Raw genomic sequence first — 63,696 nt, 5'->3', positions numbered from 1 at the left:
CTCGTCCTGTGGGTTATGCATAAACTGACTAAGTACCCCAACTGCATATGCAATGTCGGGCCGAGTGTGGGATAAATAGATGAGTTTCCCTACTAGCTTTTGGTATCTTCCCCGATCAGTTGGCGTTGCTCCTTTGATTATTTGAAGGCCATGATTCTGCACCATGGGAGTATCTGCTGGTTTGCACTCGAGCATTCCTATTTCCGTCAAGAGGTCAAGGACATACTTACGTTGACTAATGAAGATCCCTTTTCCAGATCTGAGTACTTCGATCCCAAGGAAATATTTAAGATCTCATAGATTCTTCATCTCAAACTCTGTAGCCAAATGCCCTTTGAGATCGTTTATTTCCTCTGCATCATCCCATGTAATGATCATATCATCCACATAAATTATTAGACATGTGATCTTTTCTTCTCTCCGTTTGATGAACAGGGTGTGGTCTGAGTTACTCTGCTGATAGCCGTATCGTTTCATTACCTCCGTGAATCTCCCGAACCAAGCTCTCGGGGACTGCTTCAACCCATATAGAGTTTTCTTTAACTTGCATACCTTGCCTTGTCCAAATTCCTCTGTGAATCCAGGCGGGGCCTCCATATAGGTGGGATCCTTCAATTCTCCACGAAGAAATGCATTGGTGATGTCATACTGATGAAGTGGCCGGTCTTTGTTTGCTGCAATAGATATAGTAAGACTCTTACAGTGTTCATTTTTGCAACTAGGGAGAACGTCTCTGAATAATCAACTCCCTGAGTCTGCGTGTACCCTTTTGCCACCAATCGAGCCTTGTATCGCTCAATGCTCCCATCTGGTCTCCGTTTAATTGTGAAGACCCATCTGCAGCCAACTGTATGTTTCCCATCGGGCAATGAGCCTACTTCCCAAGTACCATTTCGTTTCAGTGCTCTCATTTCGACGAGCATTGCCTCCCTCCAGTCCTTGATTTTGAAAGCTTCTTCAAAGGTTCTAGGAATTTCTTCTTCACACAGGGCAGCACGAAATGCCTTTGCCATTTTGGATATGTTGGCTTCGGTAAAGTTGGCCACAGAGTATCTGTTATTCCTCCCTATCCGTTCTGGGGAGTATCTCTTGGGCGGAATTCCTCTTGTACTTCGTGGAGGAAGCACGTACTACACTGTGTCCTGATCAATAGTAGTATCTTCTTCCTCTTCTACTTCTGTACCAAGTGAGTCAGGAATAATATCTGAATTTTCATGATTCGGACTAGATATTACCTCGGATTCCGTTACAGTTGGATCAGAGGAACGTGGCGGAAGCATTGTCGGGATCGTCTTTGCGGACGGGATCGGCTCAGGAATAATGCCAGCTTGCTCTGTTGGATCCGAATCAAAATTACTTGGCACATACCACCGAAGGGAGTCATTTTCTTGGGTCTCCCTCTGTCTCACACTCTCCCCCTGAGTCCCAAGGTGACAGAAGAATTCGGTTTCAAGGAAGTTGCAGTTCATGGTGGTAATAACCCGTTTGGTTTTGGGGTCATAACATCTATAGCCCTTCTGGTTAATTCCATATCCCATAAAAACGCACTTAATTGCACACGGGGAAATTTTTTTATCTTTGACTAGTTTCAGTTTTATCTTTGACTGTGGTGTTCCCGCACCATTCCATGACAAAAATTTTTGTCATGGAACTGTTTAAAAGTCCAACCCCTCCAAGGTTCACCTTGAAGGGTTTGAGGGAGGGTGTTGGCAATTGAATCTAAAAATATAACATATAACTGTCCCACATCGGTGTCAAGATAAAACTGAAACTAGTATATAAGTCTCATGGGCCCCTCCTCCTATAACCAATTGGTTTTAGGATGGAACCCACGGATTTATATCAGACTTATGTTTCATAAAATAAACCCAAGTAGCTCTACTGCAATCATCAACAAATATCACAAAGTATTTAAAACCAAAACTAGTTCCTATAGGCGCCGGGCCCCACACATCAGAATGAATTAGGGAAAAAACAGTGTCAACATGAGTATCATTTGGTTTAAACGAGTTTCGGTGGCTCTTGTCCAAAACACATGCTTCACAAGAGAAGTTTTTGGGAACAAAAAGTTTAGGAAATAAAGATTTCAAATAACCCGGAGAGGTATGGCCCATTCGTCGGTGCCAGAGCCAAGTATCTTTATTAGTGGATCTGTGAGCAAGCATCGCCGCACCATCTCGTCGAGCAATCTCATCCACAAAGTAGAGCCCACGACTTTCAGTGCCACGTCCAATAATCTTCCCCGTCCGGATAACCTGTAATATACAGAAGTTTGGGTGCATCAGCAGAGAACAATTTAAATCCTTAGTCGCATGACTAATTGACATTAACTTCTGAGATAATCTAGGCACATAGAGGCAATTGGGAATATGAACATTAGGAAAAATTTCTATAGTTCCCGCCCCTTCAACTGGTGTTACTCCTCCATTTGCAGTTTTTATATGCGACTTAGGAGTCTTATGAATTTCCAAAAAATCATTTCTGTCGTATGACATAGTGTCGGTCGCCCCACAGTCAAAGATCCATCCCGTGTCATTAACAATATCACAATCTTGGGCCTCAAAAGCATATGATGAATTTTCTAAGGGTGCAAATGAGTTTTTGCAAATAATGGGGTCAGTTCTGTAATTATCACTAAGCTGGGGACGATTCCTAAAACAATTATTAGGATGGGGTTGTTTTCCATAATATTCAAAATCTGTGGACTTAATAGCAAGATTAGTTTCATTAGGGTTAGGGTTCGAAACCCCCAACCCTTTACCTCCGACTTCTCCGCCGCTGTCCAGTCTGAGAGAGGCGATCATCGCCTCTGCCGTCTTCCCCCCACCGCCGCTGTTCTCGCCTCGCCCGCCACCGCCGGTTGGGAGACCACTGGTATCTGGTCTCTTCTCCTGGAAAGCCGCCGCCTCTTGGCTTCCCTCCATCTGGTTTTGGCCTCCGCCATTGGTTCCGATGGCGACCTTGTCCTTACCGGCTTTCTCTTCCTCCCACCATTCTGGATACCCCACTAATTGGAAGCAAGTTTCCTTTGAATGCTTGTGCATTCCACAGTGGGAGCACCATAGTCTTGATCTGTCCGGTCTGTTGTTTCCCCGGCGGTTGGCGGCGGAGCGTGGCATCGGTGGTTGTCCTCTGTTTTGCGGCTGTGATGGGCGGTACTCTCGAGCTCCAAATCCGAATCCGACCCCCGATGATGTCTCGTTTCCAACGGTGATGGAGGTCGAATCGGATGCCGGTGACATGATCTTGAGTCGAGCCACCTCCCGTTTCACCCATCCATACGCTACATCGGTTGAGGGGTAGGGATCCTCCTTGAGGATCTCGCGTCGGATCCAGTCGTACTTCTCGTTCAATCCGGTGAGAAATTTGAATAGCCTTAATTCGGATTTGATGTCCCGGTATTGCTCTATTCCTTTGTCACAGCAATTAACCGTCTTGTGTGGGCATCGATCGATGTCGATCCATAGCCCATGGAGTCTGCTCCAGTAAGCCTCCAATGTTGAATCTCCTTGTATAATTCTGCTCGCCTTGTCTCGCAGGTCATATATAAGATACGAGTCCACCGAACTTGCAAAAGTTACGGCGAGTGTATCCCACAGTGCCTTCGCCGTTTGGTGATGTGCGAAATCAGCGATGATGTTGGTTTCCATGTTGTCAATAATCCAGGAGAAGACTATTAGGTCTATCTCCTCCCAATCGGTATATCCTTTCTCCCCCGGCTGTGGTGGAGACGGGACTCCTGATATGTGGTGGTAGACTCCTCGGCCGCCTATGGACACTTTCATTAATCGTGCCCACAGTGAATAGTTTGAGCCATTTAGTTTGAAGGCTATGGTAACACTCTTGCTTGATCTGATTTTCTCGGCAATAGGTTCGGTTGTTTCTGGTTTGTCGTCTGCCATTTTCCTAGCTGGTTTGTTCTTCTCACCGTTTCGGTCGAGAGAGGTATTCTTTGGGGCTATGATGAAGGTTTTCTGAGCCTAACCTGCTCGGATGCCATGTAGAAATTAAGAATTGGGATAATTTCTGTTATGTTATTCACATTGCATTGTACATGTTTATGTAGGCCTAGGAAGAGACTATACAAGGTAACACTCCAAATAAGGTAAAACATGTACAAAAAACTTCCTAATTTCTTGTGATTGATTTCTTCCTTGATTCCTCATAATCTTCTCCTTGATTGTGCAGAATATTCTAGGTGATCTTCCAACAATAAGTTGATCATAGAATCTAATGTTGAGTGTAGATCCAAAAAATTTTAGTAAAAAAAAGTGTAGTATCATATTCAACCTACAACCCGTATGCTGAAATTTTTCGCAAGCTTCTGAGCTAGTTTGAAAATAAGATATAAAAACATAAAAATAAACCAAACAAATAAAAAAAATGAAGTTATAATATTCTGGTCTGTCACATTTTGCATGACTCCCATTTTAAGACGAAGAAAAGATGCACATAACTGTCCAAATTTGACCTTTAATAGACATAAAGAAACAGCAAAAAGTCTATCCTTGAGACTTGGATTTTATTTTTTGAAAATTTCCAAAAATTAATTGTTTTGGGAGAATTGGATCACTAAACTCGCACTGTAGCTTTCACCTATGAGAACATGAAATACTAAAGTTGCCACACGTCTCCTATTTATTTGTTTTAGTTTTAACAAATGGGAACATATACTAATTCGTAGTATCATCTTGAATTTTGATGTTCAAATTGGAGGTTGAATTGCTGATAACAGAGCTAGATTTCAAACTTGAAATATTCACCCATTCCATATTTCCATGTATACAATATGAAACCAGCAATTTCATTATTGAGAGGCAGTGATTGATTGATAGTTTTAAGCAATAAAGGGAGGTCATATAGTTCACACACAGAAGATGACGAAAAGTACAGGGTTCGTTTGATTGGTACGAGGGCATCCACTATAGGGGCGGCGCGCCGGCCGCCCCCATTCCGCGGCCGCCCCGCCAGCCTATAGTGTAGGCAGCGTCCGCCCCGAGGCGGATGCCATTTCTGGGGCGGAAGGCCATCCGGCGAGAAGAGTGTGAGGATGCGCCGAGCACGCCTCGCCGCGCCTATAGGCGCGCCGGCCTATAGGGCGCCGGTCATCGGCGCGCCGGCTGCTCCCTGGAAATTTTTTTTTTTTTTTTTTTTTCAAAAATTGTATTATAAATACCACTCCTCCACCACCCATTTTACATCCATTTCAAACTCTCTCCATTAATTCACTCTCTACGTTTTCACTATCTAAAAATGCACGGTGGAGACGACGAATCACCCGGCACTGACGAATCGGGATATGACGGCTATCCTTCCCAGCCGTGGGGTTGGAGTCAAACTCTCCCTCCGTGGGGATCGAGTCCAACTCTTCCTCCATCTCAGCCGTGGAGGTCGAGTCCCACGCCCCAACCTTTTCAGAGGAATTTGAGCCGCTCGGCTTTTGGAGATTACCGTCCCAACCTGGACGCGCTTAACCATCCGCGGCTGGAGACCCCTTTCCAATCCAGCCAATCTCCTTTCACCAATGCAGATCGAGACGCACTGGAGACGATGATGGGTACGCTCAGTCCGGGCAGCACGCGTGGATACGCCCGTTCCGACGAGAGTCGACGGGTCCGGTGGGGCGGGTGGAAGCAGTGGCGGCGGGGGGCGGCGGAAGTGGCAGCGGAAGAGGCGGCAGCGGCGGTGGCAGCGAGGCAGCGGCGCCTGCAGCCGTCGGTGGACGGGCCACGCACTATACCAAAGCGGAGTCCATTGCTGTGGCGAGGTCGTGGGATGCCGTCACATCAGACCCCATAGTGGGCACCGATCAGACCGAGGGGAGCTTTTGGAAGCGCGTCCTGTTGGCATACAACGAGTTCAAACCTCGAGGCGCCAAACCACGTGACGGGGAACATCTCCGCAAAAAGTGGTCTATGATTCTGAGAGCCACCAAGAGGTTCGCGGGCATATACGAGAACAACCTGCTCAGTGCTGAGAGTGGCCAAAGAGAAAGCGACGTGAAGGTGCTGTCTATGACCCAATTCAACACGGAAGGCTGGCCGAAGTTCAACATGTGGGAGGAGTATCTCGTTCTCGAGCACTGTCCGAAATTCAAGGTCATCTATGCGCAAGAGCGGGCAGGAGCTCCTGGGGCGAAGCGTGCTAGACACAACATAGCCGGGGACTACAGCAGCGGCAGTGGCTTGCAATCAATCGACCTCAACGACGAGCAAACCGAAGAGCCCTCCGCTACACACTATAGGCGCCCACTCCCTCCGGGCCAACAAGCCTCTATCCGAAGCGATAGAGGGGCTGCAGGTGCCTCCCGCCTCTCGTCGGCCGCGTCTGGATAGCGCATCTCACAGCCCGCCCCTATACTGCCATCCATGGCCACTGGTTCCCACGAGGTCTTGAGGGCGAACCTAGATGTGCAGTTGATGAAACAACTGCAAGACAACTGCTGTTTCTACGAGACCGCAACCGACCCTATCACCAAGGGTATATACTACAAGCTCATTCGCGGGCCGGCGAGTGGGCGTCACGCATGGCGCCAGAGCGTGCCACGTCGCGCAAGGGCGTGGCGAGACAGCCCGCGAGGTGTCTCGGTGGGATGGGCGTCTCGGCAAGACCGGGACGAGACGAGGCGCTGCAATGCGTCTCGCCGCCGAGACGGGACGAGATACTAGCCACCCGCGAGACGCGTTGCGGGTGGCCTCAGCACTCTCAGGGCAATCAAACGTGAAAAAAACTCAACCAACCAATGGTCCCTCCCTCCCTCACTCATATAATCTTCTACCATACCATGTGTTGGACGAAATGAAATGAAATGAAATGACAATGAGATCATGGAAATAGAAGAATAATGGAAAGGAAGGCTCCAAGTGTATGAACAAATTTGGAGGAATTTTGGTTCATAAATTTAAAAAGGCCAATTCTATCCCACACCTATCTGGCGTCTTTAAATTTTACTCCTTTTTTTTTGCATTCACACTATCAAACATTGCCAACGAATACAACCCAATTGAATTGACCATAGACACTTGGAATAAACGAAGAGTGTAGTATTTTTCAAATATTAGTTTGAAAATGATGTGGCCGCATCACAACACAACACAACACACTACACTTTCATAGCGTAACAAATTGAAATATTGATAGTTACTACATACTTGCATTTAATTCGAGTTTTTCTCGTCAGAAAATTTATAAGAATATTACGTGTGAGAATCAAATAATGAACGTGGATCCCTGCAGTTTTGCCAAAAAATGACTAATCTTCATTACTCTAAATTGTTAAAGACTGAAATAAAATTAAATGTTGAGTGAATAAACATATTTAGATTTGCACGGAAGACTCGTTGCTCAGAAAATGAGAGTGGACACATTAAATGAAGGCACGCATTAATTGGTTCCCATCACCCAACGGCCAACAATAATAAAACTATTTTAGTTACAATTTAGTCTCTATATTAATATATTCAATTTCTCTCTCACCTTTTTTTCTATTTATTTAACACATCAAATAATAGTACTAGTATTTTCCAAAAATGTCGGTAATCAGGTGTTTATAATCCAGATTCCAGGCTTAGTCGTGGTTTGCGTGATTGAATTAAAATGTTTGTGATATCTTTCCTGCAGCTATATATACTAATTCAAGAAAATAGCGACTTTGTTCAAATTTACCCTTTAGTCCATGATTCGCCTGTAATACTCCCTTCGTCCGTGAAATATTGTCCATTTTGTCATTTTGGTCTATCCGAAAAATATTGTCCACTTTTTTTTTTTTCCTTTTTTGGTAAATGGACTTCATTTTCATGTAACTCATTACATTCACATTCTATTATAAAACTAATATATAAATATGGAGCCTACTATTCAACTAACTTTTTCCCCTCACTTTTCTTCACATTTTTTAAAACTCGCACTGAGTCAAACATGGACAACATTTTGCGGAGCGGGAGGGTATATTTACTACTCCTGGAGTACTAACATTAATTATTTCTATAGATATAATTGGGATGTAGTTGATAGGTGCATGATTATATGAACCATATTTTGAAACCAAATTGACTCTCTATTTCAACTTTTTTTTAATGTTATTATCATTTAGGGAGACGGTATCAATTACTACATGCTACACTAATTAAGTCAATTAATAATTTACTATACTTAAGTTATGTAATGTAAATATTTTTTTTAATATCTTGATCTTTAGATGCTTTGAATATAAACTTATTTTTTGAAAGGGTATAGTATATATGAATATGATCTCGAAATATCTTTTGGCTCTGTTATTTAGTGAATGTGCGTGTATAATTAAATCCATTTTATGAAAAACCAACTAAATAGTTTTCGTAACCGACAAATGTTAGAATTTTTTTTATCGAATTCACATGTTAGATAGATTATGTTTTTAATTTACAAAAGCTTATCAAAGTGTTATTTGAGAGTATGTAAAAATTCATATTCAACTATAAACAACAGTCAACAAACATAGTCCGTAATTTAAATAGTAGTATTATACTCCCTTCGTCCCGGATTACTTGCACTTATTTCCTTTCTGGGCGTCCCAAGTTATTTGCACTCTTTTCATTTTTAGTAAAAATTATCACCTACAGCCGTAATATTTGACTTTGTCTATCACTCATTCCTTAATCTCCGTGCTGAAAAGGAAACGTTCGAGTAGTCCGGGACGGAGGGAGTATAATAGTAGTATTTTTGTTTCCTCGTCATTAAAAGAAGACTTCCTTAAATGAAGTTATTACGAAAATGATAATACTTCAACAATACTTATATTTTTTACAGTATTGAAAGAAATCATGAAACTAACAATCATCACCATTATTATTATAATAATAATAATAAAGAAGGTCTCATCATACGTGTGAATTTGGAAAAATTAAACACAAGTAGTAATTGAAATAAATTGTGAATGAGTGAAAAACGAAGAATCCACTTTACAGAAAGTGGGTAGAGTCAATACCCGAACCAGCAGCATTGTGCCGCGGTGGCCTCACACCACCACGGTTCGTTCTTGACTCATCCCCTCAAATCTCAATCACACCACCAAACAATTTTCAAATTACATCCAACCCCTCAAAATACAACACGTTACTCTCAAAAGAAAAGGAAATCATCAGCTCTCGCATTGAAGGGCGGCCTTGATCTTTTGAAGGGTGCACGTGATTAGGTTATTCACCGTTTCCACCGACTCCACCGTCGGGAGGCTGTTCACTAATATCTGGAACGCCACCGTCAGCAGCGACCCGCTTACCCGGTCGCCCGTATCCGACCCTGCCCCATCAGGTACGATCGCGAATCCCGATGGCAGCAGCGCCACGTATGCCGAATCACCGCCGTTCATCACCACGTGCATCGCTGGGATGTCCACCGGCGCGTACACCACAACCGAACCCGCCCTGTCGATGCACGTTTCCTGCAGTATCAGCATACTGCTCTGCTTCGAGTTCACCGCCTGCCAACAACATTCGCCATTGTAAAAAAGCCCATGTCACTCTCAATTTTAGTCAACCCCACTAAAATTGACAATTCCAAAACCAAATCATGACGTCAAATACTATTCAAAAGTCAAAATTTAATACAGTACTCCACTAGATGCTGAAAAATAGGACAAATTGTATGATTCCGAAATTGTCCCCACCTAATCACACCCTTTCCTATAAATCAGTACAAAGTCCTGATTCGCCATGATCTCCTGGGTACATGCGTCATTTTACCTCTCTAGTATTTTCACCTATGCATTATGCATAAAACAACCACATTGGACCACTACATGAAATGTGTTTTGTCCTACTACTTGGGATTGCAAATCGATGGAGGACTTACATTAGCACGTAGCAGGGAGACACAATTGCCATGGTCTTGACCCTTGGCAATGTGAGCCATCTCCTGCATGGGCCCACCGTTGGAGAGTATATCCCACTCGCTCCTCAGTTGCTCGTCGCGGAAGAAGTCGAAGAGCCTCTGAGGGGACACGGGCAGCCACACGGAGGTGGCCGCGCTGAGCACGATCCCGGGTGGCTCCCCAGGGTCGTCGATGCTCTTACGGGTCATGACCTGCACGTCTTCGTCCACGTTCTCTGTCTGCAGCTTGTTCCACTTGTGCACCGACGACGCGCACACGCCAGCGCAGAAGTTGTTCGTCATGCGCTGGGCCAGCTTCAGCATGCTCCGCCTGCCGCCTGCCGTGATCGCAGCTGCATGCCACATAAGATCAACTCATTTCAAACATATTTTTATATAAAATGCATGCATAATTACAAAGTTATGGAGGGAGGTCTACATGAATGATCCCGGGAGGGCACTGGGAAGGACATGAGGATGGCGAGGCACTCGCACTGGCGTTGGAGGGTGGCGACCCACCGTTGGGCGCCGAAGCCCATGCCAGAGCTGACTAGTGGCCGGTAGAGCTGGTGGACCACGCCCTCATCGTACTCGATATGCTCCACCCATGTCACCTATATGTGATAAATTGAATTAAATAAAACCCCTACTCATAAATATATCAAAGTTCAAGGCTCCATATTCAAAATAAAATGTAACCCCGCAAAATTGTTTTAGCTAATAGTTAGAGACAAATAGTTACTCCCTCCGTCCCACTATAAGTGACGCGTTTCTATTTAGCCGTTATTTTATGAAAATGATATCATATTTTTTTTCTCTTTTACTTTACTTTCTCTCTATTTCAATAGAAAAGACATAAGTGATACAGAGGGAGTACAATTTACAAGCATAGCATACGAAATACAGGTAACACAAAATTCCGCAAGATTTGGTGGTAGACAAGGAGTTAGTACATAGTACCCTACAATTTTTGACCAACAAAATGGGGTTTAGATAATTGGACTAGATGTCTAGATTAATTAGATGCTACGTGTCACGTGCAGACAAGAATATTAGTGTTGAGATTTGACTAAATAATGGTCATTTCTTCTCACGTAGAAAAATGAAGACATGATGAGACTGGAACGGAGTGATATACAGTCTTATGTAATAATATTATTATTATTATCAATAATAATATAGAGTAGTTAAAAGATGGCGTGGATCGAGACAGCATCTGAAATCGGAATTAGAAACATCTAAATGCTTAGTTTTTTATTCTACCAACCTTTGATTACACGCATTTACTACTAAAATCATAAGAAAATTAATGTGTCCCAAGGCGCAAAAAGAGGCTTCCATCCATTATTTTAAGCCCCCTCGACTGCCTCATATTAGTCTCTCACGAGAAGCATCTTGTCTACCATTATTTTATCACACAGTTTAGGAAGGTTCCCTATCGAATTCAACTATTCAAGTCATTAGATTTTCTCGACTCTTAAACAAACAAACAAATAAGCTTACATTCTTCAACAATTCACACACAATGTGTGTGTAGGTGGTGGTGGTGGTGGTGTTGGTTGAATGTATTGAAGTAAGTTGCTCCAAGGCATTCAACAAACTCAATTTATCACACAGCTTGCACCAACTCTTGAGAGAGACTCAATAAATGTGCAAGATTTAATTTTAAAACAAGCACGGAGTTATGTAAATTGTAATAAGTGACAAGGCAGCAAAATAATGGGGAGAGAGTAAAAAAAATACTATTCACCTTGGAATAGCCATTAGGCATATCTTGCACCAAGCAGCCGGAGGGGAGCCTCTGGCAGCTGGGGAACGCGTGAGCCTCCCGTATGTTGTCGATTGACACGTCCACGACGGCCCATACGCCCTCCGCGTGCTGCTTGCAGAACCGGAGGAAGTTCACCTCCCTCACCGGCACCAACGGCGACAGAACTTGAAGTGCAGCATTCATCTAAACAACATAGTTTTACATATATAAGGCATAATGATGATTTGATTAAATTAATGAAGTGATTGATTTTATTATCAATTACCAGTTGAAGTGCACCATTCCTTGTTCCTCCCACACCACTAGAGATGACTTGTGTAGTTGAGGCTCTTGCAATTAAACAGGGAAACATCTCGGCCCATTTGTTCTGTCAAAAACACACAAATGAAATCAAACCAAGGCTCAATCAGATTGATCAAGATTCAGTTTTTATTTGACTCACAGAGTCCATCAATGTCTCAACGAGAGCTAAGCTGTTGATGATGACCATCCCGATCTCCCGGGAGGCCTCGGTGATGAAGCCATTGGGCTTCATGCCGATGCAGGGAGAGGAAGCTCTCAAGTACTCTTCTTGATTCAGCATCTCTCTCCCACCATCCAATCCCCTAATCCAAAGCGGCTCATCACTTTGAGCCATCTTCACCAGCTCATCCATTGCTGCCAACGCCAGCTCCAGGTACATTGACTTCTCCACCGGATTCACGGGCATCTCCGGCATTGGCAGCGAGCTAGGGATGCCGTAATCAGAGGGGATGACGGCAAAACCGTTGCCGCCGACCCCGAGCTCCAAGGTGGAGTTGGGCATGGGGCGGCCTAGGAACTTCCCGGCGAGGGCGCAGACGCGGTCGAGCTCGTCCTTGAGGCGGGCGTTCTCGATCCTGATGTGCTGCTCCTCCAGGGAAACCTCGCCGATCACGGAGGGGCCGCCGCAGTTGGTGCACATGGGGTTGCGCATCGCCTCCCTAATCGACAGGTTTTCCGCCCGGAGCTTGTCGTTTTCTTGCCGGAGAATCGAGTTCTCGTGCCGCTCGAGTTGCGTCTGCAATGAACGCATTGGCCTCAAATTCTCTTCTCCCTCAAAAAAAAAGAAAAAACACAGACAGGCACTGAGATGAATACCTTCATCTGGGTTCTTCGATTTTGGAACCAGAATTTGACCTGTCTGATTTCGAGAGAGAGGCGTTTGCTAAGCTCCAGTCTTTGCTTTTCGTCAGGGTGAGGGCACTCCTTGAACAGCCTAAAATAGACGCCACAAGCAACAAACAAGGAATCAAAAGCAAATCCGGAAAAATCAAACAAAAGGAAAAAAAAAAAAGGAAATCGTACGACTCGAGCTCTTGGATTTGTTGAGGAGTGTGTCGGTGGTATCTCTTCTTCCTCGGCGGTTTGTCGGCGGCGTCTTGATCATCGCCGGATGCGCCGTCCATGTTGTCGCTGCCAGATCTGCTATCGGGCTCTTCGTCTCTGCTCCTTCTCCCACCAGCATTGCTCATCTCATTGTTCCTCGCAATCTCTCCTTGCCCCTCCATGCTCGTCTGCTGCCATCACCACATACACATACACATGCGTATAACTAAAGAGAGAAAGAGAGAGATGAATAGAGAGATTACAACTTACGAGGGCTAGAGAGAGGCCGGGAGAGTTGAACATGGGCTTGGAAGAGAGAGACTGAGTGAGGAAGCGGGCCTCGCCGATTGCGCCGCCGGGCATGCTGCTGTTATTATTAAAAGCAACAATTCTTGCCCCGCCGCCACTACAAGAAGTGTTATCAAGAAAATCCCCAAAATTCATGAAATCAAAATCCCTCTTTTGAGTTGCTACTTTTTCCCCCTCAATCTATGTATGGAGGACTTTCCTTTTCTCTCTTTATTTAACAGAATTACTATGGGAGAGTTTGTATCAAGAAATAGTATAAAATGTAGTGGTACAATGTTTTGCAAAAAGTCAAAGGAAAAGAAGAAAGAAGAGAGAGGTAGAAGAGACACAACACAAGCCCAAATCCAAATGTCTCGTGCTGCCTCTCTCTGCGGTGAGAGAAAGAAAGAGAAAGAATGCAAGCAAAGAAAAACCCTTGTGTTTTTTGCTGCTTTGCTCTTCCTTCTCTATCCCTCTCTCTCCTCCCCTATATCTCGCTTAATAAAAACTCGATCTTTTTCGAATGTGAAGACGAATAATCAAAATAGAAATTGGGGAAGAAAGAAAAATAAACACGTTGACAGAAGAACCTATAGTTTTCACAGGGAGCTTTTCTTGGTGTTCAAAGTTATCTTAATATCTGCATGTTTGACTTGAAAAAAGCTCCAGGTCCAACAAAAGCAAGAGATGGAGAGAGAGAGAGTGTGAGAAAAGGGCTCAAAAAGGCTTTTGTATTTTTGGGGGTGAGAAAGAGAGTAGCTGGGAAGAAAACAAGAAGAGATGGAAATCAGATGAAGGAAGTGAAGTGAATATCCCAATGCTATGTGGATGCTTTGAAGCCCACATATATATACGCGCAGAAGTGGTAGGCCATTCACCATTTTCATTACTATTCCATCATTTGCACTGATTAGGGAAACCAAATCCTCTCAATAAAACATCTCTTCCCTTAATGACCTCAGAATACATTTTATTTCAATCTTTTTTTTAATTATAATATTCATAACTCTACATTCATATAATGTGTCATCTTTTTATCTTTTACAATTTCTTTTATATTACTCCCTCTCCCTCAGTCCCAAAATAATTGAGTCGTATTCATTTTTAGCAAAAACTTCATCATCTCTTATGCGTTACTTCATTTTCCTCTTTCCTTTTTCCTCTTTCTTACTTTATTCTCTCTTAACACATTAATTTTTTAAAATCCCGTGCCAAAAAAAATGCTCCCACTACCTTAGGAGGAAGAGAGTATAATTTATTTCAATGAGCATTTTAATAAGAATACATTATTTATGAAAATCCTTAAAGTTTAAGTTGAAAATACATAATTCAAATGCGAATCGATACGTAAACATGATCATATTAATTGCTTAATGACATGATCATATTAATTGCTTAGAGCATCTCCAGTAAGACTAGACGTCAAATAGCACTCACATAGCCTTCACACTGCCACATCATCAGCACTACAATTCTCCTGCCACATCAGCTTGCCACATCAACTAGACATCAAATAGCCCTCACATAGCCTTCACACTACCTATCCACATCACTAATAACAATTATATAATTTAATTTACACTCGTATCAACATACGGAATTTAATTTACGAGACAAATACATTTAAATTGAATAATACTATTAAAATTTCAAAAAGTACAATAATTTTAAAAAAAATACATTTAAAAAAATTACATTTAAAAAAATTACATAAATTACATAAATTTACATAAAAACTAACGCCTTGCAATCCTCCGCGCCCACAACTCTTCAACTAAATCCTTTTAGAGTCGAATATGAGCCTCCGTCTGACGCATGTCGGCATGTGCTTGGAGGAGGGCTACTTCATCGTGAGGTACCCCACCTCGTACGTTGGCGGTGGCGGTGGCGACGCCGTGGCTTGGACTGGCCTCATTATCGTCGTTGGCCCAATCAGTCAGTTGTACACCTTCATCTTCGACAATCATGTTGTGCATGATAATACAGGCGTACATTATATCAGCAATGCAGTCGACATTCCACAAACGCGTTGGTCCCTTAACTGCAGCCCATCGAGCCTGAAGCACACCAAATGCGCGCTCCACGTCCTTTCGCGCCGACTCCTGCCGCGTCGCAAAGTAGGCCTTCTTCGCATCTGATGCGCACCGGATCGTCTTCACAAAGACGGGCCACCTAGGGTATATCTCATCCGCCAAGTAGTAGCCCATATCATGCTGGTTGCCGTTGGCGACAAAACTGATGACCGGACCGACGCCCTGGCACTGCTCGTTGAAAAGGGGCGACGAGTTGAGGACGTTTAGGTCGTTGTTCAAACCGGTTATCCCAAAATACGCATGCCAAATCCACAACCGGTAATCAGCTACGGCCTCGAGGATCATCGTGGGATTTTTTCCCTTGTAGCCGGTCGTGTAAAACCCCTTCCAGGCAGCGGGACAGTTCTTCCACTCCCAATGCATACAATCTATGCTGCCTAACATTCCCGGGAACCCATGCTGATCCCCGTGCATCCGCAGCAGATTCTGGCAATCTTCGGGGGTAGGCTTTCGGAGATACTGATCACCGAATACTTCGATCACGCCCTGACAGAAATACTTCATACATTCGATGGCAGTCGTCTCACCGATGTGGAGGTATTCGTCCCACATGTCTGTCGCGGTGCCGTAGGCCAACTGCCTGATTGCCGCAGTACACTTTTGAATAGGGGTGTGGCTGGGTCTGCCAGCCGCATCGTGCCTGAAGCGGAAATACAGATATCGCTGCTCCAAAGCGTTAACAATACGCATAAACAAGTCCCGCCTCATCCTAAAACGACGCCTGAAATGGTTGGCGTTAAAACGCAGCTCCTCTGCGAAGTAATCTGTGAACAGGCGCTGATGTGCAGCTTCATGATCACGATCAACCACTTGTCGGCGGTGGACAACTGGTCGTGGGCGAGGTGCCGCCGGCTGCATATAACTCTGCATCCATCGATCAACCTCACGGCTCGTATAGGCATCTAGTTCTTCGTTCATCATACGCTCGTACTCATCCGCATCCCCACCACTACCACCGGCATTACTCATTTCTTAAATTGATCTTGTATAGAAAGTAAGGTAGAGAGAGTACTCGTTAAAACAAGTGGTGCGAATGAAAATGACGTTCAAAGCGCGTATATATAGTGTTTTCAAAAGAAAAAAAATAAAAAATAAAATCTGACGCCGGTTTGACGCCGATCCGGGACCCACAATGGCGCCGTGAGGATCGGCGTCGGAACCGGCGTCATCGCGCGAATCGGAATGGCCACGCCGATTTCGCCGACGCCGGTTCCAATGGTTCGGCGTCGGCGAAAAATTGGCGTCGCGATTTTGACGCCGGCATTGGAGATGCTCTTAATGACATTGAAATTTTGGATCTTTGTTATGTCAAAGAAAATGAGGTCATCCATAACTCATCTCTATAAATTTGAATTCTATTCCTTCAACAAATTGTTCTGGATCTCACACTACTTTTTTGCCTAACTTGTTAGTAGCATTTAATAAAAACACACGCAATCCATCAGAGTTATGATCAATTGAAATTTTTTAGCCTAATTGAGAATTGAGATGCATTATCCGCCACTCATTTTTATTAAATGAGTGGTCCAAAATTTACCACATGGAAAATATTTTTAGAGTAATTTATCCGCCACCCATTATCCGCCACTCAGGGTTGTGATCAATTGAAATTTTTTAGCCTAATTGATAATTGAGATGCATTATCCGCCACTCATTTTTATTAAATGAGTGGTCCAAAATTTACCACATGGAAAATATTTTTATAGTAATTAATTATGAAAGGGCAGAATGGTAATTTCATAGTACATTTTATTCAATAATTAATTTTTTTATTTTTATTTTTATTTTTTTTAAATATTTATTTTTTTACATTTTTTTGTCATCTACATATACAATTCATGTCAACTACACACATATAATGTTAACTATGTGTATAATCCATGTCAACTACATATACAATTCATGTCAAGTACACAAATATAATGCCAACTACATATACAATTCATGTCAACTATACACGTATAATGTCAACTATAAGTTGTTGACATTTAATGTGCAGGCTATTGACGATAATACCCCCGAGTTGACATAATCTACTTGCTGTTGAAATTTCAAAAATGTTGTGGATAAGTGGCTGAAAATGCATCTCAATTAAGCTAAAAAATCTAAACCTAACAGGACCCAATCCACCATGGCACCATAACTACCCATGAGTGTTTTTTTTTAATTTCTATTCATTTTTTATTTTAATTAATTTATTTTTATATAGAAATTAATTATTTTTAAGATCTAATTAAGATACGAGGTTCAATAATGAATATTCATAATTTAATTAATTTTTTTATTAAATATTAATTTAGCTAAACCAAAAAATTAATATTTTTGAACAAATATTTTTATGTTCAAAAATAAAAACAAATATAAAAAGATAAAGAAAATCACAATAATCTTTAAAAAATTAAATACATATAAAAACAAAAATAGAATAAATAAAATAAGAATGGAAAATAACAATAAAAAATTCTAAGGACATCCACGTCCATGTCTCAATATCGTCTCTTAACCGTCTCATCCTTTAACTATTCATGGGCACCACTGCACTTTTTACCCCATCTCTTAACTAAGAGACAACACCTGCATCTCTCCATCTCTTAACCATCTCATCCCTTAAGTCCAGAGCCTTTGTCCTAGCGGCAAAGAGCTTAGACATTATTGCATGAGGTGCCGAGTTCGAGCCCTCTTGACATCAGTTGTAATTTCCTCATATCTATAGTATAGGAGTTTATTTGTAATTTTCTCCCTTATATGGGAGTTATTATTTTTTTTAAACCATCTCATCCCTTAACTATTCATTCAATTTCATTTTTTATTTTTATTTCCAACAAATTCAATTAATAAAAACACACTTCATTAAATAAAAGAAAATTACAATTAAATTGCTAAAAACAAAAAAAACACATAATTAAAATCTAAAAAAAGACATAATTTAAAATACTAGAAATTAAAAATTGCACACTCAAATTTTAAAAACTACTCCGCCGGTGAATCATCCCCGGAAGTCGGTGGCGATGCACCAAAGCTAGATGGAAGCGAAATACCAAGTTGACTTGCCAGATACTCAATGCCGGCGTGATGCGCTTGAAATTGGGCAGGCGTTATGCGGGAAGTGTCAGCCATCGTGGCGGTGAAGTACATGGACATTAGGGTGGACGGCAGCCCTTGGGAGCCAGCCTGGCTTGATTCTCCTCGGCCTCGGCCCCTCCCCCTAGCCGCCTTCGCCACCATGTTCCCTTGCGGCCGACGTCGTGTACCGGAAGAGCCCCCTGGATCGGATGTCGGGAACTCAACCTCTTGTGAGGCGTTGCCTTCCCCGCCATCACCAGATGAGTATTGGTCACCCACCGTATGCTTCGTGCGTTTCGAGCTAGAGCCCGTGCTGGAATCGACACTGCCAGTCCACCTATCAAGATGTTTGACCGCCCCCCAAACATCGGGAAATTTGAAATCTTTGCTGGTGTCGGATTTGAAGACTCGCGAAGCCGCTCTCAGAATGTCGGATTCACTGGCTCCGCTTCCCTCTTGTAGATCCCACAAAATATTTTGACATCTTTGTCGGCTCCCTCAAAATGAGAGCGAAGCATCTTCAGGTTGCGACAAATGGCCCCCGTCGGCTTTTTTGCGTTGTATACGTTGGTGACCTTATCCCAAAAACACTTGCGGGTTTGTTGATTCTCGAGGATAGGATCGTTCGACGTGCTGATCCAAGCGTCGAACAGAGCCATCGTCTCCGCTTGTGTGTACGGATGACGGTCGCCGTCCTCACGGTCCTCCACCGCCTCCAGAGTGTGTTCCTCCTGAACATCCTCCCTAATTTGTGCGTTTGCGTGTTCCTCGGACCGGAGGGACGATAGTATGCATCAACTGGAAAAGATGGTGTTTGTTTGGTACGCCGGCGTCGACGAGCCTTGGGTGCCCGGCGACGAACCGGAACCGGAAGCACCCAAAACATTGTACATGCCTCCCTAGTCGACAAACGCGTTCAAGTCGTAGCCGCCGCCCTCGCCGCCGGAGTTTCCTTCACTGGACATTTTTGCAAAAATTGGAAAGGAAAGAGAGATGATATAGTGTTTGTGAGAGTGTAGTGTTTGTGTGTGGAAAAAATGGTGGGGGAATTGTGTGTGTAGTGTTATTTATAGATGAATGTGGGAAAAAAAGAAAAAAAAATACTAAAAAAACATTTTAAAAAATGGCTGAAAAAAACGGTCAATTTTTTTTAAAATTATTTTTCGGATTTAAAAAAATAATTAAAATAGCCTAAAATCGACTTCCACTCACAGAGCCGGCGAGTGGGCGTCACGCCCCAACCGCTGCTCGTTACGTGGCCGACGCGCGTGGCTAGACAGCCCGCCAACAGCCCCTCCCCCGGACTACGAGGCGCGACAGAGCTTCCACATCGGTGTCTTGATGCGGTCTCGTCTCGCCGGGACGGGACCGAGCCCGCATCGGGATACCGATGCTGATGCTCTAAGGGACGTCGGACAAGTGACCGACGAGGGGACGGGATGCCTGCAGGCTGCAACGCGTCTATATAGTGTCACATCCCGTCCTCCGCAACGGGGCAAAACCTGCTGATAGTAACAATATATTACTATAAAAAGATTGAGATATAAATTTATATGTTACTCCCTTCAATGATATCATGATTGTGGATCTTTGTCATGTCAAAGGAACATATGAATTTTATCTTTGTAGTATTATTAGTTATTATAGCAAATGCATATATACAATTAATTATAAAAATATTAAATAATAATATAATGAAAAATTATCATAATTATACTTTCAATTGTTGAAATATAACATTTTTTATAGTAAATAAGAAAAAAAAGGTTAGATGGGTGCTTATTTTAAAAAGGAGTGTATAATTTATAGGGGTTAATATAACAGGCGGATATCATATAATATCCTCATTTACTTGTCCAATGTTAAACCTTCTCAACATTAAATAATTGGTCTATGTTTTATCACCTGCAGGTATGCAAATTAATTAACCAAGGTTGTTTAATAAAATCATCTATCTGCAAAGTACAAATTAACTCCATAGTACTATAACTCTTTCATCAAAGATTTACAAACTTCATTTAAATTATGATACGGTTGTCAAATTTGTAAAGTACGCGTGAGATGGTGTACTGTTATTTTCCCTATTTATCTGAAATGGATGAATAAAAATGGAGTCTAAATTATTAATGGTGCAAATTCGACGATTGTGTTAGCAATTTTAATGACGAGGGCTATATTGCTACTCCATATATCACTACAGTGTGAAGACTAAGATTAACAATAGTAAACTACTCTGAAGTGAAATTCAGTATTTCAACAAACAAGAGCTTAAATTGTACTTATACATTTAATAAGACATATATATCCATGATAAATTATGTAGAAGATGACTAAATTTTATTTTTATACCAACTTAATCAAGAACTCATCCGTACGAATGTATAGATATAGCCTCATCAATATGTTGGAATGGAATCTGTTATGTCACGACATTAGGTAGACATGGTTAAAATGATTTAAATGGTATTAATTACAATTTAGTTATGAATTAATACACTAATCATTTCAAGGTGCTATACAATATCTATGTCCCATTTGAATTATGGTTTAAGCAGGAATGATTAATTTAACTATACTTATTAAGAACAATCTATAGTACCCCATTATGGTCAGATGTAATGCCTCTTTTCAAATCAATGCCATTCATGAAACTCTTTAAAGAGCCATTAAAATGGGGAAATAGATTATTTTATACGCCTTTAAATTTCCCAATTTATTGGTAACTTTAAGTTGTAAAACCATTAGGCCATCCACAACGCTGTCTCTATACCGTCTCTTAAACCGTCTCTTAACTACTATTTGAGCACTATTTGAGGGCCCCACTGTCCTTTTTTCCTCCATCTCTTAACTAAGAGACGGAACCTGCAACGCTCCGTCTCTTAACCGTCTCTATACCGTCTCTTAATTACTATTCATTCAATTTAATTTATAATTTTTTTTTAAAACCCAATTCAATTTAAACAAACACACTTTATTAAAATTAAAACAATATTACAACTTAACATTAAAAAAAACGAAGACATAATTAAAATTCTAAAAAAATAAAAATGACATAATTTAATCTTCTCCGCCAAAGTTTTCCCAAATGTGCTCAATTAGATCCTCTTGGAGTTGGGTGTGGGCGCTAGAGTCGCGTGTCCTTGCCCGAATAGCCAACCGTTCTTGTATAGATGGATGCGTTCCACTTCGCGGCGGACTACTTGCGGTTGAGCTTCCGGGGGATTCGGGGTCGAACCAATTTCCGGCATCGGGTCCTTCGTCTCGGACAATCATGTTGTGCAAGATTATGCACGTATACATGATGTCGACCATGCTCTCCATGAACCACGAATGAGCCGGGGCTTTGATGATGTTGAAGCGCGCTTGGAGAACCCCGAACGCCCTCTCCACATCCTTGCGCGCAGCCTCCTGCTTCTGCGCAAAAAGAGCCTGCTTTGGGTTCGCTGGCCTGCCGCACGTCTTCACGAAGGTCGGCCACTTCGGGTAGATGCCGTCGGCGAGATAGTACCCCATTTTATACCGCCGGTTGTTGGCGACGAAGTTGATGGCCGGCGCTTTACCATCCAAAACTTCGGTAAAGAGGTCGGACTGTTGGAGCACGTTTACGTCGTTGTTCGAGCCAGGGACCCCGAAGTACGCGTGCCAGATCCAAAGTCGGTAGTCGGCAACGGTCTCGAGTACAACGGTTGGGTGGGTGCCTTTGTGGCCGCTCGTGTAGGAACCCCTCCAAGCCACCGGGCAATTCTTCCATTGCCAGTGCATGCAATCGACACTGCCAAGCATCCCGGGGAATCCGTGCACTTGTTCGTGCAGGTTGAGGAGGAACTGACAATCCTCCGTGGTTGGCCTCCGGAGAAATTCGTCACTGAAGGCTGCCCGGACGCCTCTGCAGAAGTTGAGCAAGCACAAGCGCCCAGTGCTGTCTCCGATGTGCAGGTATTCGTCGAATATGTCGGCCGTTTGTCCAGTCGCAAGCTGCCGGATGGCTGCAGTACATTTCTGCAGCGTCGTGTGGCTGGGACGACCGACCGCGTCGAACCCTTCTCGGAAGAACTCCTCCCTGGCCGCCAAAGTATTCGCTATGTGGAGAAATAGCGGTTTCCGCATGCGGAAACGGCGACGGAAATAGGTGTCTCCCCAAATCGGGTTATCGCAGAAGTAGTCGCGTACTAACCGTGCGGCGGCTTCCTCCCGGTTCCGATTGATGTACTTCCGGGAGCGTCGTGGGGGTGGTGCGGCTTCCTCCGCCTCTCGTCGTCGATCTTCTTCGAGTGATTGTTCCATTAATTGGCGCATTTGCTCAAAAGGATCCATTTGTTTGAGTTGATTGAAGATGGAAATTGGAGTGATAGAGAGGATTTGAGAGGAATAGATGTGTGTTTGTGTTTGAAATGAGTATGGAATAGAATTATTTATAGAGTAAAAAAATTAAAAATTTAAAAAATGAAAATAAATATTTAACGGTAATATTACCGTTTGAAAAAAAAATTTTTTATTAAAAATCGATTTTTTTTTAAAAAAAATGAATTATTGCGTCATCAGTGACGACGCCCACTCGCGGGCCAGCGAGTGGGCGTCACGCACGCATGGGGACGTGCCACGTGTCCCTGGCGCGTGGCGAGACAGCTCGTCTCGTGTCTCTCCGAGACGAGCTACGCGACGAGACGGTCGCGAGCTGGAGACGAGATGGGCGCTGCAATGCGTCTCGCGGGGGTCTCGTCTCTCCGAGACGAGACGCGAGCCCGGCGCGAGACGCGTTATGGATGGTCTTACCCTTTTATTGCTCACTAATTTTGATCAGAGTGGATCACAGACGTGACGTTCCATTATTTCCACCGTATTTACATTTAAGTAGAAAATCAAACCGATAACCAAATTCTTAAAATCAGATAAAAAAATGATTAGTAGTAGTAATAGTAGCATGTTTCAGAATCCCAAGCAAGCAAAGTATAGGTGGAAGTTGAATTAAATGTGGTCATAGTCAGGGCAGAGGATCATCACCATGGAGGTGGGGGCTGTTTCATTTCAATGAGAAAGAGATAACTTGAGATATTTATAAATAGCATTAATAAGTGATCATTAAGTATGCAGTGCATCTAAGGTAGATCTGCCTACTCTTATTCTAAACTCAAATATCAAATTTCAATCTTTATATTTCAAATAAACCAACAGAAATTTAATTTAATTTTCAACAAAATATGAACAACGTTGTCAAACATGTAAGAGCATCCACAATGGGACGCATGATGGCACGCAAAATGCGTGCCATCGTCCTCCTCATTGTGGTTGCCCGCCATCGTCCGCGCCCTACGCCCATGTCCGATGCATCGTCAGCGGTTGAAGCGCGGACGATGGCCTATCGTCCGCGCCATCGGGCTCCCCATTGCGGGATCGGCGGACGATGGTCGCAGACGATGCCACGCATTTTTTGTTTTTTATTTTCTATTTAAATCTCGTTTCTCATTCACTTGTTCATACGAACATCTCGCCTCTCTCGTTTCGCTCCTCTCTCACATTTCTACCTATCTCACATACCAAAATGAACCACGACGATGACACCACTAGTTCTAGCTCCTCGGAGTCGGGTAGTTCGCACTCGGAGACCTCGACAGCCTTAGATGCTGCCGTTGAAGAGGCCATGGCGGAATGCTTACTCGAACTGCAGCGCGAGGCGGCGGCGGCGGAGCAGATCCGCAGGACTATTCAACGTCGGACGTCTGTCCGACGCGACCACGCGGCAGCTCACCAACGTCTGGTTGAAGACTATTTTGCCTATCAACTACGGTGGGGACCGATTGTTTTCCGCCGGCGGTTTAGAATGCCGCGTTACCTATTTCTCAGCATTGTCCGAACGTTGTCGTCACGTGATGAATACTTCACGTATCGGGAAGACGGCATCGGCAGACCCAGCCTTACACAGTTGCAAAAGTGCACGGCTGCACTCCGTCAGTTGGCCTACGGCACCACGACGGACATTTTCGACTAGTACCTCCACGTCGGGGAGACAACAGGCTGGGAGTAGGGGTGAGCAAAAAAACCGGAAACCGAATATCCTAACCGAACCAAACCGAAATTTTGAAATTCGGTTTGGTTTTTTCGGTTTTTTGGTTCGGATCGGTTTTAAGAATAAAAAAATTTCATTTTTTCGGTTAGGTTCAGTTCGGGCGAAGAAAAAAATCGAAAAACCGAATTATATATATTCTATTAATTTAATATATTATATTATATATAATATATATTCTTTTAATATATTCTACTATATAATATATATTATATGTATTATTAATTTTATATTATATATAAATATTCTATTAGTATATATAAATAAAATAAAATACACATATATAAATATATATTTATATTATATTTATTTTTTTCAGTTTTTTCGGTTTTTTTCGGGTTTTTTCGGTTTTGTTTGGGTTTTTCGGTTTTTTTAAGTTCGGTTTTCGGTTTTTTCGGTTTTGGTTTTTCGGGTTCGGTTCGGTTTGGATTTTGAACTAAATTCAGTTTTTCGGTTTTGGTTCAGTTTTGGCAAAAAACCGAACCGAAACCCGAATGCACACCCCTAGCCGGGAGTGCTTGAAGAGATTTTGTAGGGGAGTTGTGGAGGCCTACGACGACACAAATTTGCGCAAGCCGACTGCCGCTGATTGCCTGGGCCTGATGAAGATGCACGAGACGGCGCACGGCTTTCCTGGGATGCTAGGGAGCATCAACTATATGCACTGGGAGTGGAAGAATTATCCGAAGGCGTGGAGAGGCCAATTCACTAGTGGATACAAGGGCAGCCACCCGACTTTGATCCTCGAAGCCGTCGCTGACCATCGGCTCTGGATCTGGCATGCGTACTTCGGCGTAGCCGGGTCGAACAACGACATCAACGTCCTCAAGTCCTCCACCCTCTTCGCCGAGCAATGCAACGGCAACGGCCCGGCCATCGAGTTCACTGCCAACAGGCGCCGATACCACATGGGGTACTACTTGGCCGATGGCATATACCCACGGTGGCCTGTTTTTCTGAAGACGATCAGCTGCCCAATGGGTGAGCAGAGGGTTTTATTTGCGCAAAAGCAGGAGGCGGCGCAGAAGGATGTCGAGCGGGCATTTGGTGTGCTCCAAGCACGGTGGGCAATTGTGAAAGGACCGGCTCATCTCTGGTTCAAGGAAATCATCGCCGACGTCATGTATGCGTGCATTATCATGCACAACATGATAGTCGAGCATGAAGGTGGGAGCATCACCGAGTGGAACGATGATGAAGGTGCATCTAGCTCGTCCAGCACGGCGACCGAGCCCCCCGCTAGAGGATTGTTGTCGGGCTTCGACGAGGTTCTAGCTAGACAGACCTCAATGCGCAACCAACAAGACCATGCGCAACTCATGAACAACATGATTGAAGAAGTGTGGGCTCGTAACCGCCGTCATTGAGTTTGCGTATTTTTTAATTCGTATTGTAATGTATTAATTTTTATATATGAAATGAAGTTTTTTTTCAATTTTTTGTTATTTAAATATTCAAATAAAATAAAATGCATAGGGCGCTCCATTGCAGGTGGAAGGATAGGAGGATAAAACTGCTAATGTGGTGCGCCATAGGACGCGCCTTAGGGCGCTCCATTGTGGATGCTCTGACAAACTGGCAGTGTTATCCTAGGAAGCAGCAAGTCAGCAACCTTGTCAAGTTCCATAAACAAACTAGGGACCCCACCTCTCTCTCACACACAAACACACACTCCAACAAACTTTTTAACAAGTAGTCAAGTTCAATCACATATAGACTTTAGAGTGTCCACTATAAGGCGGACAAGCCCAATAGCCCCGCCCCAGTTTTTGTCCATAGCCCCAGTTTTGTTGTCCATAGCCCCAAAATTTTGTGTCCGCCACTATAGTGGACACCTCCAATAGCCCTCAAATTCTATAATAAACTTTCATTTTATAATGTTTCAAGTAATTATGAACAAATTTATCTGGCTATACGTAATTAGAAGAACACGACTATACGAAGTAGAATTAAAATTAAAATTAAAATTTATCAGAACATTCCAGCTGTCTCTCCACAAATTGTTCATTTCCGACCCCAAATTGTAGGGAGACAAATTTTTATAGATGTAGAGTTGGAATGGTGTGAAAATAATGAATGGAGTGGGGTGTATTTATAGATGAATTGAAATGAAAAAAAAAATTTAAAATCGGCTATAGCCGCGGCGGTCGGTGCCGCCACTATAGGCGTCGCGCCTATAGCCGCGTCCGCCCCCATTTCACCGCGTCCTCGCCCCGGAGTCAGCTGAAGCCCGTCCGCCCCCTACCGCCCCCATTTCGGTGTCCGCCCTCGCCTCTCCACTATAGCCCGCCCGCCCTCCGCCCCAACCCGCGGCTATAGCCGCGGGCACCCCATAGTGGACACCCTTAGTGTTGATATCGTACGATGCAAGAGAGCTTTAAAATAGTCAAATCTGAGCAAAATAAAAATATCTAAATTTTGTCATCTATATCTACTAGTTTTAACTAGCCTCATCTAGCTCAATGTATAGGACCAGTAGTAGCAAAGGAAAAATGGTTCAGAATGTGGAGTAGCATTTTATGTAAATGAGTGTAACATTGAACAACAAATATCTTGAATCTACTATCAATCTATGATCATACATTTAAAGCCATCTAATGCTACAAAACTCAAGATTTAAGGCAATCTGCAGTCACAATGTACTGAGACATAAATTTGAAATTCCAACTATTAACAGACTTCCTAATGTAAAAGGGCCATCATAGGCATTCGTTTTTTACATTTTGGGTCGTGCTATAGGTGCAAGTGAAATATGTGAGAGCACCAAACAAGTCCTTGCCAACTGCCAAGAATAGTCATTACAATGTAAATTTGGAACCAAAGCTACACAAGAGTACCTACCTTACAATGGGACTACCATGATTTTGGCTTCACTGGGATCCAGAAGGTAACTTCCACAATTTCTTCGTTGCTACCAGGACTTTCTCCCTCTGAAGTGAGTCGGGTTCTTTGTCGTGCATGGAGGCCCTCCATCTTATGGCACGAGAAATCCATTCAATTTTGTCAATCACTTCAGGTGAATCTCTAATGATAACCGTGCCTTCAGGACGCAGCATTCTATCAATTTCCACCATCAGATCAACAAGGTTACACCTGCAAACACGATGTTGGTGGGGATCAAATATTATGGATGGAACAGGTTTTAATAAAATGGTTGGTCGTGTGTGAATGGAATAAGAGTCCCACTTGAAATGTGTGGTAAGTTTGGTGAGTAGTTGTGTGGATCCTTTTACTGTAAATGGAAAGTGGAGTTTTTTTTGGACTGAGCGAAAAGGAAATCGTGGCAAACTTTTCATGGCTGGGGGGAGTTTTATTCAACTCAAACTTCAAGCCAAGTAACTCGATTGCATTACACATACTTAAACAGACGAGTTCCTCAAAAAAATTTGAGCGGCTTGAATGGTCACAAGTTTGACAGAAATTAGAACAAAAAATACCTGTTCTTTCCCGAACTGGGATCTTTAACAAGAGACTCGATATCAGCAACATGAATCAAATCGTAAGTACGAGGATATGTTGAGAAAGGCTCACACCTACAAGCATCAGAAAGAAAATATATCCAATATCAATTAAATACATAATAGTTTAGGACATATAATAAGGATATGGAGAATCTGAACTAAATCACAAGCCACATTGAACACTAGATAAGCAAATGTATAAGCACAAGTTCTATGCAAAAAGACTGCACATCGGATGAATGAGTAATGTTACTTCCACGCACCAATCATGGAAAACTCCTATAAGTCCTCGGTCATAAATGACATCAAGGGTTGACGGCTTGCGAGCGGGAACGACATTCATTACCCAAACAGGATCAGATATTATGGCCGCTGCAAAACCTCCGAATAATGCATTCATATCCATGACATTTCGGATGGATGGAGTTCCCAGTTTTACGTTTAAAGAATTCTTGTAGTAAGCAACCCTCCTTGCCCATCTTCGCTTATCAGCTTCAAACACATCGATTCCATTTTTAATGATACTAACCCTCGAAGGAGCTATTGTCAATCTCTCGGGCCACTTTGGAATCGCTCCAACCGCGTGCTCTCCCTTAACAGAGGATGTCCTGCTGATACATTTCTTCAACTTGGTGTACCTGCAAATTAATAATGTTAAATCCTTTTCTCAACGAGAATGCATCAATAATATAGTGACTGAGTCCAACTTGGAATACATGTTATAAGTTTATAACCAAAATATGATCAAAGGAGATGCAATATATGAAGTTTTTGAAAGAGATAATAACAAACAGCTTCTGATGCATATTTACCACGAAAAACTAGGATCATCAGACTCATCGCACAAGTTGAGCCCAAATTCATTAAGGTTGGGATGGCATGAATCCCCAATCGGCTTTTTCCAGATGGCAGTGTTCCCATCTACGACAATCAGCTCGTAACACAAAGATCTGGCAACTTCCTGCAGCTCAGCCCATTCCTTATCTTGTTTAGGCCACTGCACAGGAGGTCCAGATATGACTAGGTAGCCTCCTGGCCGAAGTAACCGATCAACTTCAAGAAAATATGTAGCATCTGCACAGGTATAATACGCGTTAGGAACAGTGTTATATATTTATGAGGTAGTGGTAAACTATTAGGAAGAGGACTTACTATATGCAGCGAAAGGTATCAGACATCGAGAACAGTGGACCAAATCGAAAGAAAACCCAGAAAACGGAAGTCTACGCGTGCCAAGCATGGCAACAAAGGTCGGTACTCCTCTCTCCAGAGCGAACTGTATCTGAGCTTTATGTGAATCTCTTGGGGCAAAGGAAAGAGCTAATATGCCTTCAGAGAGCATGTATCCACCGAAACTAGCAACCTAGAAAATGAGATAGAGATTTTTCAAGACCTGTATTTAGGAGTAATAGCTGTTACAAGGAAACAGGGAAGGAATCCCTACCCCGCATCCCATATCGAGAGCTGTCCTCAAAGCTCCCCCAGCTATAGGAATATACTGCTTAAGTTTTTCGATATATTGTTCAGCTCCATCTGGGAACATTGTACCACCACCAGGAAATATGAAATATGGACCTTCTCTCTTCATCCACCCCTGGTGGCCTTTCCTATCTGCTATTTTATTATAAGGCATGTTATCATGCCATATCTGTGTACAAAACACAAAACTAATGATCATGTGAGCTGAAGCAAGCTTTTTTCAATTGCTTATAGCAGACTTAGTTGTAAAGATATTCCTCAATAGTTTGAAAAGATAGTACTACATACTATTAAAGTACCAGTACTTCATTACCAAAAAAAACACAGCAGCCGCTGCAGAATACCTTTGGCACTAGATGCAAAAATGCATATACTAATCAACGCTATGGCTGCAATCGAATGCATATAGAAGCAGATGCATCCCACCAATCAAAACAATTAAAAGAATTGTATATATATACAACAATTCAGATTGCAGATTCCCAACAAGCAAGACCAAAGATTCAACTTCAATTTATTCTAACAACTACACAAACATTATCTCCATAAGTAGAACCTCAAACACATAAGTTCACAGCCACATATTCAAATCATCAAGCTAAAGTAAACTTGTAAAACCAATCCCAATACTTCCAAACTAATTAAGAATAGAAAAATAGTAGTAGTAAAAGAAAAGAATGAAATTGAGTTGACCTTATGCAAACTGTCGGGCCAGGGCACGGGAACCTTGTAGCCGTCCGGCGGCGGGATCAAACAGAGAGGCGTGTCGTCGGGGCGAGGGCAATGCCTCTCCCTGTAGAAATTCATATCCCTGCTGAGCTGGCTGTTGATTCTGGGATCCTCACAGGGCATGTGATCCAGCATATCAGCGGGGCAAGCGTCGATGGCCACCGCCTGACGCCCCTGCTCCACCAGCGCCACCAATCGCCCCCGGTGCCGGGGATCCGAGCGGAGCAGCGTCTGCCGCCCCGATGCCGCAAGCGAGTCGCCCAGTGGAGTGAAGACGAGGAGGAAGAAGAGCACAACCGCTGCGAAGAAGGACCCCACAATAGCATCCAGCACCCGCCATTGGCGCGCGTGCCGGTTCTTGGAAGACGGAAGATTCAACAGCCCCATTTCCTCTCTCAACTTCAAGATCTCATTTTTACACTTATACACAGCGACAGTGTTGAGCTTGAAGATCTGAGTTTAAGTTTGCACTATACTATTTAAATGGCTTATTAGGAAGAATGGATATGGTACAAGCTATGCTGCTTAATGTACAACGCGATAATTAACTAGGAAGGAGGTCGGTGGAGTGTGACATTGAAGATGATGTAAATGGCCACAGTTACTCACTTACTCTAGTCCACTTGCGTGGACTCTGTGTTCTATCATAACTAATTTTGTTTCCATTTTCAGATATCTATATCCAAGAGCATTTAACAAATCATATTGGATCTACACATAATAATGTTTGTTATGCTCTTGTATGAAGTATAATTAATCCTTCCATAATAAACATAAACTGAAATGATGTTATTCACGTCACAATCGTAGTAAAGAAACATCATTGTTTTATCATCTGATCCAATAAGTTAAGAAACAGATAAATAAAGGGGTGTGAAAGAGGGAATATATGCAAAAGGTATACATCATTGTTTCATATTCTATTCCATTAACAATGACACGCACCACATCACAGTAAAAACGAAGACTAATTTTTTGAATGGAAATTTCAGATTATAGTTTATATAGTAGCACCACCTAACCATGATTTAAATATTTTTGCACCAGGTAGCCCCGGCAGAAAAAGGACAAAGTAACATTTCAGACTATGAACAGAGAATCTACAGGGATTACAAATCAAAGGCTCTGAACTTGAAGTTGAAAATCTTCAAGATCATTGTGATTTGCATTTTTTGCTGACAAGCTCCCATGGCCTTTTCATTCCCCTTTACCAAAAGCTTAACTTGATTGAAGCAATAACCAGCTACAGAAGATTCAACGCTGTCGACACTCCTCTTCCATAGCCTGTTAATCTTCCAAACTTTGAATTTTCAACCTCCACCAAAGTAGCAATATTTTTCATACAAACCCAACCCCCCACTTAATGTTTCCGTGCTGCCTTAAGGTTGTAATCATGTTTGATTAGATTTGCTCTCAAAAGCATTGCTCTGAGTTCACGATCAAATTCATTGCCAGTCTGCAAGACGCGCTGGAACGTCCCATTCCTCTGATCAGCGTGTCGAGCATAAAGAATCTTGTTATGGGAGTCAATTCGAGCCTGCAGGATCTTCTCATTAGATACACGTTATCCGATTGTATTTACACAAGCAGCGGATGCAAATGATTACCTGAATTTGGTCATTAGTGATCAGGGCTTCAAGTTCTTTCTCCAGGCCTGTAACACTTGTATTGAAAGCATTTGCCATCATATTAAGGTCTACAGATACAAACGGAAGTGTGTACTGGATCAGAGCCTTGCTGCGTATTTGCTCGTATAGAGTTTCCACATGATCATGCAAATGGATATCAAGCAACAAGTTTGTCTTGAGATTTCCTAGATATTCCAGGCAAGAAGCATAATGGCTGCATAGTAAAACATACTATCTCAAGTCAATTAAGGAACTGGAGATGCAAGTTTAGGCGGATTATTCTTTCTATTTGGTTCTTTCATAATGAGTCAGTGCAGAGCTGGGGGATTTTTCAAAATTGATTTGTACTCCTAGTAGTTAATTCTTTTAACCCTTCTGGCCCAGCTTTATTATCAAGAATGTTCTACCTATCATGTGTGTGTCTAGTGGTGTAGTGGTTAATGCCCGAGGCCAAAGGTCTCGAGTTTGAGTCCATCGTTACGTGGCCTTTAACAATTTCTGTTTATTTATCCATAAAAAAGTGTTCTATCTACTTGTCTATGTCGCTAATCACTATGTAAGAGAATCTAGTAAATAGTTCTCATAGCGTGATGTGAACAACATAAACTTAGTTACCTGGTATGGAAATCATTAATGAGTTCCCTTATCTCAGGCACCAATTCTAAGAAATTCCGAAAATTAGTGTTATCGATGACTTTGCTCTGGAAAATTGAAACAATTCAAGAGTTAAGAATTTTACAAGTCCCTGTATCATATAAAATGACCATTTAAGAACAATATAAACAAGGTAAGAGTTTGCCTTCAGTTCTGAACGGTCAAAGCTTGCGAGTGCACAGAGACTGCCATATGTTGCAACATCTTGGGGTGAAATTACTTCAGTGTAGTTGTTCCCAAGTTCTGGGCCAACTTCCAGGAACTGCAAATATCAATAGAAAAGTCAAGGGAAAATATATGCAGCAAAGACAATAAAAATCTCACATCTCAAGCACCATAGAGGGTGTATATATCAATGAAATACAAGACTCAAATCTTCATTGTTAAGATATGAATTTCAACCATGCATGATATATTATATCACACTGCGACCATCCATGGTATGTCTCTGTAAAGTAAAAAGCATTTCTACCTATAAAAAAGTCTGTATATACCACCCAAAAGCATCAGAACTATAAGAGCAGTCCTATAAATGTTAAAAAGTTCAGCAGCCAACCCCAATATTCTGCTCTTTCTACGTGGCATGCTTAACCACAACAAACAATATATTCTCTGGCAGGCAACCAAATGTAGTAGTATTACTTAATGGGGAAAAGATTTTCTAGACAAACCTTTCGAGCAGCAAGCTTATATTTTTTCCCTTCAAGGTGAGACAATCCAGCAGCACAACGCAGTTTTGCAATTGTAACAGGATCCAAGCCGTCTGCAGTTTGCTCAGCCTTGCCAACGTAACTTGTAACATGAGTAAATTGACCCATCTCAATGCTAAGCAGAATAGCATTTAGACACATATGAATTATATGCTTCGAGGTTGTGCAGTAGTCACGTGTGCGGACATAATTTTTAAATGCTTCACCAAGCTGACCATGTGCATAGTAGAAATCCCCAAAATCATTGTACCCCATCCGAATGCTCTCTTTGATCAAATTTGTCTGCAAAAGATAGTATTAGAGTGAGGGTGCTAAGTAGAACAAGAAAAAGACAGCCAAATACTAAGCTACTAAGAGTTGGAAATTTTGAGATCATGTTTACTGAATTTTACTATCAAGAATTTCAGAAAGTCGACTATTTAAGTGTTACAACCAAATTAATCGTTATCATTAATTCACACTACATAATTTAGCAATCAATGAATCAGAAACATGCGGTAATAACAAGAGTTGGGAGCAGTTTCTGCAGGCCTAACACATATCTCTAAACTTCATGCAAAATAAACTAGTGAAGAATTCAAAGAATGGATCTATTCAATAAGAAGCCACTTTACAGATTCTTCGTCTAGCAGACACACAAGGTATTACCTTATATATGTTGAGAAGATGAACAAAATAACAACAATCATTAGCAAATTCCATATTCCTAAGCCAGACAATGTTACCTTTTCTTTTTTATCTTTTCGATTTTCCTTATAACCAGTTTTCCAACAAGTGGCCAAGAACCGACCCTAAATCCTACTCCCCCATCCCCAAATAATAGTCTTTTTTTCCATTTGGTTTGTCCTAAATTAGTCCACTTCTATTTTTGGCAAAGTTCTCTCTTATGAGGTAGCATTCTCCACTAACAAAACCCTAATCAATTTTTTTCTTTCTACTCACCAATTTCGCATTATTACTCATGCCGTCCCAAAAGCCCCTATTTTTATGGGACGGAGGGAGCATAAATCCTTATTCTACAGTTCCCAAATAAAACAAGCGTTCACAACTTATAGCTTAAAATCATGGTAAACTTCAAACAAGACTATGAAATTCAACTGACATTTCAGCAGAAAACTAAAGGTTAATAATAATAGTATTATAAAAGCAAAAATAAGAGTATAACAGAGTGTATAGAGGGGAAACACCATACCCTGTAAGCATTGAGTTCATTTTCAAGCTTATCCTTTTTCAACTCGGCCCGTCGATCCACAGCATCGGCCCAGGCATCATCCAGGGCGTAATTGGGGCCCAATCGGCCATTGATCTTCCCGACAACCTCTCTGAAGAGCTGCGTGTTCTCGCCCTTCTTGATCTCGTCGTACGCCATCCGCAGAGCCTCCAGCTCCATGGAAGGGGCGCCGCATTTATCGGCGATGAAAAGGAGGCGCGTAGTCTTCGTGCGACCAGTGTAGAGCGCGGCGTAGGCCTCGACGTCGAGCTGCTCGCCGCTGATGATGGGGCGGTGCCGCTGCGAATCGGTTTCGTCCCGGACATTGGCGTAGATCTCTTCGTCCCCGATAATAGCGCCTGCAGCATCATCTTCTGCTTCCATTTTGAGAGTAGTGGTAATACTTGGATCAGTAGGAGAAGTAATCTAGGGTTTCTGTTGATTCTCTTCTTTCCTCTTCGTTTGCGGTTGCTGTTTTGAACGTGTACAGAGTATGATACAATCTGGGCTTCGCACGTGTCATGGGTGAGCTTTTGCAATCTGGCCCGTATATAAATATTTCAATTTGGGGATTTTTAATATCAGTCTATTTACTCCCTTTTTTCCTATTAAAATATTAAAAAAATATTTTTTCCCACTAATGTTGTTAAAATATTATTTTTAATCTGAGTTCTAATTCCTAGTGAAAGTGGGTTTTTTATAGAAATCAAAGCTCAGTTTATTCATTTATTCTATAGCTTCAAATAATAAATTTTATAAAAAATTATAAAATTTAATAGTATCAATTTTTATATAATATAATCAAACTAAATTTATAAAACAAAACAAACAACACAAAACCTTCATTAAATGAGCGTGTTGCTCACATATGGTAGGTAAGTATATAGCCACAAATACTTTGATAAATTATACAATTAAAATTATTTTACAAAATAATCAACATATATAATTTGTACAATATAAAATACTTATTTTACCACAATAGAGAATATTGTAATTAAACATAATTAGCAGAAAATAGAATATATATAAAATACAATCACAGACAATAAAAAAACGGAAATTTTGTAAATAAACATAATCAGCAGAAAATATAATATTAATTGAAAATACAATCACAAAATATTTTGAAAACACAGTCTATGTCACACCAACTGCACCAAGTGATCTAAAATAAATATTTTATTCTTCTAGTAATGGTTACAGAAGATATGTATATCGATATTTTCTAAAAGATTTACATCTTACTCTTCATAGGGATCCTCTTTTCTAAAAGATTTGTAGAAATGATGGAATAAATATGTCCGGTCAATGGATTTTGACCAAATAATAAATGTGACGAGACATTTAATTTTGTTAAATTAAATGATATAGCGTCGATCTACAGTTTACGTAGATAAATGTACTATATTCACTTTCTCAAATCCGATTTCCGGTGAGTGAGAAATAGTGGATTAAAGTTGGGCATAATTAGCTTTTTAATTAAAGCTTGGAGTTTGAGCTTAGGGAATAATTAACTAGTGTTAATTATCTCACATTGGAGAAGTGACACATCTTTTAATGTGTTTAAATTAAGTGACTTTATGTTACTTAATAATTATAGTGAACCAAGATAGGTGAAAGAGCCCACACGCGCGCGCCGCTGTCGCCGTGCGCCCGCTCGCGGTCGCGGGCCTCTGGCCCTGGGCCCGATCCCGATCTTGGACTTGGTCTTGGTCTTTGGGTGGTCTTTGGGCTTGGGTCTGGACCCGTAGTAATCTTTTTAGACCACCGCTGAGTCAGCAATCCAAGTGGGTTGACACATCGTTAAGCGTGGCACAGTCAAAGCCTACAAGGTTGCCACGTGAGAAATCCACATGCTCCACACGCGAAAGGCACACTCCTGCCACACGCTTGTAACCGCCGACGGTTACGAATCTGCCATGATGAGCCTTCATGGCTTGGTTGACCATGCATGATGGCTTGGCCTATAGATAGGCTAGCCATTCCACTGCATTAGATACAATATTCACAAGCATTTGCATCATAAGCTCTCTCTCTCTCTCTGCATTGTTTTTCCTGTCGAAAGATCTGCCCTCTCCTCCATCCAGTTCGTCGGAGCTCTGTTGATTGCGGTGTTGCTTCACCAGAGACGTAGCCGTTTTATCTTTGAGGATGAAACGCCAATCCGAAGAGCACTACCGGGGCGTATCTCGTCTTGCGGAAAGAGGACTCCTCGACTCGGCTAACAAATTTCACGGTTTAGTTGTTTCGATTTTCAGTTGTAATTTCAGTTCAATTTTCATTTGTATTCCTTCTTTTGGGTTGTATTCCGTCCGGTTGTATCTCTTGTAATCCTAGAAACCAACAAGATTATCATTATATTTTACTTCATTACTGAAGTAATATTTTCCTTTTTATTTGTTCTATAAATATAGTAATTTACTTTTATGTATGGTATTTTTTTATTAATAATATTTAATCACTTTTTTCTATCTCTTTCCTATATTTTATTAATTGTATATTAATAAATCCAATTTTTTTTATGGGACATAGAGTAATAAAACAAGAAAATAACGAGTATAATAGTGATTTTTTTTATATTCCACGCATGATAATTATTTTTTGCCAGTAATATGAGATTGAGATATAACTGAATATTTTCCTCATCGGGCAGAAGTAAACCAGCCGACTTGAATTTATATAAGTTGTAGGTTATGTTCAGTTGCAAAGTTCTCGCGTGTGAATAACTTATTCTCGTGCTTCTACGTGTTTCCCTCCCTCTGCAATCATTCTCGCCATGTTTCTCTCTCTAGGGTTTTTGGCGGAATTGAACTGCATGGATTCCGGTCTGCTTGGAACTTGAATGATTGCCAGCATGGACCTGAATGTCTTCCCTGAACCAGAAAAAGATGAGGTTTTTCTAATCCACAGTCAGAAGAAGATAGGTGCTTCAATTGCGACACACCATCTTATGGATATCAATCTAAAAGGAAGAAACCTAATAGTAGACTTCCTCCAGGTTGGATAGGCTGCCCTGCTTATGGACATGATATGAAATTGCAGGGTTTCTCATCCCTTCAAAAGTTCAAGTCCACCTGGTAAAGGATACTCATCTGCTCGATCAACCCAAATTTTTAAATACAAAGATAGGCCTGGTGATTGATTTGACCAATTCAGATAGATACTATTAGGGATGTCAATCGGGCCAACCCGTTCGGGTTCGGGCCAACCCGTTCGGGTTGGCGGGCCATTCGGGTACGGGCTATTCGGGTTATGATTTTTTCGGGTTATAAAAGTTCGACCCTAACCCTAACCCTTCGGGTTTCGGGCTAACCCATCGGGTTATTCGGGCCAATGCGTATTTTTAATTCTTTTAATATTTTCAAAAAATAATACGTATTTTAAATTTTCTTTAATTATATACATATTTTTAATTAATCATTCAACAATGAAATACATATTTTTAATTTTCTTTAATATTTTTAAAAAAGATTAAGTTATTTAAATTTAAATAACTAATTCATTACATAATTATTTACAAAATATCTATCAATAGTATGTTTATGTTTATGTATTTAAAACATAAATCAACACTTTGTTTCAAAATTCAAACATAAATCAATTCGTAGAAAATTAAATAAAATTTTCATAACATGAGAGGTGCATAGTAGACGTAACAAAAATATTTTGAATTGTTAAAGAGTGAATTATCAAGATGCTAGCTAATTGGAGTAACTCTAAGTTTTCTTGAATTATGATTGGTCAAATTTAATTTATTCCAGCTGTAAATAAGTCAAATAATAATTTATCTTTGTTTTAAGAATCATCAGAGTACGCATAATTCAATGACGAAGCGGCGTCAAAACACTTTGCACTATTATATTGGAAATATACTAAAAGAAAGCTTTTATATACGAGTATTTATAATCCATGAACCACATGTGATTTTTTCCGTGATCTTATATAGTCAGTTGACGTATTTGGATTTTGCATAGTTTTAGAGGGTTGTCTTGGATGATTTTGATTATATTTCTATATTTTGGTATGTTTACATGTGTTGTTGAGAAATGATAGAAAATTGATTAGAAAATGTAAACAAAATATGTGGATGTGCAGCAGCCTTGTTTGAGTCAATGTTTCTTGCGATTTTGAAGTCTGATAAACCTCTAATACATATCATTCTCTTCGTCTTCGAAAGAGCTTCGCGTGGATATATTGCACGCCTCAATCGGAGCTTTGTAGAGAAAGTTATGACCGTTACAAAAACTGCTCGCTTTGCAGAAGCCTTCAACCCGACGGGCCGACCCATAACCCGAACGGGTCAGCCCGCCTAACCCGACAACCCGAACGGGTCAGCCCGAATGGCCCGATTTTAAATTCGGGCTGTGAAATTACAACCCTAACCCTGTATTTTTATCGGGTTATTCGGGTCGACCCGCGGGTTCGAGTTACATTGACATCCCTAGATACTATAATACCAAGGACTGGACTAACGGATCTATCAAGCCTGTCAAGATTAAATGCACGGGGGCCTAAGGCCATCCACAATAGGAATAGCCCAGCAATAGCCCAGCCACTGCCACATCATCAGCACTAAAAATCCTCCTGCCACATCATCAAAACAAGCAAATAGTCCAGCAATAGCCCAGCCATAGCCCAGCCACATACTATCCATATCATTATTAACAAATATATACAAAATGAAATAATTAAAAATCACACAATATACGGAATTAAATTTACGACACAAAAACGAGAAAATTCACTAATATTAATAAAATATAAAAAGTACATTAATTAAAAAAAATACATAATTAAAAAAAACTAACGGCGGTCAATCCTCCGTGCCCATAACTCTTCAATTAAATCCTTTTGGAGTCGAATATGAGCCGCCGTTTGGCGCATGTCGGCGTGTGCTTGTAAGAGGCCGGCTTCATCGTGATGTACCCCACTCCGTACGTTGGGGGCGGCCACGCCGTGGCTTGGACCGGCTTCATTATCGTCGTTGACCCAATTGGTCAGTTCGCCACCTTCATCTTCGACAATCATGTTGTGCATGATAATACATGCGTACATGATATCAGCAATGCATTGGACTTCCCACAAACGCGTTGGACCCTTAATTGCCGCCCATCGAGACTGGAGCACACCAAATGCGCGCTCCACGTCCTTGCGCGCCTACTCCTGTCGTGCCGCAAAGTAGGCCTTCTTCGCATCTCCTGGGCATCGGATCGTCTTCACAAAGACGGGCAACCTAGGGTATATCCCATCCGCCAAGTAGTAGCCCATATCATGTTGGTTGCCGTTGGCGACAAAACTGATGGCCGGACCGACGCCCTGACACTGCTCGTTGAAAAGTGGCGACGAGTTGAGGACGTTGAGGTCGTTGTTCGAACCAGCTATCCCAAAATACGCGTGCCAAATCCAAAGCCGGTAATCAGCTACGGCCTCCAGGATCATCGTGGGATTCTTTCCCTTGTAGCCGGACGTGTAGAACCCCTTCCAGGCTGCGGGACAGTTCTTCCAGTCCCAATGCATACAATCTATGCTGCCTAACATACCCGGGAACCCATGCTGACTCCCGTGCATCCGCAACATATCTTGGCAGTCTTCGGGGGTAGGCTTTCGCAGATACTGATCACCGAATACTTCTATCACTCCCAGACAGAAATTCTTCAGACATTGCAAGGCAGTCGTCTCACCGATGTGGAGATACTCGTCCCACATGTCTGCCGCGCCTCCGTAGGCCAACTGCCGGATTGCCGCAGTGCACTTTTGAATAGGTGTGTGGCCGGGTCTGCCAGACGCATCGTGTCTGAAGCGGAAATACAGATATCGAGACTCCAAAGCGTTGACAATACGCATAAACAGGTTCCTGGTCATCCTAAAACGACGCCTGAAAAGGTTGGCGTTGAACCGAGGCTCCTGTGCGAAGTAGTCTTCGTATAGGCGCTGATGTGCAGCTACGTGATCCCGATCAATCACACTGCGGCGGTGGACCACTGGGGGAGGTCGAGGTATCGCCGGCTGCAAGGCCCTTTCCATCCATTGGTTTATCGCGTTGGTCGTATAGGCGTCCAACGCCTCGGCCATTCGACGTTCGTACTCCTCAGCATCCCCTCCGCTACCACCACTACTACCACCAGCATTACTCATTTTGCGTTGTTGATCTTGAACAGAAATTAAGATAGAGAGAGTACTCGTTAAAACAAGTGGTGCGAATGAAAATGACGAACAAAGCGCGTATATATAGTGTTTCGAAAAAAAAAAATTTATTTTTTCGCGCTAGGCGGTGCGCTGGGCGATCCGGGCGCTGCAATAGCGCCGAACGGACCGTTCAGCGACCGCCCAGCGAACCGCCCAGCGCCGGCGCTCGGCTGGGCGGTCGCTGGGCGCCTATTGTGGATGGCCTAAGAATGAGGTTGTAAACCAGAGGTGGTTGTTTGCCCTCCAATCCCAGAGTGGAAACCATCTTCTGAACTTGATGACGACGGTGATGAAGGTCCTACAGCTCCTCCGGATGAGACACGGGATGACCTTTGGGGGGAAGTCGGTCTACCAGGCTCTGAAGATGATGCCTAAAGTGGTTAAAGGATCTCTGCAGTTTCCTGGTTCACATCCAGTTTCTCTCTCCAGGGAGAATTTGCAGAAGTTAAAAAGGCAATGTTACTACTACGCGACATGGAAAGCTGACGGTGATGAAGCGGCGAATTTTTGATGTTTGTAAATGCAGGAAATAAATGAAGATCAACACAGAGATTTTACGTGGTTCGATTTACTGAGGTAAATCTACGTCCACGGGGAGAAATGGGGGCAGGTTTGTATTGCTTGATCTGCGAATTACAGCTTACAACACTGGCCTGCTTTATGATATTCTCTCTAGAGAGCTTTTTAGAATTTTCAGAAGAAGTTATCTATCTGACCTAGGTTCTATTTATACAGTGAACCAAGATCGTGGCATGCAGCATTTATTAGGTAGTGGATGTCGTGGAGATCGTGGCGACCTTGCATGGGTCCACTATCCTGCATGAGTTAATGACTGCTTGACACCACTAAATAGATCGTCGGTGTAGTGGAGGTGGAAATCTTGCATGAGTCCACTATCTCCTAGTTCGGTCGAATACTGAGACCGAACTGCTGAATTATTGCCGAGCAGCTTTTGCCGATCTGAGAGTAGAGCTTGATGCCGACCTGAGAGCAGAGCTTGATGAGTTGGCTTTCACCGAGCTGTAGGCTGGGGCCGAACTCTTTGGTTGTGCCGAACTGAACTCTTTAGTCACGCCGGACTGATACTCTTTAGTCATGCCGAACTGATACTCTGTCTTGGGCTTTACTGCTGTTGGGCTTGTTTAGTACGTACTCCATCACTACCCCCCCCCGAAAAGCGAAGTGAATCACTTCGGCATTCTGGATAAAAGTATGGGGTAAGTGAACTCTTCTTTGACCGGACTTGGTTTGTGTCCTAATTTGGCGAGTTTTATCGCTTGGATCGGACTTTCCGTTGTCCTAATTTCGGGATCGGACTTTCCCTTGTCCTAATTTGGGGATCGGACTTTCCCTTGTCCTAATTTGGGGATCGGACTGTCCCTTGTCCTAATTTGGGGATCGGACTTTCCCTTGTCCTAATTTGGGGATCGGACTTTCCCTTGTCCTAATTTGGGGATCGGACTTTCCCTTGTCCTAATTTGGGGATCGGACTTTCCCTTGTCCTAATTTGGGGATCGGACTTTCCCTTGTCCTAATTCGGCGAGTTTTATCGCGTGGATCGGACTTTCCCTAGTCCTAATTCAGGCAAGTTTTATCGCGAGAATTGGACTTTTGTTGCAGTTCGTTTCAGACGAAGTGCTTGTTTAAGCTGAATTGTGGTCTTGTATCCTCTTTAGAAGCTTTGACGCACAATCGTGGGCTTGTACATGTTCTAAGAAGGGGATCAGCCTTCGAAGAACAAGATACCTCAGTAACATTTGTAAGAGACGACACGCACAGAGAGACGAAACAGACAGACAAAAACGCACAGAGACAAAAAAAAGACCAAGTAAGCCAAATAAAGCACAGAGACAAAAAACGCACATAGCCTTAGGACCGAACTAAACACAAGACAGACTGACCGGACTGTCTCTTACAAATGGAACTTTTTGAGGTTGGAAATGTGCCATGTTCGGGGTACCTGTTCTCCTGACATGTGAGCCAATTTGTAAGACCCTTTGCCGAGGACTTCTGACACCCGATACGGACCTTCCCATGTGGGTTCGAGCTTGCCCAGCTTTTCTGCTCGGCTTACTTCGTTGTTTCTCAAGACGAGATCTCCCACTTGAAATTGCAGCTTCTTCACCCTTTGGTTGTAATACCGGGCTACTTGCTCCTTGTACTTGGCTGCTTTTATGCATGCCAATTCTCTTCTTTCTTCGGCAAGATCTAGCTCAGCTTTCAGTCCGTCGTCATTCATTTCTGCTGAGAAATTTAGAGTTCGAGGACTGGGCATGCCGATCTCCAACGGAATTACGGCTTCAGTGCCGTACACAAGACTGTACGGAGTTTCACCGTTGGAGGTTGTGGGTGTAGTTCGGTAGGACCATAGGAATTGAGGGAGATTTTCTACCCATTGTCCTTTGGCTTGTTCTAACCGAGCTTTTAACCCTTTCACCAGGATACGATTTGTTACCTCCGTTTGTCCGTTTGCTTGTGGATGAGAGACCGAAGTGAACCGCTGTTGAATATTCAGCTCTTTGCACCAATTCTTGAACGTCTTGTCGGTGAACTGAGTCCCGTTATCCGAGATGAGGATGTGGGGTATGCCAAATCGGCACACTATGTTCTTCCAGACGAAATCCAATGCCTTCGAGCTCGTTATCGTAGCTAATGGTTTAGCTTCCACCCACTTCGTAAAGTAGTCCACGGCAACGATTAGGAATTTCATTTGCCGAGGAGCTTGAGGAAGTGGTCCCACTATGTCTATGCCCCATTGCATGAAAGGCCAAGGACTTTGCATAGTGGATAGATCGGTCTGCGGCATCCTTGGGATATTTGCATGGATTTGGCACTTCGGGCATGTCTTGACGAGCTGCACTGCTTCTTGTACCAAGGTTGGCCAATAATATCCCCATCTTAGAACTTTTTTAGCTAAAGCTCTAGCTCCGATGTGGCTGCCGCACGATCCTTCATGAACTTCTCTGAGGATGTAGTCCGTCTCTTCTGGTCCTACGCACCGCAATAACGGCTGGAGGTAAGACTTTCTAAAGAGGACTCCTTCATGAAGTTCGTACCGAAGTGCTCGGCACGTGATCTTCCGAGCTTCTCTCTTATCCTCGGGCAATTGTCCTTGATCCAGATACTGCAAGATCGGCGTCATCCAGTTCGGCGAGCTGGATACTGAATGTACTTCGGCTTCATCAATGCTTCGATGCATTAATTCTTCTGCCTTTGAGCTCGGATCTGAGGCCAACTTACTTAAGGTATCTGCTCGGCTATTTTCCGCTCTGGGAACGCGGATTATCCGAAAATAGGAAAAACTTCGGCTGATGCTTTGCGCTTTGTCCAAATACTTCTTCATTCTCTCGTCACGAGCTTCACTTGTACCCAACATGAGATTTACTATGACTTGTGAATCACAATGGACTTTGAGAGATTTGACGAGCAGACTTTGCGCTAACTGGAGTCCGGCAAGGAGGGCTTCGTACTCGGCTTCATTATTAGTAGTGGGGAATAGGAACCGAAGTGAGTAGGTTACCTCGTGTCCGTCGGGAGCGACGAGTAAAATACCAGCTCCACTTCCCATCTTGTTTGAAGCTCCATCTACGAATCCGCTCCAGCAGTCTGGCGGCTCTACTTCGGATTTCAAGGGCTGTGCTAGTTCGGTATTGGCAGACTTTTTCTGTTCGGCAATGACAGGGATTGCTTGATCGAACTTGGCCTCTGTAAGAAAATCTGCCAAGGCTTGTCCCTTGATGGCTTTCCGAGGTAGGTACTCGATTGAGTGTTCTCCCAGCTCTATGGCCCATTTGGCGATTCTGCCTGATGCTTCTGGCTTGGTCAAAACTTGCCGAAGAGGCAGATCGGTTAAGACGCATACCTTGTGAGCATAGAAGTATGGCCGCAGTCTCCTTGCTGCATTTACTAACGCCAGAGCAATTTTTTCCAGAGGTTGATACCTTGTTTCTGGACCTCTTAATGCTCGGCTTGTAAAGTAGATGGGAAGCTGCTTTAGGCCTTCTTCTCGTACAAGCACCGCGCTGATGGTTTGATCTGATGCCGCTAAGTATAAGAATATTACTTCGGCTTCGGTTGGAGCAGAGAGAATAGGAAGCTCGGCTAGATAACTTTTGAGCTCGTCAAAGGCCTTTTTCTGCTCGGCTCCCCACTCGAACTTTGGTGCCTTTTTCAACACCTTGAAGAATGGCAGTTGCTTTTCGGCTGCTTGGGAAAGGAATCGATTCAGTGCGGCTAGACATCCGGTTAGCCTTTGCACGTCATGTATGGACTTCGGCATTGCCATGTGCTGAACGACTTGAACTTTTGAGGGATTTGCCTTGAGTCCGTCCTTTGAAACCCAACAACCCAGAAACTTTCCCGAATCTACCAAAAAGGTACATTTTTGGGGGTTGAGTTTGAGGTTGGCTTTTCGGAGCACGTTGAGAGTGGATTTGAGGTTGTCTTCGTACTCCGAAGTGCTTTTGCTTTTGACAACTATGTCGTCGACATACACTTCAACCTGTTTCCCGATTAGGTGCCGAAAAAGCTTGTCTACCATCCTTTGATAAGTGGCTCCGGCATTCTTTAAACCGAATGGCATCTTTTTATAAGCGAAAATGCCGAAATCGGTAATGAAAGCTGTTTTCGGAGCGTCACTCTCATCCATCAACACTTGGTGATATCCTTTGTATAAATCAAGAAAACAGAAAATTTCGAAGCCGATCAAAGCTTCTACTTTTTTATCTATATTCGGAAGGGGATAGCAATCTTTTGGACAGTGCTTGTTTAGATCGGTAAAATCTATGCACATCCGCCATCCTCCTCCTTTTTTCTTGATCATCACAGGATTGGCCACCCAAGAAGGATATTTCACCTCGAATAGTACATCCGCTTTTAGTAATTGGCGGACTTCGTCATGGATGACTTGGCTTCTTTCTGCCGCAAAGAGTCTTTGCTTCTGTTTTACTGGCCGGATTGAAGGATCAATATTTAACCGATGAGTGATTACCTCGGGGGGCACTCCGGTCATGTCCAACGGAGACCATGCAAAGACATCTTTGTACTCCTTGAGGAGCTGAATGGTCTTTTCCCGGAGTAGAGGCGTTCCTGCGAAGCCGACGTTGACCGTTCTGGATGGATCATCTTCGTATAACTGAACGGTCATTGAGTTCGGCTCTGAAGTGACTTCGGTCATCTCGCTTGCCTCCGACTCCGGTTGCTGTGATTGCTATGCTTGATGGTGCCGAACTGATTGCTCGGCACTTTTAAGCGCAATCTGCAGACATTCTTTTGCTCTCTTTTGATCACCTCGGATGACCGCTATCCCACCTTTAGTGGGGATCTTGATGGTGAGGTGATAAGTAGAGCAAACGGCCCGAACTGTGTTGAGCCAGTCCCTCCCCAGGATGACGTTGTACGGAGACCGAGCTTTCACCACAAAGAACTCGATCATCGTATTGGAGCTTGTAGGCGCTTTTCCCACCGTGATCGGAAGGCTGATAATACCTTCAGGGCGGGTGTCCTCCTGGGCGAAACTTTTCAGAGGAAGTGGAGCCGGACTGAGCCGAGCTGGATCCACTTCCATTTTATCGAAACATTCTTTAAAAAGAATGCTGACTGACGCTCCTGTATCCACAAATACTCTGTGGACCAGTTTGTTTGCCACCCCGGCTTGAATGACAATAGCGTCTTGGTGAGGAGAGATGGCTGGGACGGGATCGGCATCTGAAAATGTAATCACTTCGTCTTTCTTCAGCCTTTTATGTGTTGGTTCCTCTTGATTGGAACCTCTGCGTTCTGCTTTTAGGGACGACTTAGTCTTCCCGGCTGGGAGAGCATCAATAGTCAGGATTACTCCATCGTATTGCGGCTCGTCGTCGTCTTCGGGATCCTCATGCCTTTTCGGATCCTGAGGATTGCAGTTCGCACTTCTCTGCCTTTTGTTCTTTTTCGGCTGCTTGCTTTGGTATTTTTTTAACGTTCCTGTTTTCACAAGAACATCAATACCTGCAGCCAAATCTCGGCACTCCTCGGTATCGTGACCGTGGGTTTGATGGAAGGAGCAATATTGATCCTGAAGTCGCCGTGCGGCTGATTTCGTTATCCGCTTTGGTTTTTCGAACATATCGGAATGTAGTTCGAAAATTTCCGCTCTTGACTTGTTTAATGGTACGAACTGAGCGGGCGGCTTCTCAGGATTGAGACGTGGCCCCAATCTGCCTTGTACCGGTGCCCTTTGAATTCTTTCAAAAGGAGTTCGGCGAGGAAGCACCTGGTCGCTTTGATCGGGCTTCCTTTTGTCTCCTTGGGATGAGCTGTCTAACGACCGTTTTCGACGGTCTGCCTCATCCGCACGAGAAAACTGGTCCGCAATGTCCCACATTTCTTGAGCTGTTTGCGGACCGCACTCCACGAGCTTTCTGTAGAGAGCTCCGGGCAGGATTCCATTTTGGAATGCCGAGATGACAAGTAGATCATTGAGATTATCTACTTGTAGGCATTCCTTATGGAATCTCGTCAGGAAGTCGCTGATCTTTTCGTCGCGACCTTGACGTATAGAAAGCAGCTGAGCCGAAGTGATTCGGGCTTCCGCTTTCTGAAAGAACCTCCTGTGGAAAGCATCCATGAGATCTCGGTAGGATCTGATGCTGCCTTGAGGAAGGCTGTCGAACCACCTTCTGGCGTTCCCGATGAGCAGCTCGGGGAACAGCTTGCACATGTGGACCTCATTGAGACCCTGGTTCGCCATATTATATTGATAGCGTCCCAGGAAGTCATGAGGATCCTCCAGCCCGTCATAAGTCATTGACGGTGTCCGGTAGTTCCGCGGCAAAGGAGTTCGGGTGATATCGTCCGAGAACGGAGTCTTTAATGCTCCGTACATGGCGAACCCGACATCTCTTCGGTACGGAGGAGATGGAGTTCTCCTGTGGTTCCGGTACCGAGGAGGAGCAGGAGCATGTTGAGGTTGAGGATTCTTTCTCCTGGAAGACACGTCACTACTGCGGTAGTGACTTTCATGTCTGGATGAGGAGGGAGAATCCGCCGTTGTCTTCTCCGGCTGTTGGCTCTTCTGCAGGAAGGTTAAGAACTCCTCCTGCTTCTCGGCCAAGAACAGCTTGACAGCTTCATTTAAATTGGGCTGCTGGGAAGACTCGGTGCGATGACTCCTGGAGTGGCTTGCTCCTTCTTCGTGAGAACCGGAGGTAGATGTCTCCCGAGGCCGTTTTTCAGACCTGCGAGCTGGACTAGCTTCCTCACGGTTATCACGAACGGTATTATGAGTGTTATGTGATCTGGTATGCATTTTTTGGGGTGGAAAAGGGTCAAAAATTCGCTTTATCACAAATTTTGTTCTCTGTTTCCCACAGACGGCGCCAGTGATGAAGCGGCGAATTTTTGATGTTTGTAAATGCAGGAAATAAATGAAGATCAACACAGAGATTTTACGTGGTTCGATTTACTGAGGTAAATCTACGTCCACGGGGAGAAATGGGGGCAGGTTTGTATTGCTTGATCTGCGAATTACAGCTTACAACACTGGCCTGCTTTATGATATTCTCTCTAGAGAGCTTTTTAGAATTTTCAGAAGAAGTTATCTATCTGACCTAGGTTCTATTTATACAGTGAACCAAGATCGTGGCATGCAGCATTTATTAGGTAGTGGATGTCGTGGAGATCGTGGCGACCTTGCATGGGTCCACTATCCTGCATGAGTTAATGACTGCTTGACACCACTAAATAGATCGTCGGTGTAGTGGAGGTGGAAATCTTGCATGAGTCCACTATCTCCTAGTTCGGTCGAATACTGAGACCGAACTGCTGAATTATTGCCGAGCAGCTTTTGCCGATCTGAGAGTAGAGCTTGATGCCGACCTGAGAGCAGAGCTTGATGAGTTGGCTTTCACCGAGCTGTAGGCTGGGGCCGAACTCTTTGGTTGTGCCGAACTGAACTCTTTAGTCACGCCGGACTGATACTCTTTAGTCATGCCGAACTGATACTCTGTCTTGGGCTTTACTGCTGTTGGGCTTGTTTAGTACGTACTCCATCAGACGGTACAAGATATATGATGCTTATCACTATGGATGGATGTTACTTGATTGATTGGCCTTTAGAATTTCGCAGAGTCCAAATGCGATTCCTTTGCAGGGACGGGAAACCGTACCATCGTTTTTCTTCACTTGATGGGGAGATGGTGAACGATACGATGCTTGATACACACAAGCAAGAAAGAAGTTACCTTATCTATGACATGATGGCCGCCTATAATCATGAATCCCTTGTAGAGCGACTGTTTCATGAGCGTTGGAAAATGGTCGAGAAGGAAATCATCCAGCCTCGTAATTTTGAGAGACAACACATACAAAAGAGCCAAAACCCCTACTATAGATATGAACTGGAGCCTTTCAGGGTAAGGAGGAAAGATTTTTGGCTTCTCTCTACTGTGACAAAGCTGTTGAAGTTATTCCGAATCTTTCGCACGATGCAGATGGTCTTATTTTCCAGGGCTGGGATGATCCTTATGTTAAGCTGACAGACAAGGGTCTCTTAAAGTGGAAGTATCCTGAAATGAATTCAGTGGACTTTCTCTTTGAGACGGTTGAAAGTCGCCAGCTACTCTTATCTCCATGAGTATGGGAAGAAGAAATTGATGGATGATAGGGTTGTCTTTCCTGATGCATCAGTATATAATATGGTAAAATTATCGAGTGTTCGTGGAACTCTGAGGAAAAGGTGTGGGTTTGTATGAGGGTCAGGGTGGACAAATGATATCAAAACATACACGAACATCATGAAAAGTATCACAGACAACATCACCGAAGATGTACTGTTGAATGAGATCAGTGAGATCATCCGCCTTCCGATGTACTCTAAGAGGATACAGAGTGAAAGCCAAGGGCACAATGTATCACGTCGTAGGTGAACAAGAAGTTGTTCGATGAATGGGGCCCTGGGAAGAATCAGCCTACGGGGATTGTTGGATATAAACTGGTCTGTGGGTGCACCATCTCATGGTTACGTCAGAAATCCATAAGGTTATTGGTGATAGGAGTGATTCATTGAATTTAATGGTTTCGATACTCTTTATATTTATTTTTCTCTCATTTGCAACAGATTTTTAACACAGCAACATAATATAGGAATTAGTAGTAAAAGAAAACTGCACTAATTCGAAGGAACAAATAGAAGCTGAAAAACCAAGTTTCAATAGAAAGTAGCAGTAGTAGTAAGTAAAAGAAAACTGCACTAATTTGAAGTAAAACATTGTCGTTTTTAACACAGCAACATAATATAGGAAGCTATATATATTATTGGTATAAATGTTTACAGACAAACAATTCACAACCAGAAATGAGGTAAATAAAGATATCAAGCCAACAGTAAACCCCTCAGCGAATTGCTCCAATTCATGTAACAGCTTTTCAAATACCTTCATTGTTTCGCGACATCCTGGTTTTGTTTACCATCACTTCAGCTTGTCTTTGTCTTCGGCGGAGATGGGAGCAGCTGTGGTGGCGCAAACCATTTAATCACAAAGTACAGACTTTATATATGAGGCTCCTAAACATGGCGTGACCAAAAAAACTGGGGGTTACCTGGTAGCAGGATATGAGCGATGTCACAAATCCGAGGCCTCCGGTGACACGAGGGGTGATCCTCTTAGGCGCCAGTTGTAGCAAACCAACGGCCACCCCAATATCCAGGATGGTTTTAACAAGGGCCAGAGATCTCTGATTCGATTTTTGAACCTTGCTTTGATACTGCTCATTCTGGAATAATAAAATAACATCGGAGTACCAAGGCAACAATGTTAACTATAACTGAGGTTGAAATTTTGCAGACATATTTACCACTCCAGACTATAGAGATGCAAACCTTATGCTTGTCGGTATTTTTCAGTTCCTTCTCTAACTTCTTTATTGACACAGAAAGCCTTCCAATTTCACCAGTCTTAAGAAACAAGGAAATTGAAATAAAAGGTTCAGATTAATAAGAACACATTGCTGCCAAAAAGGATAGAACAAGATCAGCACGGATACCTCAACCAGCGTGGTGCAAACAGAAGACCCCAACCAACAGAAAAGAGATATCCTTCCGATCAGTTCAGTACGTTCTTTGTTCTGCTCAGAAATAAACTTGTGGTCAGCATACAAATTCCAATGAACTACTAAAGATGTTTATAGATATACCTTGTATACACCTGTCCTACCCAGCCACACAATTTGATCCAGAAACAAGAAAGTGGACAGGAGAGCATTTTTGGACTGCGAGAGAAATCAACTCAAAGGGTAAGATACGAGTGAGAATGTGGTAAAAGATATACTAGTACTACAAATTAATTAGATATTACCTTTCCCAACAAGATGAGAGGAAGTGGAGTTCCTGGAGCGGGTGGGCTAATGAGGCCATGGAGATCATTGATAAACTGAAACATTATGAGATACAGAAACCTGGTCACGACAAAAAGGAAATCGAAGCGCTCTGATGTTAAAGCAGTTGTGCATACCATATACTCATTAGATTTAACACAGTTGATCTAAAAAGGTTACTGGAGCATATCTTAAAAACAGGCTGAAACCGGTTAAAAGGTTAAACCTTGAACAAACGGAAGACTTTGCGAGCCAAGCTGGTTGATTTGTCCACATTCTGTGCTGTGCCGGGCTGTCCGGCACTCAAGAACTTGGAGCCATATTGAATTGCCCTGCATATCTTATCCCTGGCTTCAGCTTTGTTGAGATACACAATAGCAAGTGCAAGCTCAGCTCTGGCAACATCCAACGTCATGTTGTGTGTAACTAGACCTGGAAAAGTAAGAAGCAGCCAACTCAAGTCACATACAGGGATTCACACAAAACAACTAATATCCTTTTCTTGATCATACAACAATCCATCCCTGTACACTGTTTCAGCCCAATTCTAATATGAAGAACCAATCTAGTTCCTTATATATAAGTTCATGTAGCAATTAAGTCTAATTAGTCAACGTTATGGAATTTGATTCAATTGCTGGAGAGGTGATTTGTCAATTGTTCAAGTTCCCAGGGGCATTGCTACTCACAATCTTCTTATATATGCATATATAACAATAACGAAAGGCCTCAATTTAACATTTCGGAATGGCAGAAGATATCATGTTTTCACTCATCAAAATCACAGATATACTGAATCAGAAAATGGGTAAAAGCAAGCCAACCAAACCCCAAACAAATCATAAATCTTGTACCTGGATAACAAGATAAGCAGCAAGCAACAATCAAGGGGATAGAGAAATTAGGGATTGTTAGCTCTGTATATAAGGAGAGATAAGATTAAGAGCGTAGATAGATACACCGGGAGTCGTGCCTCACCCCATCTAGTCTTGAATTTCACAATCCGGAATATTTTATTTTTTTCGTTCGCACCCTCAATTTGGGTCAAGAATTTCAGAATACTAGCTAGTACGAGATTAAATTGGATTATTTTTTTTAAATTTTGGAATTAAATTGGATGATTTTCAAAATGTAGAATGGATATGCGAACTTTTCATTTTACTCCGTAGATTATTGTCATTTTCTCTTATTTTATAGTATTTCTTTCCTATTATTATTCTCACAAATTAAAAGAATTAACTAAATTATCATAAGATTTCTTTCTCAATTGTTCTTTTTCTCTTATATCTGTTGCTCTCTGCAACTTAGATTTCATGGACTGGATGTTGTTCCAGGACCCCCTTTTCTTTCTCCTGAATGATGACAAACACTGTATTCATACTGTTAAAATAATGTTGAAAATACAATTTTCTAATAACTTGATTCATAACATCCACAAATTTATGTATAATGTTGAAAATCTCAATTTTCTACTCCATTCATCCCACCACAAGTGATCAATTTCCTTTTTTAACACAAGACAAAATTTTTACTCTTTCTTACTTTATTCTCTATTTCTTACTTTATTCTCTCTTTATCTCTCTTTCTTTTTTCTCTCTTATACTTTATTCGCTCCACTTTAACTTAATATATATAATTTTCTTAAATCTCGTGCTCAAAAGAAATCCATCAATTGTGGTGGGACGGTGGGAGTATATCAAATCCAAAATGCCAATCCCCTACTTGTAAAATAGTAGGATAAAAAATACTAGTACCGTAAGATCTTTGGGGAGTAATACAGTATATCAACTCCAAAATACCAATCAAATCCCCTACTTGTAATTTGTAAAGTAAGATAAGAAATTATGATCTTACTAATCATACAGTCTACATGGAACAAAATAAAGATTAATCACTTCTCATATTTTGAGAAAATCGATATGTAATTATTTTCGGTGGTGTTCAGTTTACTAAATAAAATAAATATAAAATTATAATATATGATTGAGTTATGAGATTATTTTAACCATATGAGATTAGCTATGACTAATTATCTCATGATTATTCATTTAGAATTGAGTTGTGGGATTGAATCTCATGAACCAAACACACTACATAATTAATCTCGAGATACAATCTTGGAAACCGAACACTCCCTTAGAGCATCCACAATGGTGCGGATGTCCCGGCGGACATCCCCGCGGACATCCCAGACATACCAAAAACACCTCATGCCACGTCATAAGGACTTCCCACTGCACAGTGGCGGACATCCCCAAAGACATCCCGACGAACTTCCCACAATAATAAAAATTCACAAATTCACCAAATTAAACAATTTACGGAATTAAAATTTCGCCACGATTGCGGAATAAAATTTTCATTAAATAAAAAAAAGAAAGGTACATTTCAAAAAAAAACTAAAAAATATACAGTTCAATAAATACAAATTCAATCAACGACGACCCCTCCGCTGCCATACTTCTTCAATTATATCGTTCTGGAGTCGAATATGGGCTTGTTTTTGGCGCATGTCGGCAAATGCACGGACTCACTCGACCTCGTCATGGGGTATCCCCATACGTACATTGTCGGTGGCCACGCCGTGGCTTGGACCCACATCATCGGCATTATCATTGGCCCAATCCGTATGTGCTGGACCTTCATCTTCAACAATCATGTTATGCATGATAATACATGCGTACATCATATCGGCGATGCTGTCAGCATACCACAGCCATGATGGACCCTTCACTGCTGCCCATCGAGTCTGGAGCACACCAAATGCCCGCTCCACATCCTTGCGCGCTGCCTCCTGACGACCCGCAAAATATACATTATTTTCTTCTGTTGGGCATCTGATCGTCTTCACAAAGACGGGCCACATAGGGTATATCCCATCAGCCAAATAATAGCTCATGTTGTGCTGGTTGCCGTTGGCGATGAAATTGACGGCCGGACCGACGCCCATGCACTGGTCGTTGAAAAGGGGCGACGACTGGAGAACGTTGATGTCGTTGTTCGACCCGGCTACTCCAAAATAGGCATGTCAAATCCACAGCCGGTAGTCAGCTACCGCTTCAAGGATCATCGTGGGATTCTTGCCCTTGAAATCCGTAGTGTACACCTTTTTCCAGGCAACGGGACAGTTCTTCCACTCCCAATGCATACAATCTATACTGTCTAGCATCCCCGGAAAACCCGCGCTGAGTCTCGTGCATATCCAGCAGAGCTTGACAATCTTCGGGGGTAGGCTTCCGAAGATACCTATCCCTGAATATCTCCCTAACGCCCTGACAAAAATACTTTAGGCAATCGCGGGCAGTCGTCTCGCCGATGTGGAGGCACTCATCGAACATGTCAGTCGCGCCTCCGTATGCCAGCTGCCTGATTGCGGCAGTGCACTTCTGAATCGGAGTGTGGCCGGGTTTACCAGCCGCATCCTTCCGTACCCTGAAATACCCGTATCGACGCTCTAAAGCACCCACGATACGCAGAAAGAGCGGACGATGCATCCTAAAACGTCGCCGGAACATGTTCTCCCCAAATCGTGGCTCCGGAGCGAAGTAATCCTCGTACAACTGACAGTGTGCAGCGAGGTGGTCCCAAGGTACTATAGATCGACAATGGATGGGTTGAGGTACCGCCGGCGCCAACGGACGTCCGTGGGGTCAACGCAATGGCAGACGTCCGCAAGGACGTTGCGACGGACGTCCCGGGAACGCCGCGGAACTCCGGTGTCCGCAGCGGACTTCCGTATCTGCGTCACCGCTGCGCAATGGCGGACGTCCCGCGCAGAACTCCGGAACGCCGGCCGGATGTCCCCCGGGACGGGCGCCATTGTGAATGCTCTTACTATGTAAGATGGATCTTCCCCTCAACGGGCTACTGCGTAACCAGATTTAACCCCCTAACATGATATCGTGTCGGAGTGTGGGGGCTGCCGAGGCGACGAAATCGCTCTTGCTGCAATGTAAGATGGATCTTAGAAACTTGGGTTATAGCTTTTGTTGAATAGTTTAGTCAATTCAAGTATTTTGCGAGATACTCCAAACAATTTAATTCCAAAAATTAAGATAAAAAGACAATAATTTCCAAAAATGAAAAGTTTGTGTGCCCTGATCCTATACATATAGTTTAATCCCAAAAATTAAAATATTATGAATCGTATATTTTGAAAAGTCATCCCATTTAAATCAAAAAATTAAAAAGTCATTCAATTTAATGAATTTTGTTAGGCGGTAATTACTATATGTGAGAGACATTTGTTTACATTAATTTCATCGATGATAAAGGCGTGAATTAGTCCTCCCGCTGTTTAATGCAAGTGAAGAATATTTACAAAAAAGTAAACTCCATTAATAGTTACTTAATCATGTATTTTGCAGGGGTGGTCTCAGAAAAAAAGATAGATAGGGAATGTGATTTTTAAATTTTGTTTCATAATTAGATTTTTGGGTGTTTTAGATTATTTGTAAGGGTTTTTAGACAATAATTTACATTAAATTTAAATAAATTTCAAAAATTTTAAAAAGCTAAATGTTTAAAAAATATTTTTATTGAGGGCTTTAGCCCCACCCTACTCTGCCCTTGGTCTTTTGCATGGACGCCGGCTATGAATAGAAAAAAATGACAAATGGTCGTTGAACGTAGAAGTACTTATTTATTTTGGTATTTTTAAAGGTTAAAATACTCCAAACCTCTTAATATTTTTAGGTTTTTTTTAATAAAGATGATATCTGATATATTTTTATTAAGTACCTGTTAAAATATTTAAGTTTTCGAAAAATTATTTGAATTTACTTTTGTCTGTACATTAAATGGCTGTTTTAGACTGTGAGTCCTGTGACGGTGGACCATTTTTTATCATTTTCTTATGCAAGCAATTATTGATTCAAATAATTACTTCTTTATAGCATGTTTATAATAGTATTGGATTTTATCTTTCATGAATATAAAAAGGAATTGTGATTATAACATCATTTTGCGGTTCAGCGAGAAATGATAACGAGGGCAAAATAGTAATGTGATTTTGTGTGGAAAATGCTGTCGGTTTAGAATTTTTCTTGGATCGATAACCCCCGCATGACAAAACAAATATACTACTCCATAAGGCCACCCGAAACGCGTTCCGCGGGTGGCTCGTATCTCGTCCCACCGAGACGAGACGACGGCGAGACGCGTTGCAACGTCTCGTCTCGTCCCGGTCTCGCCGAGACGCCCGTCCCATCGGTCTCGCCGAGATGCGTTGAATTTAATAATAAAAAAAATTTAAAATGGTAATATTACCGTTTTTCGACCGTTTTCCTTTTTTATTTTATTTTTTACTCTATAAATACTCCTATTTCATCCTCATTTCACACACAAATACACATCTATTCTTCTCAAATCATCTCTATTTCCTCTCCAATTGTCATCACAAAATGTCCGTCGACGGGTGGTGGCGGCTCCGGCAGGTTTGACAACGCGTTTGGCGACTAGGGACATGTACAATGTCTTGGGTGGTTCCGGCTCCGGTTTGTCGACAACGGGCACCCAGGGCTCGTCGACGCCGGCGGGGTACAAACCACCCCATTTTGATGTTGATGCATACGCTCGTCCCTCCGCCCGAGGAGTTCGCAGGGATTATCCCAAATTCGGGAGGATTATCCGGATGAACCCACTCTGGAAGGAGGACGAGGCGGTGGAAGCTCCAGGGCGGTGGAGGAAGAGGCAAAGGCGGCCGAGGAGGAGGATGATGTAGGCCGACATCCGTACAGCAACAAGGACACGATGGTTGTGTACAACGCCTGGATCAGCGTCTCGTACGATCCTATCGTCGGGAATCAACAAACCCGGAAGTGCTTCTGGGAAAAGGTCACCGAGGCCAACAACGAGATTAAGCCGAAGGGGTCCCGCCGCCGCACATTGAAGATGCTCCGCGCTTACTTTGACCGAGTCGACAGAGAAGTCAAAAAATTCTGCGGCATCTACAAGAACGAAGCAGCTCATTACCAAAGCGGAGCCACGGGAGCCGACATTCTGAGATCGGCTTTGCGAGTCTATTTCGGAGACACCGGCAAAGAATTCAGACATGTCGATGTTTGGGAGGCCGTCAAAGACGAGGAAAGGTGGGCTCGACCTCGAAGCGCACGAAGCACATGTCGGGTGGCCAATACTCGTCTAGTGGGGGCGGTTCGGGCAGCGCCGCATAAGAGGTTGCCTCGCAGGAGGTTGAGGGCACGGCAGACGATGCAGGGGGTCCTCCCGTGGGCGCCGTCGGCAGCAAGGGACCAAGGCGGCGAAGGCGGCTAGAGGGAGGAGGGGCCGAGGCGAATCAAGTCAGGCGGGCTCGGGCTCGAACACCCTATTGTCCATGTACTTGACTGCCAAGATGGTGGACACTTCCCGCATGACGCCTCCACAATATCAAGCCCATCTTGCCGGAATTGAGTATATGGCAAGACAAATTGGTATTCCGCCTCCAGGTAGCTTGAGTGCACCGCCACCGCCTTCGGGAGATGATTCGCTGGCGGAGTAGTTTTTTAATTTCTATAAAATTGTATTTTAAATTATGTAATTTTTATTTTTTTAGGATTTTAATTAAGTGTTTTTTTTTGTTTTTTTGAATTTTAAGTTGTATTTTTATTTTATTTAATGAAATGTATCTTATTAATTGAATTTGTTGGAAATAAAAATAAAAAATGAAATTGAATGAATAGTAAGTTAAGAGGTGGTTAAGAGACGGATAAGAGATGGAGGGTTGCATGTTATGTCTCTTAGTTAAGAGATGGAGTGAAAAGTACAATGGGGCCCATGAATAGTTAATGGATGAGACGGTTAAGAGACGGATAAGAGACATCGTCGTAGATGGTCTAAATTTTATAAAATTGGAAAAAAAAATACTCCGGCGTCATTATTGTACGTAGGATCCCACTGAACATATTTGGATTCAAAATATCTTATTATAATTAATGTTGGGGACCGAAGTACTTAAGCCAGCTAGCAATTACAAATTTCCTAATGTAAGCATATATTCTGTGGTGACAGCTAAAACTTTCATACCGTTTTAATTAAATAAAAAACAACTACAAATAATTTTCAGGTGATAAGCTTTGATTATAGAATTCAGAAAAAGATTAGATAGGAATTCCAAATACTATAAAGCACCATTACTCTTGTCCTGGTTTAAAATAAATGTGCATGCGAAATTGTGAATTGTGAATTGTGAATTGTGAATTGTGAATTTGATGGACAAGAACCTTGAAATTAGCCAACTGCAAGAATTAAGAAACAGTCCCAACTGCCTGTACAACCAATCTATAAATTGATTGTTGTCAAACTCACATGTACTCCTTTCCAATTTAGGCAACACAACAACCACAGCAACATCAGAAGACTTGCTCACTATTACCATTTTGGTTGAGGAATCCCACAAACCAGCAAGTGAGCAACACGAACTGAACACGAACACGACACGATCATGAAGTACACCGCAGAAACAAGTGATGATAATATATGTTTCATTAATCCAAATAGGAGTATTATTGTGTGTACAGATGGTGGCACCATTTCATTTCAAATCATTGAATAGATTAAAAGATGGCTGAATTTGTTTCATTTAGAGAATGAAACATACATGACAAGTTTTTCAAAAATATACTTCCATTTTACAACAAGAAGAATCATTGGTAGGGAGGGAGGACTCTTTCATTTTAGTACTATATCCATGATCACCCACCCTCTTTTTACTTCCTGCTGAACAGAGTTTTGAGTTTACCTCGCTCTAGACGTTCTAGAAGCTTCTTCGCGCCTGCCAAATCCATCTCCGAAAGCTTCTTGAGGTATCCGATTGCCCCATATGAGATCATCAGCTTCTTGCACTTTTTACTCGAGGAGAGTAGAGTAAGGCATGAGATTGCGTATTTCTTGGCCGTATTGTGGGGGCTGGGATCGAGCAATGCCACCATGTTTGGCACGCTCTTGTCGTCTCTTTTGACCAGACGGCAGTTGTGGGATAGAGTCATCAAGCTAGCAACCGCCTGCGCTGCAACTTCCCTTGCGCTGTTGGCCTTGGACTCCATCATTTTCACGAGCAACTGGATGCACCCTGCCTCACCCACCGATCTTTTCATCTCTGCTGAGGTGCAGATTCGACAGATTGCTGCTGCTGCCGCTTGCTGAGCCCCGATGGATCCGGACTTGAGCACGTGGAGCAGCCGGGGAAGAAGCCCTAACCAGATCAACACCTCTGATGACACTAAACCAACCAAGTTTCTAAGTGCACCAACTGCGGATTCTTGAGGCAGCGGGCCGTCTAGATGGACGAGCAGGCTACGTATCCCGCCTTCTGAGATGACCGATCTTTTCAGATCATCGTTGCTCGAGGTGAGATTCTGCAGGCACTCAGCTGCATACTCCTTTGATCCTAAAAGGATCCCACAATCAAGAAGATTGATCATCACCTTCACAATCCCTTCCTCTGCGAGTGCCTGCCTCGCCTCAGGCACAGCGGATATGTTCTTAAGCGTGCAGGCCGCAGCAGATTGTGAAACAGAATCACCAGTATGACATATGTCAGTCAATGGCCTAACCCCGCCATGCCCAACAATTGAGCGAGCCGTCTCAGACGACATTGACAGCCTCTGCAGGGCGATGGTGGCCTTCTCCTTCCCCACATTGCTCCCGGACTCCACGAGCCTTATTAGAGGCGGGAGGACGCCTTCTGAGACAAGCCAGTTCTCGCAGCTGCCTGACTCTGCAAGCGAGCAGATAACAGTGACCGTCTTCTCCCTTATCCGAGGCGAAGTGGCGGTCAGCAAATGAACCAATGCTCCAATATTGCTCCTTCCGATCACAGCCAACACATTCTTCTCATCCTCCTTCATCACCTCCAAGAGGCTGTCAAGTGCTTTGTGCTTCGCCTCCAAATGGCCAATCTGGAGGCGGGCAAGCAGCTCCTTCAAGTTCCCATGAACTGCAGCCTCCGGCTCAGCACAACTACTCGCCGCAGCAGACGAGAACGACACCTCACCTAGCACCCCTGTCTTGATCAACAGCCCACAATCGCGTAGATTCAAGTCCAGTTTCCCAGCAAGCGCATCCAGATCACTCTGCATCTGAAGCTTACCCTCATATTTCTCCTTCACACACAAATCTGCGAATTGGATTACATCATTCAACGTCTTAGACACGGCCTGCAGCTGCTCCTTGCATAGAGCATTCCTCGAGAAGCAAGGATGGCTGGATAAATCAGACAGCCGTGACGGCACCTGCTCAAGTTTTGAGATGATCATCTTCCACCTCCCCGGGAACCCTTTCACCTCCCTCGCCTTCCCCAACGCCCTCGGGACTAGCCCCTGAGCGCAAGAGAGCCATTCTTCAGTAGACAAACCATCAGCAGCAGAGCTCTCACCACCACCATCAACCATGATTGCTACTCAAGCTATCACCAAGCACTGAAACACAGAAAAAACAGCCGATGCATATCAAGAAAACTTCGATATTCGAAGATACACAAATTGTTAACCAGATCTTTTCTAGGTAGCTTCTCAAATGAGCAAAAATGTTGAAAGGCAGACAGTTTTATTGCATTAAAAAAAAGAGCGATGTGGAGTAGTTGCAATCATATAACATTATATTATACACCATTCATTATAATTATATAAAGAAAACAGCAATAAATTAATGGGGGAAAAGTGGGTCTAGATTAGGGGCTTCAAGAATCTTGCATGATCACAAAATGCTCGTTTGCTGAAAATGAGAGACGCCAGGTAATAACAAAGTACCTAATGAAGCCCGCACAAGAGACCACTCACAAAAAGATAAGCTTTTGTTAAGGTTGGGATCATTATTTTACACGAACACACATTGATTTTTTTAAGTAATACCTTAAATAAGAGGTAAGAATACAGTGAAATCAATAATGAAACTGTAGAAAGGGAAGAGAGATGAAAGTGAAATCGAAACTCTCCCAACAGCCGTCACTACCGTCCAATAAAAGCAGGTGTTTTATATGACCAGAATGCCCTCAGCACATGATGTTTGGTTAAAGAAATGCAACAAGACACAGAGGTAATAAAGTCAATCATAGAAGGGGGTGAATTACCAGAAAGAATGTAGCTTTACTTTTCAACAAATAACTCCATATACTTCCTCAAGTATACTATTTTAAAACATATCGTATTTCACCTCCTGGATTAAATCTATTTTTCTGGAGATTAGGATAGCTTAAAGGGCATACAGTTGTGAGGCTAAAATTGTGTGGGGAGGCCCACGAACAAAACTTTACAGAATTGGGAAAATTTCGATCTTCTTCACAGTGTATTTGATAAGGGAAAAAGACTTGGCTTTGAAGAGACGATAGGTGTCTCCATCTCCAGTTGTACATACATATATGTCTAGAGTGCATATGTGAATTTCTGATATGGGCCAACAGAGAGAGGGAGAGAGAATTAAACAAATTAATTTGATGCAATAAATACACAATGATTTTGTAACATTGACTACCTCAACTTGCTTTTGTCTTTTGCCAACCATTCAAGGCACTCAACACCTTTTTCAGCCACCAATACACAGTTTCTCTACTTTAATCTCTGCAAGCAAAATTCACAATCAGAAAATAATTCTTACAATGATGGATTGATATGCATCTACCTCACTCTCAATCTAGAACGATGGAGCAGAATTTGGTGTCTAGATTGCGAAGGAAACCCCAAATAAGGATACACGGAGAAAATAAAAGAATCTCTTTTTTTCAGTGTGTTTCCTTTCCATAGCAGCCATGAAATGGATCATTCAAATACAGCTTAAAGAACAAAACTTTATTTTCCTCCTCTTTTTATCTCCAGAAGAGGGGAGAGAGAGGGAGAGAGATCGTTACTCAATATTAGGCCAAGAATGTGGATTGGTCCCCAGATCTCTTTAAAAAATTTTCTCAAACCGGAATCTATAATTTCTCAAATTTCATTTTGAAGATAAAAGGAAAAGAATCTCACAACTACCTGACCCACAGCATCAAAACACACACACACACACACACTCAAGCAGAAAAGAAAGCAAGAATTTGAGAAAGGTTATACCTTTGTTATATGCAGAAAGCATCAGAGACGTAAGCTCTAGTAAGTAGAAGCTGAAACGGTCGACTACACAAGTTTTAGTAGGAAGGAGGAGAGAGAGAATCTGATGTTAAATTAATTTTGAAATAGAGAAGGAGAAGCCAGCAAAGCACAATGCAGTCACGCAATTTGAAAACAGCTGCGTTTGTTAGAGAATTTGGGCTTTTAAGGGAAACTGACAAAAACGCCGAAGAAGAGAACAACGACTCCAGTTCAAAATTCCAAACAATAGGAGTATTTCAAAATCAAAACACTCGCTCCTCTCACGGAAGAAGATGTTGTCAGAACTGTCTCCCACCGTTTCTCTACTCTATTTTAGTGGTGTGTAGGGGCAATGCGGTGATCGGATGGTGAGGATCGAGGGGCGAAACAGTGGATCTGACCGTTGTGGGGTTTTTTCGGATTGAAATTTGAATGCGCTGCGGCGATATCGAGGTTGAGCGGCTGACGTGGTGTGCCATGTAGGTTTCGGGGCGTGCTAAAACACGTTGGCTTTTTCTTCCTCACTTGTAGCGAGGTAACATTGTCTGAATCCAATCCCATCCCGCATGAGAAGTCTATTTTGCCCTCCATTGGGTTTTCGACAATCGACTATCTTGTCCTAGGCCAGGTATATCAATATTGGACTTTAAATACTCCTCCCTCCGTACTACTACAATTAAGAGTGCATTTTTATCATTTTAGAGCATCAATAATGGGGCATCCTAAGGCGCGCCCTAAAGCCCACTCTATGCATCGCCACGTCAGCATTTTATCCTCCTGCCCTTCCACCTGCTGTGAGGCGCCCTAAGCCGCGTCCTAAGCATTTTAACTGTTTTGTTAATTAATTAACTTAACTGTTTACAAATATATAAATGCAAACTTATTAAAAAACACAACGATTAACTAAGAACGGCAAAAAATTCATTGATTATAAAAACAAAGTTACACGAGTTAGAAATAAAAAAAGAGACTATCCTACAAAAGCCCCAACTTCCGACTCAACTCATCGCTCAACCTCTGGAGGCGCTCAGGTTGGTCGGATTCGTACACCTCATAGGGGCGTTGTGCGTATCCAACAACGTCCTCGCCATCGAGGCGGTTGCCAAATCCGCGTAGGCAACTGTCGCCGGGGTCGGGGTTGGGATCGGTGAGGGGTGGCCGAGGAGGATGTCACCTTCGCCTTCCCCTTGTTCTTTGCAGCCTTGACGCCTATGGGACGCCGCTAGGGGACATCGGTGTGCCAGAACTCTCTTCCTCCGTGCACGTCTGGTTGAGGTCCACCGGACGAGTTCCGCTTTTGCTGGTCGTGTAACCACCGGTGTCGGTGGTCTTCGTCCTCTTCGCCGCACCGATGTGCAGAACCCCGCCTTAGAACTTCTGCTTGTCCCTCAAGAGCGCTCAGATGTTGAAATGCTTGAAGTCGCCGTACATGGACTGGTACGACAACATCACTCTATCGCGCACGTCGCTCAAGCTCTCGCCGCTTCCCTGATCCCTCGAGCACTTCTGGTACTCCGCCGCGAACAGGTTGACTTGCTTCTTCACCTGATCTCAGTGCTTGCGGAGCTGCTCCCGTTGGCGCTTGTACGCGCTCAGCGATGCGCTCCCAGTACGCGAGCTGCTTCTGGTTGTTGGCGAATATCGGGTCCTCCGATATATCCACCCAACACCTCGCCAAAACGAGGGTTTCATCCGACTGGTAGTTCGTACGGCCGGGGGCGTACTCTTCTTTCGTTGCCGGAGGTGGCAACTTCCTC

The 63,696-nt window shown here is 42.9% G+C and overlaps 5 protein-coding genes and 1 pseudogene across 10 annotated transcripts; 1 reads left to right on the top strand and 5 right to left on the bottom strand.

Moving 5' to 3' along the window:
- Positions 1-8,895: 8,895 nt before the first annotated feature.
- Positions 8,896-14,083, bottom strand: LOC121798769 (homeobox-leucine zipper protein ANTHOCYANINLESS 2-like). Of its 2 annotated transcripts, none has more exons than XM_042197944.1 (9): positions 13,235-14,083; positions 12,944-13,155; positions 12,737-12,854; positions 12,060-12,656; positions 11,883-11,984; positions 11,597-11,800; positions 10,286-10,460; positions 9,829-10,199; positions 8,896-9,457 (listed from the first exon to the last, which is right to left on the bottom strand). In XM_042197944.1, exons 1-9 carry the CDS (start codon positions 13,406-13,408, stop codon positions 9,119-9,121), a joined length of 2,292 nt encoding a protein of 763 aa, XP_042053878.1. In that variant the 5' UTR covers positions 13,409-14,083; the 3' UTR covers positions 8,896-9,118. The 2 variants fall into 2 exon arrangements, with proteins under 2 accessions (XP_042053878.1, XP_042053879.1); XM_042197945.1 differs by having other exon boundaries at positions 12,944-13,152.
- Positions 14,084-27,084: 13,001 nt separating this feature from the next.
- Positions 27,085-30,754, bottom strand: LOC121798768 (probable pectin methyltransferase QUA3). The gene is made up of 7 exons (XM_042197942.1): positions 30,103-30,754; positions 29,375-29,578; positions 29,083-29,293; positions 28,743-29,004; positions 28,194-28,568; positions 27,907-28,002; positions 27,085-27,562 (listed from the first exon to the last, which is right to left on the bottom strand). The coding sequence occupies exons 1-7, from the start codon at positions 30,523-30,525 to the stop codon at positions 27,340-27,342; spliced, it is 1,794 nt and encodes a 597-aa protein (XP_042053876.1). The 5' UTR covers positions 30,526-30,754; the 3' UTR covers positions 27,085-27,339.
- Positions 30,755-31,087: 333 nt separating this feature from the next.
- On the bottom strand, positions 31,088-34,850 carry LOC121801243 (COP9 signalosome complex subunit 1-like). Its single transcript, XM_042200692.1, has 6 exons — positions 34,323-34,850; positions 33,092-33,412; positions 32,566-32,682; positions 32,382-32,467; positions 31,746-31,980; positions 31,088-31,675 (listed from the first exon to the last, which is right to left on the bottom strand). The coding sequence occupies exons 1-6, from the start codon at positions 34,722-34,724 to the stop codon at positions 31,499-31,501; spliced, it is 1,338 nt and encodes a 445-aa protein (XP_042056626.1). The 5' UTR covers positions 34,725-34,850; the 3' UTR covers positions 31,088-31,498.
- A 5,956-nt stretch (positions 34,851-40,806) lies between these two features.
- On the top strand, positions 40,807-49,435 carry LOC121800705 (annotated as a pseudogene).
- A 304-nt stretch (positions 49,436-49,739) lies between these two features.
- Positions 49,740-51,986, bottom strand: LOC121801592 (peroxisomal membrane protein 11C-like). 3 transcript variants are annotated; one of them, XM_042201113.1, is made up of 8 exons: positions 51,737-51,986; positions 51,109-51,314; positions 50,864-50,938; positions 50,703-50,777; positions 50,553-50,633; positions 50,389-50,463; positions 50,109-50,282; positions 49,740-50,019 (listed from the first exon to the last, which is right to left on the bottom strand). In XM_042201113.1, exons 2-8 carry the CDS (start codon positions 51,295-51,297, stop codon positions 49,984-49,986), a joined length of 705 nt encoding a protein of 234 aa, XP_042057047.1. In that variant the 5' UTR covers positions 51,298-51,314; positions 51,737-51,986; the 3' UTR covers positions 49,740-49,983. The 3 variants fall into 3 exon arrangements, with proteins under 3 accessions (XP_042057047.1, XP_042057048.1, XP_042057049.1); XM_042201114.1 differs by having other exon boundaries at positions 51,861-51,978; XM_042201115.1 differs by lacking the exon at positions 51,737-51,986 and having other exon boundaries at positions 50,864-50,963; positions 51,109-51,297.
- Positions 51,987-58,346: 6,360 nt separating this feature from the next.
- On the bottom strand, positions 58,347-62,434 carry LOC121798766 (protein CELLULOSE SYNTHASE INTERACTIVE 3-like). Of its 3 annotated transcripts, none has more exons than XM_042197939.1 (3): positions 61,922-62,434; positions 61,350-61,435; positions 58,347-60,298 (listed from the first exon to the last, which is right to left on the bottom strand). In XM_042197939.1, exon 3 carries the CDS (start codon positions 60,269-60,271, stop codon positions 58,589-58,591), a length of 1,683 nt encoding a protein of 560 aa, XP_042053873.1. In that variant the 5' UTR covers positions 60,272-60,298; positions 61,350-61,435; positions 61,922-62,434; the 3' UTR covers positions 58,347-58,588. The 3 variants fall into 3 exon arrangements, with proteins under 3 accessions (XP_042053873.1, XP_042053875.1, XP_042053874.1); XM_042197941.1 differs by lacking the exon at positions 61,922-62,434 and adding an exon at positions 61,497-61,735; XM_042197940.1 differs by lacking the exons at positions 61,350-61,435; positions 61,922-62,434 and adding an exon at positions 60,629-60,806.
- Between the last annotated feature and the right edge of the window lie 1,262 nt (positions 62,435-63,696).

Source organism: Salvia splendens, chromosome 4, assembly GCF_004379255.2.
Source record: "Salvia splendens isolate huo1 chromosome 4, SspV2, whole genome shotgun sequence".
Lineage (NCBI taxonomy): Eukaryota > Viridiplantae > Streptophyta > Magnoliopsida > Lamiales > Lamiaceae > Salvia > Salvia splendens.
Note: the sequence above shows the minus strand (reverse complement) of the source record. Positions and strands in the feature narration are given on the sequence as shown.

What these genes read in the sequence shown, in the direction of transcription:
- LOC121801592 (XM_042201113.1), bottom strand. Translation starts at nt 51,297, where the DNA reads ATGACGTTGGATGTTGCCAGAGCTGAGCTTGCACTTGCTATTGTGTAT. An exon ending in AAGTCTTCCGTTTGTTCAAG is followed by an intron (nt 50,939 to 51,108) that starts GTTTAACCTTTT and finishes ATAATGTTTCAG; the next exon opens with TTTATCAATGATCTCCATGG. An exon ending in AAAATACCGACAAGCATAAG is followed by an intron (nt 50,283 to 50,388) that starts GTTTGCATCTCT and finishes TTATTATTCCAG; the next exon opens with AATGAGCAGTATCAAAGCAA.
- LOC121798768 (XM_042197942.1), bottom strand. Translation starts at nt 30,525, where the DNA reads ATGGGGCTGTTGAATCTTCCGTCTTCCAAGAACCGGCACGCGCGCCAA. An exon ending in GATACCTTTCGCTGCATATA is followed by an intron (nt 29,005 to 29,082) that starts GTAAGTCCTCTT and finishes ATACCTGTGCAG; the next exon opens with ATGCTACATATTTTCTTGAA. An exon ending in GATGATCCTAGTTTTTCGTG is followed by an intron (nt 28,569 to 28,742) that starts GTAAATATGCAT and finishes ATTAATTTGCAG; the next exon opens with GTACACCAAGTTGAAGAAAT.
- LOC121798766 (XM_042197939.1), bottom strand. Translation starts at nt 60,271, where the DNA reads ATGGTTGATGGTGGTGGTGAGAGCTCTGCTGCTGATGGTTTGTCTACT.
- LOC121798769 (XM_042197944.1), bottom strand. Translation starts at nt 13,408, where the DNA reads ATGAATTTTGGGGATTTTCTTGATAACACTTCTTGTAGTGGCGGCGGG. An exon ending in CCGGCCTCTCTCTAGCCCTC is followed by an intron (nt 13,156 to 13,234) that starts GTAAGTTGTAAT and finishes TGGTGATGGCAG; the next exon opens with CAGACGAGCATGGAGGGGCA. An exon ending in TGCCTAATGGCTATTCCAAG is followed by an intron (nt 10,461 to 11,596) that starts GTGAATAGTATT and finishes TATCACATATAG; the next exon opens with GTGACATGGGTGGAGCATAT.
- LOC121801243 (XM_042200692.1), bottom strand. Translation starts at nt 34,724, where the DNA reads ATGGAAGCAGAAGATGATGCTGCAGGCGCTATTATCGGGGACGAAGAG. An exon ending in TTGACCGTTCAGAACTGAAG is followed by an intron (nt 32,468 to 32,565) that starts GCAAACTCTTAC and finishes TCAATTTTCCAG; the next exon opens with AGCAAAGTCATCGATAACAC. An exon ending in TCACTAATGACCAAATTCAG is followed by an intron (nt 31,676 to 31,745) that starts GTAATCATTTGC and finishes AAGATCCTGCAG; the next exon opens with GCTCGAATTGACTCCCATAA.